The sequence below is a fragment of the Ammospiza caudacuta genome, chromosome 7, assembly GCF_027887145.1.
Source record: "Ammospiza caudacuta isolate bAmmCau1 chromosome 7, bAmmCau1.pri, whole genome shotgun sequence".
Taxonomy (NCBI): Eukaryota; Metazoa; Chordata; class Aves; order Passeriformes; family Passerellidae; genus Ammospiza; species Ammospiza caudacuta.
The window spans coordinates 44324757-44396228 of NC_080599.1; the positions used below are offsets into that span (position 1 = coordinate 44324757).

A 71472-nucleotide genomic window follows, 5' to 3' on the forward strand; every position below is an offset into this window, starting at 1 on the left:
GCTGCTGATAATCAGGGCAATGTATCGCTGCTGTGGTCTACTCATAACCCTTGAAATGAGGTTTTAATTCCTGAAATCTTGCACAAACAAAAGACTTGCAGAGAAAGAGAGGGAGAGACTGGGGAGGGGGAGAGGAGCAGTGACCTTTGCAAGTGAACTCGTAAGGAAACAACAACGTGCCTCAGCCTTAGCCTGATTTTTTTTTTTTTGTATTTTTTTTTTTTTCCTCAGAATGAATTTGGCTGTTGGAAGCCCAGAAGCACTGGCTGTCAGACACCAGCCAGATCCTGCGTGCTTTGTTATTCCGGTGTTTGATCCCAGATGAGGCCAAGTCACACTCAGATTTTAGATATGACAATTGGGTCTGGGTCCTGATTGCTCTGGACTGTATTTCTGGCTGGCACCCCAGAAAAATAGAAGGAGGAGGCCGAGGTGATGAGTAGGTTTAATCATTGGAGTGAACCTCATCTACTTTGAGCCTGACATCCTTGTGCACGCACCACTTTCTCTGCAGGATCAGCTTTGTCCAGAAGAGCACAGATTAAGTCACCCAGAAGGAATAACAATGAGGAATGAGGCCAGCTCTCCCATATATTATGTATATGATATATGTCATATACCATTCGTGTAGTATCATGATGAGCACTTTACTTTTTCTTTTTAATGGTGATGATTCACAAAAACATAATTTTACAACCCCAGCGATTTCCCAACCTCTCTGTATCTTCTTCAGCTCCTTCCTGTGTTTTTGTCTTGCTCAGGAAAATGTGCAAAGGCTGAGGCTCCAATGTGGGGGTTGTTTTCCCATCATTTTGCTTTTGCCATCTTCCAAAAAGCCATTTATGTCTCCCTTGCTCCCTTTTGTCTGGGCTGCCCATCACAAACGCTGTTGCCCAACAATGCCCCCACCTCCTGAGCAGAAACCACCGTTTGCCACTATCATTTTGGTGTGAAATCCTTCACTTCTGGGAGCAAACAACAAAAAAAACACCCAAGTTGCAGACTCTGGCTCCAAACCTTTTCCCCCCTGTCAGCTCCCTGACTCCACAGAGAGCACTCCCATTTCAGCCCTCGCTGGAGCTCCTTGGGGTAAGATTGCAAGAGCCAGGGAAAGACACATGTTTCCCATTACATGCCTAAGTCTTTGCAGAGTCCTGGTGACAAGAGATCTTACAAAATAGCACTCAGTGGAAAGGGGCCACAGGTGGGGGAGGGACCGCTGCTTGCAGGGGCAGATTCACAGGAACCCCATTATGGGTGGAACAGAAGGGATGGAAAGAGGATAATAGGGCAAAAAAAAGGCAGGGGATTATTTTAGCAGAAGTAAACAAAAATAATTGACTTAATAAAATGCCTCCCAAGGTGGTCAGGTCTGGGAATATGTTGTTCACAGCATTTATTCAAATGCATGCTATGTCATGGTAAGAAAAGAAAACACCCAACAGCTCTGTTTGTATAAATGACTTGATTTAACCCCAAAGTCATCCTCAGCGCTGCTCTCACACACCGCTGCCCTGCTCCCCCACCCCTCCTGGAAGCCCTCCCTTGTTTCCAGGGTTGTGTTACAATCCCATTTGTTTCTCCTTGTAAAACCAGCTCATTACGTGGCTCTTCCCATCCCTGCTGTTCTGATAGAGTACCCAATTTCACATTTGTTCACGACACACCATGATCCGAGCAATATAAATATCGTGGCTGGTCTGGTGTTAATCATCTCTGTCCTGGCTGATGGGAGAGCAACAGAAACTGCTCTGCAGGTTATTCATAGCATCAGTTTCACTAATTTTTACCAAAATACATCCGCATTTGAATGACATATTTATTGGAAGTTCTTCTCAAAGAGAGTTATTGTGGGCATGAGCAAAATGCATTCAGCCATTATATTCTGCAGGCCACGGTTAAATGCCAGACCAGGGCTGAGCTGGGTTTGAAAAGCCTATCTATAAAATCTCCTTCATGTGTCACCAGGACAGGCTGGCTAAAGAGTTTACCAGCTTAATATATTAGCCTAATGCATTAGCTCTTAGCCTAATATTAAAATAACAATAACTGCCAGAGGTACAAACGTTGCGGCCAAGCGGAGAGCGCTTGGAAAACGCAGCCCTTGGAGGGAGCGGGTCATCAGCCAAGAGAAATAAATTACCTTCAGCTCCCAGCAAACCAGCTGTGTCTATATCAGCTTAAACTTACACTGTCCATGGGCTGGTTTTATTTTCTTGGAAGTGGAGGAGGGCTGGAGGCGCTTGGCTGTCGGGGGCTTCGCTTTGCAGCCTCCTCTGGCGATGGCAATCACCTGCCAGGTCAGGAAGATTTGTCCCCCATCCCTCGGTCTGCCAGTCCTATCTCCCACAAAAAATCTGGCTCCTCTTCTCTCTTCTGCCTCCATATCAAATTCTAGAGGAGTTGGTTTTGCTTTGCACACCACTGTGCTGTTCTCCAGTTCTGGCACTGGCTCCCTGGGCAGCTCCTGAGATGGAATATTCTTTAGGGAAGTGAAATCAACGCAAATATCCTTCTTCTCTCTGCTCATTTTTACAGCCTAAGCATGGGCTGTCATAGAGCGCTGGTATTTAGATGGGCTCCATCGACAAAGGGGCTTTGCACCATGATGGTTTTATTTGGCACATTAGCACCTCCATGCCAGATCCTCCTCCAGTGGGGGCAAGCCTGCTCAGGATGGGGATGGATTCCTCTCCCTGCCCGTGGAAAGCAGAAAACAACACACACTGCAGGTCCTCTGGGGACACAAAACTTGGCGATTGTTGCACAAAACTCGGTGGAGACACAAATCTGTCCTGGGAGCTGCCAGCAAGAGCAGCTCCAGCACCCCAAGAATCGCTGCTCCACCTCGCCATAAAACGCTCCGCTGCTTCTGCAGGACACCAGGGGTTCTGCCTCCAGGCCAGGGTTTGCTCGGAGTTTGTGAGCCTGAAACTGCTCTGCAGTGGGTTTGCTGTTTTTGGGGGAAAAGAAAAATCAAACCAATGCAAAGCACACAGCTCTAAGGAGGTAATTTGGCTTTGTTGTGAACCTGCCCCTCCTCAAATGCAAAACTTAAGGAATAGAAACCAGCCTAGAAGAATTAAAGTTGCAAATTGCACCTTTGTGTATAAAAAAAGTTGGGATGCTGGGCTTTCTCTTGTCCCTAATTTCTCTCTTTGTCTCCTCATTTTTTAGGAAAATACTGTTCCAGTGAAGGAGGCCAGGACAATAATAGCAATAAAGCTTTCATAGAGTTGATGCAGACAAATAAATGACACATAGACTTGCAAAATTATGAGAAATTACTTCTTTCCATCTTTGAGATCTCAGTCTCTTGCTGACACCAAAATGTGAATCAAAAACTGAAATAAACTCTTGCTGGGGATATTTTTGTCAGAATTTTGTTCAATTACAGGCAAAAGCCCAAAGATGGCTGCATGCAAAATATAAATGCCTTTATGCATTATAAAGTACTCCAGATCAAGTACTGAAGAATTGCTCTGAAAGAATCAAGAGGAATTTTTTTGGTGGTTGGGTGGGCTTTTTTTTCCCCAAGAACACAACATTTTCTTATTTAAAAAAAATTGCTATTTTTCCCAGACCTCAAATTTGAAATGAGACTGGAGTTCTGATTAAAAGTGATGTGAAAGGAAAATGTTCAATTGGATAATGCACTATTAATGTTTTTCTTAAGGGTGTAATGCAGGGGACATTTTAACAGGCTTGTCTTTTTGGGTTTTACTCCCTTTTTTGCAACTCTATTGTTAGAGGGAGTGACAGCAGAAAGAGGCTGTGCAAGGCTTAAATATGGACAGGAAATTTCCCACATGAGGACGGGCAGAAAGATTTGCTGAGGCATCAGAACGTAGCCCTGCTCTCCGGGAAGTGGATGTGAGACCAACACCTTTCAAAGCTTCCAGAAAGGAAGACAGCTCGTGTCTTGTCCCACAACTGGTCACAATCCAAACACTGGGGGATCAAGTAATTTTAAATACCTTTTTCTTTAGCAGTAGCTAAAGCAATAATGAAGTTATTTTGGCTGGATGAACCAGACTTTTGTGAGCAGACCACCTGCTCCAATGTGGTGAGACCCTGACCAGAAGTTTCTTCAAGGATGGGGAGATTTGGCCACAAATTCTGACACAGGTCTGGGGTTCCCACATCTCCACCAAAGGCCTTTGTGGCCAAATACTCACACTTTTGGACCACAAAGCAACTTGTGGTGCCAAGAAACCTTTCTTCAGGGGAGGTGAGTTAGAAAGAGCTGGTTGTCATGAAATGTTTCTTTTGGAAGAAAACAAGAACAAGTAAAAGGCAAAGCTGAAGTAGTTAATGCAGGACTTCCCATTTGTCTTCTCACCATTAGATTTTGAGCAGACCATGCTAATCCTCTTGAAAGAGTGGGTCAGCAGCTATGGTTTCTCCTTTGAATATGGTCCCACAGAGCTCCTAATTGCTGCCACCCGCCTTACCTGACCCTAAGTTTGGGACAAACTGGTGTTTACCTTCCTTGCACCTCATTTTCCCTGCTGCTAATAAAGGGAAGCAATGACTGCTGCCTGCTTTGATGAAGCCTCCTGTGATCTGCTGGTGAAAAATACAGTGTAAATGCAAGGAATGTAATTATTATTATCACCAAAGAAGCTGCCTGCTGACCTCAGAGCTGATTTATAGATTCATAATTGGTTTAGATCAGAATGGTGATGAGGCAACAAGGCTAAACATGCCACTGCATTCTTGCTATGCCCAATCCAGTCTCGGGGGACAGTAAATACTGCTGTTAACCCATGCTTCAGGACACTGTGACACCTTCACAATCTCCTGAGCTCCACATTTCCCAGTGATGCTGGGATTTGGAAATTCCCAGTCGATACTCATTGTGTCACACAAGCCAGGTCAGCTTTCAGCCTGTGTTTGCCACAACGAATTGTGTGCAGACCTCAGGAATGAGAACCCAGTGCTACTTGACATTTACAGAGAGTGTTTGATTTCAGAGAGAGACTGTGGATAACAGCAGTGAAGAGCCCCTTCCAGCCTGAAAAACAGCTGCTGTTTAATATTATATAATCACTTTTTACTGCCCTGGAAAGTGGAGGGTGAGGATTCATAGACTGCATCCAGTTAAAATTACAGGAGAAGCCCTCATGGAGCAAAAGACAAATGGGAATTTAGCTGTAATTATGGGTCAAACAACTCCTCTTAAGTAAAAAGTGTCCCTATTTAATTATGTGACACAGCATGGCTGTAGGGGATTTGCTTTTCAGCAGTTTTTTTTCCCTACCTCTCATTCATTAAACTAATCTGGCCAGAAGGAGAACACAACACGGCCATGGGGAGGGCTATAAATCTTCCTGCTTTGGAGCAGAACTCAGGCCCTAAGTAAAGAGAGGTTGGGAAGCCACTTCCTCCATCAACAGGTTGTTCCATAATTATCCTCTCCTGGGCTTTCTCCACCTTCCCCTGCAGCCTGTAACCAGAGTCAAGAGCCAAGATCCTGGGCAGAGTGGACACACCACCAGGCCCCCTCTTTCCCAAGGTTGTGCAATGCTGTGTCTGTTATCAGTGTCCTCGGATCTTCCCACAGCTGAGACAAAAGGTGTGGGGTTATTTGTAGATGTCTGTAATTTGCAGGGTCCTCCCTTAGTTTGATTTGCTCTTAAATATAGGACTGGGAACTCCTGTGCAGAGTCGTCTCTCTCATTGCTGGATGTTTCCTGTGTGCTGAGCAGTGTGCTGTCAAAACAAATATTCCCCTGCCCCTGTTTACCACCTTCAAGTCTGGCATCTCATACTTCAGGCCTGACTTCCTCCCAGCTGCTCATCATCACGATTGCCTGAACAGGAGCTATTAAAGGCTTTTAGCAGTTCTTTCCCCCACCCAGGAAAATGAACCAGATCATTCAGCTTCTTTTTTTTTAATTTTTTTTTTTTTTTTTTTTTTAATGTGAAATGGTGGTTAGAAATCCACTTAGCCACTGGGTAAGATCGGGATCATCCATGTTAGCTTCCAGCCTTCCCCCTGTAGCCAAACTGGCTCCTGGCTGGTTTCCTTTGCAGATATTTAAAGACTATCCCAGTATTTATCTCTCCTTCCCTTGCTATTTATGTGCTGGATCCTTGAGCTCGTGTTCCAATGAGTTTTCATTGCTTTTCCCACATTTCCACTTGCTCCCGAGGTTGTGGATGGATGAGGGCACCCCCAGAGAAGCTGTGGATGGCAGGACTGGCACTGTCACATCCTAAAACTTCTCCCAAGGTCCCGCACGAGGTGGGGCTGGGGTTTCTCATGGATCCACCTTGCAGTCTTGGCCTCTGCCCCGCCGGCTGTTTCACACCAGAGCAGAACCTCCGCGATGGAAACCTGCTGAGCTTAGGGTGAGGGTTTTCTCCTCCTTTAGGACCACAGGCTGTTCTGGACGCGTGAGCTGCAAGGGGACAAACCTGACAATTTATCCACCAAGCCACACAGGCCCCTCAAACAGCTCCTTATGTGAAACATGTGCTGCTGGGCCAGGCAGTGAGCTCTCACTTCGGCTCAGCCCCGGCTCCCTCCAACACCCAGAGCCCTCGGACGGCACAGGGGTTTGGGGAAGGAGAGCAGCATTCCTGGAAATCCCATTGCTGCAGGAACACACTCTTTCTGCTGGCACTTATTTTGACTCTGTTCTGAGTTATTTGCAGGAGGTGAAGGATGTTTTGCTTGACTTTTATCAGATTGTGATGGGCTGTGCAGACGAAGCGCCCGATGATTCATGCTGTTTATGGCAGCAAAGTGTGGGTGCAGCATGAAGGGATCATACTCAGGACTTGGGGTCTCTACAGAAAAGGTTGTTTAGACCTCTTTTGCCCAGTTAGCACCAGCTCCTGATAAAACCTGAAAGAGCAGAGTGCCTGAATAACCTCACAAAACTCCACCGGGATTCAGCTTTAGGTGCTTGGCAGATGCTACACAGCAAAGTAAAGGTGAAACCAGAGCTGGGTGACTTGTGTTACTCCCGGAGTCATTCTAACCCCACCACTTCACTATTGTTGGAATATTTGCTCCCACTTTACCTCCCTGTGTTGCTCTAGGGAGAGGAAATGGGTCGTTCCAACAAAAGCACCTTCCTCAGAGGCTTTAGCAGGGGATGGCCTCACCATTGCTGAGCATCCCCTGAACCCCAGCATGGATTAGCACAGCTCCAGGGCAGAAGGAGACAGGTAATCCCTGCTGAGGCACCCAGAGGGAAGGCCAGGAGGACCAAGCTTTTCCTGAGCTCAGGAGTGACACTCCAGGAAATATCTCACAGGGTGGTGGTAAGCAAATGCACTTGCACAGCTGCTGTCGGTGAACACGAGCTCACCGCACTTTAAAATAATTAATCTTATTTTTCTACCATGTCTTGAAGCACTGAAGGAAAGAAAAAATGTGTTCCTTGACTGCTTTGAGGTTGTAAGTGATGTTGGAGTCAAGGACACTTCTCCTGTGATAAGTGTCTGGAGCTATGTGGGGCTGCATTAGATGGGCAAATATATTTGCACAAAAAATGTTTAACATTTCCTAATGGGGATTGTTTGGAATTTCTCACTCCATGGAAAAAAAAAAAAAAAAAAAGAAAAAAGGTTAATATTTTGATTTTCTGACTCAATTCAGAGGGAAAGCACACAGTGAAATATTGGAATTTCTCAAGGGAAAAGCCCAAACTCAAGCCTGCCCTAATAATGTGAGGAATAGGGAGGGGAAACCCCAAGCAGTTTTGGTCAGTAGAAATACCAGCAGATTGCCTTCCCCCTCACAGGGTTACCTACCTTGGCTGATAATGCAGATGGGGGGAAATGCCACTGACTCCTGCCACCCTCCCCTGTTTCCTGGAGAGCTCAAAGCCACCCACCAAAGGTTTTCCATGGGTGGGGCCGGATGACTGCTTTACAGCCAAACCCGCCTCCCTGCCCCAGCCTCAACCCACTCCTGCCCACCTTGGCACCTTCATTTTGCCTCTCTTTGTTCTTGAGCTCGTTTTGTGTTCAATAAACCCCCTGATCTCAAGCTGTGCCAAGGGAGATACAGACTATAATTAAGGAGGAAGTTTTTCACAGAAAGAGTGGTCAAATACTGGAATCATCTACCCAGGGAGGTGGTGGAGTCATCACCCCTCGATGTGTTTAAAAAAAGACTGGATGTGGCACTTGGTGCCATGATCTAGTTGAGGTGTTAGAACATGGGTTGGACTCGATGATCTTAAAGGTCTCTTCCAACCCAGAAATTCTGTGATTCTGTGATTGCCTGGCTTTCATCTCTGAAAATGTATATATTTCCCCTCCTAAAAAAAATAAAAATAAAGTGCAATGGATGCTGAGAGGACATGAACCACCCAGAAAGGTCACCTCTCTACCACTGTAGGTTCAGGGGTAAGCAGAGCTCTGCCCATGCCATTTCTCCCCCTCCCCGTTTCTCCACTTAAGCAAAAATAGCTGCTCATAAATACAACCAAATTGGGAGCAAACGTCCTGAGGCAAACTGGAAGCTCATTACAGGTCCAGTGTTTGTGTTAGGCACCCATTAAAGCACAATGTGTGTTTTTGGGCAGGCTGCTCCCTCCCGGAGCCTCTGGCTGCAAGCAGAGGTGCCAGCCTGGCGAGGGCTGTCCCGCTATGTGCTCACATCCCTCCCAGGGAGCTCTGCCGGCTCCTCCATCACTCTGAGCACTAATCCACGCTGCCCTGGACTCATTTGGATGGAGACCTGCCCTGCAAGAAAGCTGCTTTCCATGTCTTTGCCCTGAACAGTTAATCCACCTGCTGGGTGCCTAACCCAGAGCTTCGTAGCAAGATAAGACATGCATGGCGCAGTGCCTGCAGTAAACTTGCCTGCTTTATTCAAATCTTCCTCCAAGAGCTCAGCCAGGCAATTGTCTTCCTATTTTCATGCCAGTTCAGGCAGGGAGCAGGCACACAGTTATTTGAATGTTTTGTCCATAAGAAATAAAAGTGAAGAGGTAACCCCGTGTTTAGCATCCCTTCCAGCCTGGCAGCACGGGGTGGGTGGAAAATGTCCTGCAGCCTTGTGTTCAGCTGGCATTCACTGGTGCCTGTGCAATTTATTCACCCTCAGCCCAGGGTGCTGCTCTGTGCTCACTGCAAGGTCACATCTGCATTTCTCTCTGCAGGAATATCAGCTGCAGCGCAAGAATTTAGCACAGAGGTAGCTTCCAGTTGCTTTGTAGCTCCTCCTTTGGAAAGATGAGGTGGTTTTGAGACAGCTGTGCCGTGTGAGTTTAAAGGTGCCTGTCAATCCTCCTTTCCATGACTTAACCCTGCAGCTTCACATCACCCCAAGGAGCCACCTCCAAACCTCAAGGATTTATGCTAAATGCAGCCTCCCTAACTCACAGTGGCCCAGTTCACCTGCCTAGCAGTGTCCTACCTAATTTATGCCAAGTACAAAGTGATTTATCCCACCTCACACTAGCTTGGAAATGCTGCCCACCCTCAACACTTCTTGGTGAAACTCATCTTACACATTGGACGTTGTTAATGTTCACTTTTAAAAGGGGCTTTTTCAGCAGCTACAGAAAACAAATAAAGGGGAGGGTTATTTGCAGTTCAGGGGTACCCTGAGCTCAGAAGTACCCCCAGATCTGGCAGATAAAGGGCCTGACTGAAGGAAGGTGAATTCTTTATTCAAGCCTTTATTTCCCCAGGGCCTGGAAGGTGGAGGGGTAAGACCCCATAAGGAATCTCCTCTAGAAGAGCATCAGATTAGATCTGACCTACAAGCCGAAGGTGTTCCTACTTAATTGCTTGTTCAAAGGAAAATTGGTCCCCAGCTGGTCCCTCCCCCATTGACTTTGTGTTTACCTGCAGCATTTCTTAGGTTCTTGTAGGGGAAGCAAAAAACTTGAGCAAGTTTTAAAGCGAGAAGCATTATTTGTGAGGAAAACCCCTGAAAAGTTTAGTTAACCAGGGGCTTCAGCTGTGGGAAAATAGCACAATTTAGTAAAAAAAAAAAAGCTTTTTTTAATTTTTCTTTTTTTTTTTTTTTTTGATAAATAAAAGGAAAGGGATATGGGGCATGGGAACACAAAAGCAGCTATTAATGAAAACCAAGGGAAGTATTAACATATTTTTAACAGTGAGGCCAACGAGCTGGTGGGACAGCTGGCCAAGGGATGTGGTAAATCCCTTTTAATCTGGCACCTCCACATTGAGCCTGGATTTCTTTCTAAAGGACTTGCAGTACCTTGGCCATAGGCTGCAAAGCTAAATCTGAGCGCTGCTGGGTGATTCCTGAGAGAGGCTGGAGCATCATTAATTTGCTGATGGGCACTGTTGGTGACTCTCAGATGGGTGAGTTGGAACTGCTAAGCCAAACAGGCCCATACTCCCCCCAGATCCACTCAGCTTAGGCTGGCCCTGCTGAAAAGAATTACCTCTCCTGAATTAAGCAGTGTTTTTTCAGCTGCAATCGTCTCATCATTTGCAAGCAAAACTTTCATAGACTTTTTCTGGGTTTTATTGTTTTCCCATGGAAAGAAATACCTTGTAAAGAAAAAAAATATCCCCATTTCTTTGTTTTAAATGAAAACTTCAACAGGCTTTTCCCTCCCCTAAGCCTTGGGAGTATTCTTCCTTTAATTTAAGCAAGGTTTGTATCAGTTGACATTATACTTGTGCTTACTTGACTTGAGGTAAACACGGTTAATCCTGCTTAAAAATGGACTAAGAATATCTACTCAGTTTAATGAAACGGATTAAAATTTTACCTCATATTAAACATTAACAACTTTTCTTGTTCAGACAAGCCCTGGGAGGCTGGAGTGGTGTTATTAATTTGCCTTCAACATCACTAAAATTTCTTTGAAAACAAGCAAATTATGCACTTGTGCAGAAGGCAGATCCCTTTGAAAGGATGGTGCTCACAGGAGATCTGGCTCCCTTTCTTCTTTGGATAAAAAGAGTTTTTATTCTCTTTTTAACATTTTATTTTCTTTCTGAGTTCCTTATTGAAACAGCACCATTCTTTCTGTTCCATTCACGGTGTTTCTCCAGGGGAAAGATCAGCCTAGCAAGAATTAAATGCTCCTTTATTTAATTTATATCTCAGGCTGACCTCAGCTCACATGCACTCACACCACACACCTGGAAATGGAGATGTCAAAGCGTGGTGGGAAAGCCCAGCTTTTCACACCGGTTCCTGTACAAATGCACAGATGGCTTTGTTTCAATTTATTCATTTTTCAGGTGGGAAAGAGAAGTCACATTTTATTTCAAGTTTTGGTATATTTTGAATCATTTAAAGACCTCAGGAGCGAGCTGAATCCGCCACAATTCCCATTCATCCCATCCGTGGATGCCTGGTGTACACAGTTTGGTGTTTTGGTGGTTTTCTGTTCCTCAGCTTTCTGCTGACACGTGGAAACACTAAAAGGAGTTTTTCTTCAATAGCAGCCCGTTGTTCCTGCTGGTTATGAACCCTCTGCACAAAGATCAGACTAGGCAGAGTTCATGCCTTCAGACACCTCAGCCTTTTGCCACCAGCGCTGAATGACCGGGTACTCCACCAAAACGCAGTTCTGAGAGTGACCTGATGCGAAATTGGGATTAAAAATAAATAAATAAAGAAGCCAAGACGGTTATTTTCTGGGTTCAAGACAAGAATTAAACGCTCCACCAGGCCACAGCACTATATATTAAAAGCAGAGCTGCCTGCGAGGTGCCGTCACGGTGGCAGGAACTCGCAGAACGAGACTTTCTAAGGAAACTGGGAGATGATCCCGGGGACTTCGCTCCCTTCTAGCTACAGATAGGATGGGGCGTGGATTCATCACAACCAGTCGGATCATTATTACCCAAACACACACATAGGTGTAGTCTGTGCCCCGAGGAAATTGTAACTCGAGACAAGCTAATGCAGGCACTCCTGCGCTGGCTGGTGCCAGTGGGGGTGGCGTGCAAAGGTGATAATTGAAAGTTGTTGGGTTTTGGGGTTTGTTTGTGTGTCTTTTTCCCCCCACTCTGAGTCAACAGGAGGTTGTTTTCTACCTTCTGCTTCCTCCAGTGAAGGTGACAGCTTGTGTTTGGTTTTGCTGGGTAATCCAAGCAGTCAGGGCTGTGCCCAGAGCATCACCTGGCACCAAGGGAACGAGGGTAGGAACGTCTGGAGGAGATGGGCAGTAGCTCCTATCTGAGGGCAGGTGCATGGACCATGTTTACAGAAGCCAGGAGGCAAGTGATTCACTTCATTCCTAAAAATCTGAACCTCTGATCTGGTGTCCGGAGGAAAAGGTAAACACAAGGGAGGAATCATTTGCCTTTTGAGAGAACAGTGGATGAAGGGTGTGTTAAGGCAAAGATGGAGGGGGGAAAACGCAGCTGAAGTGCGGTGCTGGCTCCAGGGACAGAGGTGCTGCACCCCAGCCATGGATGTGGGCTTGACACCAGCCCTTCTGTGCAGCAGGACCTCAGCCCAACACATCCTCTGGCTCCATGGATAAGCGTTGGTTTCGGCTTTACCAGGAGCTGGGTGAAACCTTCGGACACCCAAAACAAGGCAGGCTTGGAGCATGAGAAAAACAGGTCTCTGCTTGTGGGGCGAATCTCCTCCTTCCCCCTCCCTTGATTGAGAGCTTCATATCCGAAAATCATTGAGCAGAAGTACAACAGCTCCAGCCTCTGCAGGCTGCCAAGGCATTTTTGCTGAGTGAAGCTGTTTAGGTGCACCCAGACACGGCCGGACCTGGGGCTTGCGTAAACCTCCCTTCCCCTGGAACAAAAGACCTGCTCCCATGGCAGTCAGGTGCACACACCAATCCCTGCCTTTGAAAACGTGTTCAACCGGTCCCAGTGCAAAAAAAGACAGGTTTGACCAGAACGTCCCCTTGTGCAGAGAGGCTCTGCCAGCATCAAAGGCAGACAGCTGGGTGCTCCGCAGCCCCTGATTAGCATCAGCATGAGCAGAGCCCGGTGTTTGCAGCACTAAAGGCCACAACCAGCACCCAGCCCCGGGCTCCAGCAACATGTCTTGTTTGCATGAATGCATCTGGGTTTGAGCACTGTCTGTCTCCTTAGGAGAGCTGCGGAGAGAGGGAGCATGCAAACCCCAAAGTGTCCTGGCTGCTCAGCATCCCAGCAGGAAGGACCAAGCAGCACAGCAATGCAAGCTCCAGCTGCACCTGCAGACACTGCAGAGTGGTGGCCTCAGGATGCCAGCGCTCATGTGGATTTGGGTTTGGGTATTTTTCCATTTCACCTATTTATTTTCTCTTCCTTCCTGCCCCTCAGGAAGCTGTGGCAGTAGATACATCCTGTCACCACACTCATGGTTTGCGGTACCTACAACTGTGCTCCTTTGGCTTTCACTTCTTTGTGGGGTTTCCCTGAAATGCTCATTTAAAATCAGTCCTTATTCCTCCTGTAGCACTGGACTGTTCCTCTGTGCTTGGCTAGCCCAGAGATCTCCGTGGACCTTGCCTTTTTCCACCCATGCTGCCAGAACTGATCACTTCTCTTAGTCCCTAGGCAGTGAGTAGGGGTGAGCCCCAGCAAAGTTCCACCGAGTTGTGCAAAGCTGCCCTTACCCTCCCCAGGATGGGATGGAATGGGACAGCACAGGAGAGGCGGGCAGGAAGCAGAGGAGGAAACAACCATCACTCAACCATCCACACATAGGACTTGGCACTGCTGATGCTCAGCCCTACATTATAGAGTTCAACCCTGTTGGTTTATGCATGGCCTTTTCTCCCTCTTTCCAGGCTGACCCACACATCCTGAGTGAGATCCCATGACTTGACAGCCCCGCTGCCCTGCCTGGGCTCTTATCACCTCCTGTTCCGCTTCCCCTCTGACCCTTCTCCAAGCCCTCCTCTTTCCCCCAGACATCTGTATTCCTGCCTTTTTCCAAGTAGCTGAGGTTAAGATGCAAGCAAACACTGTCCTGAGCCTGGTGCTTGCTGCACTGGGGCTGGCTCTGCACAGGGAGGGCTCCACAGGCAGGCAGGGCAGCGTTTCCTCCTCCCGTGGGGGTTACTTACACCCAGGCAATGCATTTGGGAGATAAACTGGGGATTAAGAGCCTGTCCTCACAGCCACTGCCCCGAAGCTGAAGTCTCACCTCTGCAACACACTCAACCTCCGAACACTCAGGCTCAGATCACACGTGGCACCATGAAAACGCCCTTTGCATTTGGGACAGGTGCGGGTTTATGAAGTTTTTCCACGCGTAATAAAATTTTACTCCTAATTAGGATAATAATAGCAAGTGCTAGCTCAGTTCTGCTGGCTTAATTTCCACCTGCTCTTTCTCTGCAGTTTGATGTGGTATTTGCTTCCTGTCATGCATTCTTGCATATTATTTCTGTGCCGTGTTATCTCGCTGATGTGGTTCGCTCAAGGAGTGGTCGAAACGCGGCTCTGACCGTGTGTCACCACCAACAAGTTCATTTGCCTCTGTAGGAGGAGGAAAATAACAATAACAAAAAATAAAAACAATAATAAAAAAATAAAAACAGTAATAAAAAATCCAGGCTGCCTCATAACTGTGTGCTGAGCACATGTGCCTCTCTGAGCACATGTTGTTGTGAGATTTTTTTTCTTTTTTCTTCTTTCCCCTCCCATCTACGTTTGTAACCCAGCAAGCTGCAAGAGTTTGGTTCAGCTGCCAAGTGCCTGCTTTTCATGGGAAAGGTGTTGGTGCAGAGCATAGCTGGGAGCCCTCCTAGGCCAGGGATTGTCCAGGAAGACCAGCAGCTGAGCTGTGGCTCTTCAGATTTTATTTTACTTCTAAAACATTTCTTTAAAGCTCATAAGATTGTTAAAGTAAAACGGGCGCTTTAAGTAAAATGATATTTGCTTTAAGACTGGACATTGAAAAGAGAAGATCCATGCAAACCCACAAGTGCCCCCAAGCCAGGAGCTGGTGGGACCTTCTCATCCCTCCCATCAAAAATGGCATCTGGTCCTTTTTATCCAGCTGCTCTTCTGTACCATCACATCCCCAAATGCCAACAAACATCCACATGACACTTCCAACTGTCCCACTAGGCAAGGACCCCCTTTTTCCATCAAGGAAAGGGCAACCCAAAGACAGAATGCATCTTGCACCAGGATGTTTAGTTGTGTTATGAGCTTTTATTTAAAAAGCACATTTATACAGCAATAATTTCGCAGATACAAACTTCAATTTTGTATTCTACAAAAGTCTTTGAATATTCTTCTCTTTACAAAATGGAACATTACAAAAATACAGACAATTTAATATGTTTTTTTATACAAATGTCTCTAATTGTAGTTATTTTCATTAAAATATTACTACCACAGAACTACAATATTTTAGTCGACTATAAAAAAATTAATTCAATGCTTTTTTAAGCAGCAAAATGTAAATAACACAGGTCAGGACACAGTTTATAGTCATAGTGGATATATCTAAAATTGTTTCAGAAATAATATTTTACATAGTTAATTTTTAAGGTTTTATACATTATTTATATAATATTTATAATATAAAAAAAATCATAGCTTGCTATAAGTTGAAATGATAGGACGGATTCTGTGAGAAGGATGTGCAAATGGCCGTTCTGCGTGTTCTGCGGGATCCCTTTGCAAATGCGCTTCGTGGAAGGGCTGCAAACCAAGCACCTGTGGCTTCTGGGCAAAAAAAAAAATGCCATCATCACACCCGAGAGAGGCACAGCTGATTTCCCACCGGAGTGACCCAGCGGAGCACAGGGCCTGGTACTGCCATGGCGCACCCCGGGGTGGCCAGGGAGGAGGATGAGGAGGAGAAGAGGGGATGCACAAACCGACTGACACCCAGGCCGGGACGTGCCGCCCAGCAGCCCGTCCCAAAACTGCAGAATAAAAGTTTCCCCAGGACTCAGCCCCGGGGTCGTAGTGCGAACTGAACGAGTCTTCGGCAGAGCCGCCGCTCCCCCGGCGCAAACCGCGGCTCCCGTGCATGGAACCTGCTGGGATTTTTCTCTGGGGGAAATGGGATGGCTGGGAAGTGGAGGATGCTCTTTTCCTTTAGGGAGGCTCGGGTGGGATGAGCCCTCGGCAGGGAGCAAGCGGGGAGGAGGAAATGTGGCTTCTCTGCACGGAGGAAGGAGATCTCCGGCCTCACTGCGCGTCTCGGGCTGCTCGTTAAAGGCGTGTAGTGTGAGCAGAGAGAGCAGAGACCCTTCGGAGACCTTGGACTGGGCAAGCTTCTTCTAAATTAAGTCACAGTATGGAAGAGAAGAGGCAAAAATAAACTAGGATCAAGAAGAGAAAAAAGCAACTCTTACGAACCAATCCCAGGTCTTGACTCAGTGCTGTTGCTCATACGTAGTGCTATACAATTTAGTCGTGAGTTGGTTTTTTTTTCTCGCAGGCATTGGAAATCTTCGTAGTCAGAAAAAAACCTAGGATGGCCAGCTTTCCAAAAATCCCTTAGTGTTCACTGGGCTGGGAACAATTTGGCGTTCACTACAACATGAACACTCAAACCAATTGCACATCCAGAACTCCGGCACCTCTCTTTGTTTGTTCGGCTTTTTGTGTAGCGTGGGTTTTGTTTTTCTCCTTTTTCATTGTCACCTTTGCCTTAGTTGACCACCACCACCCCTTTCATCCAAATGTCGCAAGTTGAAAAGACCACAGAGTAAGACTTTACTGGTCGGGCAAGAAAGTCTCTCCCTACATTCTACTGTCTGATGAGATTTGAGAGCAGCAGGTAGTTGCTGTCAGCAGTCACTTTTTTTTTGCAAAAAAAAAAAAAAAAAAAGTTTAAAATACAACACCCATCTGATTCCTCGAAGTTCTACACCATGTTGTGATGATTATTCCTCTCAATGATGTCCACAGGTGAAAGGATCTCCTTCCGGATGGGAGGTGGAGGCAGGCAAGTCTTTGTCTTGGGCTTGAAGAGATCTGAGACGTAAAACACCTGCAGGAGTAAGTGGAAAAGGCAAACTTAGCCACCGTGGGTGATGGTTTGTTCAAAAAGCTGGTTTACAGAATATATACACATCTTTAAGCTGCAAAAATAGCACTTTTTGAATGCCTGCCTGTAACAGCTGTGAAATCCCAAGTGCCTGCTACCACCTTTCTGTACAGCAGAGTAAAAGGCTCAGACCTCACAAAACTGTAAAAACATGAGAGGACAACTTGATTTCTCACTGCGTCATCACCAAGTGCAACACCCAGACCTCTGCTGAACAGGTTGAAAAGCCAGGAAACAGATCCACGGCCTGCACTCCAATAAAATAACAAAGGTCTCCAAAGGGCTGGCCTGACTCATCCTGGAGTCAGTGAAACAATTCATTCAGACAGACATCAGGTAGGCAATTAAAAGCTTTCAAGTTAAAACTGTGTTAAAAGCTATCAGCAGTGAGTCAATGGTGAGCCATGCTCCTTATGCCCCAAGGTACAGAGCTGGGGTCTGGTAAAAGCCAAAGGCTAAGGAGAGGAGAATCTATTCTTGACTCCTTCTTCCTAAATATCCCGTGATGTAACCCCTCTCCCGGATGTGAAAAAGCCAGTGCCTGGCAATTTCGGAAGGCAGCAACACAATAAGAAACAAAGTGCTGGGAGGAAACTTCCACATCCTCCTTTGGAGCTTATCAGTCCTCCAGGACCGGGGCACTTTCACCCTTGCCAAAGCTCAGCCCTGTGCCAGAAGGGAAAAGAGTCAGACAGCACAGATCCTCTGGATGGAGCTAGAAGTGGCAAGGATTCACCATTTTGTCACCTCGTGCCACAGCCCTGAACTTCTGTCCTGCCACTGACTGTCCCTGCCAGCCCAAGTTTGACAGCTCATCTCAGAAAGCCTTAAACCCCAATAATCCCAACTGAAGCCATGGGTCCGCTGAGCTGAAATCTCAGGATGAGCAGCACATGGATGTAGCAATCAGCAGTACATTTGTTTTTTCTCTCACACCACTCAAATGCTACATTTAATCACCCAGATAAATCAGGGGAAAAAATAATTTCAAGGTGTTTAAAGAAATAATATTAGATTATGACTTCCAGGCTGAGTAACACAGGGAGAAAGCAAAGCTTTGGTCTACCTGCATCTCCACATTTTCTAACCACCCAGAGCCTTGTGCAGCAGGTCAAGTCGTCCTTGCAAACAACTTTTGCAAGCCCCTATCAGCAGAGCAGATAAGGCTCAAGCTGGACAGAGAGCAAAGCTGCTGCACACAGCAATTTACTCCTACAGCTCTAACCAGGGATGAAGGAGGCTGGTGCTGCTTTGTGCGAAGGCAGAGAAGGAGCTGAGGTACAAAACAGTTCTTTCCTCAATGTATGTGCTGGTTGCTGGCTGTTTGGTTGTGTAACAGAGCTGATAAAGTTGTTTACAGGGCATCCAAGTGGCAGCCTTTGTATGTTTGGGTAAATAACAGGATCCAGCTGATGCTCCCAAGGATCACAAGCTGGAGTCTGGCCCCTTGCTGCAGCATCCCAGTGTAAAACTACATTGAACTGCTCTGGCACTGGTTTTCTTTTGGGCTGTTGATAACTGCAAACCCCCCATTTGTCTGGTTTGGTGCATTTCTGGTGTCATCTTGCTCATTCGTCCACCTCTGAGAGCTGGATTCAATCAAAAAGGTGTCCAACTTTGCACCAAGATAGCCATGACAAATCAATTTATGGGAGGGGATTGCTGAGTGCAAGAAGCATCTGGGGAGTGCTTTGAGTCTGGTCCTTATTTTTGACAGGAATGAGTTATGGTGGACTGTCATCCTGGGTATTTTTGCTTTTACTGTGCTGCTTTTCAGGTTTCATTGAAAGGCTGGTTAAGGGGTTTCATTTCTCTTTAAACTGTATTTCACTTTAACATGGCTGAAGGTTATATAAACATTTATAGGAATCATGAAACGTGATCTTTGGGGGTTAAAAGTGTGTTAAATCCTCCTAATGCTTGAACTGTTTAACACAGAAAAGGACTAATAAACGTGCTAAGTTTTTCACTTGGATTAGCTCCATTTCCTGTAGAAGGTGCTCTCCACCCATAAAGAAAACTTGATGGGAGAAGACTGAGAGCATTTTAAGCCAATATCTCACATTTCCACTTAACAATTCCTATTACTTTTCATCCTATTGAAGCAATTTTTAATCATATACAGAGAGGTTAAAACAACTCCTCTGAGCTAACCAGAGCAACCCTGGGAGCATGTCCTCCTGACATCTCCCCTTCTCCCTCTCCCTCAGATGAGACATAAACCACACAACACACAGCAAGCTGCCTGCAAGGCGCAGAGAAACTATTTCTATTTGAGAAATCCTCGTTGTATTTCACCCTGGCTCCATCTCTGAATGTTTCATCAGCTGGAAGTGCTTGACATTAATGTCTTCTGCTTGTTATTTCAGGCACTGAAAGACAAACGTGTCTGCTGCAGCACGACCTGGGTTTAAGCTTGGGCAGCCATTGGAGATGAAATACACAATTGGTTTCTACTGAAAATTATGGCCTGATAACTGTGGTGCTTTTACAGCTCTTGCCTATCACCAGGGTGGACCCTGAAGGCTTTGCTGGGGGAAGGGGTGGCTGGGAGCACCCAGGGTGGGAGGTGAGGAGTCTCCAGGTCCCTCAATTTCAGAGCAGCCTGTGCAGGAGAGCTGGGCAAGAACGCCCAGGACATACCAGGAATTTCAGCAAAAAGCTGCTAAACTGCTCCTTCAGTGCAAACTCCAGGGTGTTTTGGGATGACTCTTCCTCTTGTCCCTTGCTGCAACCTCCCAAAATGGAGGAAAATCTGCCAGGCCCAACTAGGCAAAGACTCCCACCAGCAAAGCCAGGTTCTGGAGAATAGATGGTTCTCTGCAGGGTGATGGAATGGGATAAGGGCTGGGCTCAAACCCTGCCCTGAGTCCTAAGCTGAAACCTGAGATGTTCCAGGTTACTGAGCCATTCCTGCAAAGCATTTAGACACAACTGCCCCTTTTACCAGTGGGCTGGGACAGCAGCTCAGACTCTCAAACCCGAGCCTGCCTGGGAAACTCCAGGCAGCTGCTTCCTATGACACAGGAAAACTATCCCAGCCCTGCCACAGCCTCCCCTTCCCAGCACAGCTCCCAGCTGCCAGAGGGCTGGGAGGGGACAGCCAGGCCTGCTGCTCTGTCCCAGCCAGGAAGCATCCGGACACCCATCCCAAGCTCCATCCGGAGAGCTATTGTCCTTCTGGAACCACTGCTGGGACCCAGGGATGCACTGCCTGCTCCCCACTCCCCTGCCACACTGTGCCTGATAGCCCACTTCCCACCACAAAGACTTCTCCCACCATCCCCTCGGGATCTGCCAGCCCTGCATGGGACGTGGGCACCAGGCAAAGGCAGAACCCAACAGCTACTGCTCACAGAGTTAATAATACTCCATGAAAATGTCCCAACAATGACATTTTTGTTTTGGCTTTGGAATATTATCAATGAGTGGGAAGTACATAAATAACCTATTTTCTCTCCCTGCAAAATGTAATATTGGTGGACCGAACTCCTTGTTCCCAAGGCTGATTTACTTTTAGAACAGTAAAAAAAAACAACCAAACAAACAAAAAAACCCAACAAAAACCCCCACAAAAAGTGGTGAGCTATTAAAATCTTGCTTTTGGGGAGTTAACACAGACACAAAGAATTACCACAGCCCCCAGCTCCTTTGTGTCTGTCTGAGGCAGCTGCCTGACCAGGTTCCCCCCCATCCTGCCAACTTAAAACATCTTCACGTGTCACTTTGAATTATATGGCTGTGCAATCATGTCACCCTTTGGAGAGCAAGTGGCACAAGAACCAGCCCAGCAGCTGAAGAGAAATGGGCACAGCTTTTGTGGGCCACTTTTTCAAGAGCCCTTTAGACCCCTGAAAATCTATCAGCCATCAGCCACCTCCCCATGTCAGGCAGACACCAGTTTGTGGAAGGATTGTGTGTGGAAGAGCCATAATGCCAAGCACTCCAGACTCTCTGCTCAGCTCCTGGTGGAAAACCTTGCTAAGGAGCCTAACTGAGAGCACTGTGGGGGTGAATTCCCACAGAGAGCAGCAGCACAGGGAAACAACAGTGTAGCAGTAAAGAGAAAGGAAAAGAAATATTGTTCAGCTGAGTGCCACTGAGAACAGCCAAAGCTTCTGGTGGAGAGGGAAACACCCTCCCTTGGCTGAACATCTTTCAGTGCCCCCAGCTGCCTGGACCAAGCCTTTGGAGCCTCCAGCTGTAACAGGGAACCACCTGAGCTGAACTGGTAGGTTGCAAAGGCCCTGCTATTCCCCCAGGACCTTCCCAGCACTGTTCCTGCCCATTTCCCCCACTCACCACGCAGTAAGCCACCAGGGCTCCCTGTGCAAAGCCTGCCAGCACGTCGGTGGGGTGGTGCTTGTGGTCGGAGACGCGGGACAGCCCGGTGTAAAAGGCCATCATGATCAGGGTGAACTGCAGCAGGGGACGGAGCAGCCGGGCTCCCTTCCACGTGAATCTGGCCTGCAGATAGAACTGTGGCAAGAGAGGGAAACAAAAAAACAAAAAAGGTTGAGTTGGTTTGCACAAATTCACCCAAAATACAGCAGTGACTGCGCTGTGGGGGTGGCTGTGGGGCCCTGTGGCTCAAGGAGGGGGAGTTGATAAAATGGAAGTATGCTCCTTGCACCTGTGTGGCCTCTGGAGGGACTTTTAACCCATGGAAGGGATGAGGACAGAGTGGATGGGTACAGCCCTTCCTCAGTGAGCCAGAAACAGGGGATTGGGACGCCCTGCACCCCAGCTCTGCTTCAGCCTCCACACAGCACAGCATCCCAGCAAAGACATTCCTCCCCAGCATCATTAAACATAACAAAACCAAGGTCCCACACCTGGGGTATTCAGGACTCGTACCATCTCTCAGAGGGAAAAGAAGAATCAATGCATCATGCTAAACCTTCAGAGCCATCCTGAGAACTGCCACACATGGCCACAACCACCAACAATGTGCACAATGCCACCCTCCAACACTCCCACCATGTTTCCCCTCCCGAGCCCCAGGGTTTGAGGGAAATAGGGAGCAGCTGCCCCCCTGCACGGCCTGGGAATTCCCTCCCTGGGTGGGAATGCCAAGCAAAGCCCCGGCCCAGCCTGAAGGAGGGCTCTGGGGTGATGTCAGGCAGACATTGTGGCCCTGCCGTGACTATCTCGGGCCCGCTTCCGCCGCGGGACCGGGCACGGCCTGTTCCTGTGGGAACGGGGAAGCGGGGCGGGAAGAGAGGGCAGGAAAACAGCAGCTCCTGCCGGGGATGAGGCAGGGAGGAAGGCTGTGGGAAGGGAGGGAGGGACACCCAGGAGCCTCCAGGCTCGGGGAGCAGTCAGGCTCAAAGGGTGTGAAAGTGCCTGGCAAATGCTGCTCGGCCTCTGCAGCCCAGGCCTGCTCTGCCTGCTCCTGAATGCAGCAATGGAGTCAGACCCCGTGGGCTGCAAAGGGGTTTACTCCCAATTTATGATCCTAAATGCAGCACTGGAGTCAGACCCTTTGTGTTTCACGGGGCTCTGCTACATCAGAGGGCTGCAAAGGGGTTTACTCCTCATTTCTGCTCCAAAATGCAGCACTGGAGTCAAACCCCTGTCCTTCAAGGGGCTGTGCTACATCAGAGGGATGCAAAGGGATTTTCTCTCAATTTCTGCTCCTAAATGCAGCACTGGAGTCAAACCCCTATCCTTCAAGGGGCTGTGCTACATCAGAGGGATGCAAAGGGATGTACTCCCCATTTATGATCCCTTTTACACACCCAGAGCAGTTTGCACCGCCTTGATATGAAAGGGCATGAAGCTCTCACTGGGTTCCCTGAAACAACAAATAACTTAATGACAACATAAAAGCAGAAAATGACCTGTAAAAGCAGAGCTAACTGGGAAGCTGATAAGGGGGAAGCATCATTTTGGCCAATTCAGTATGTTTGGCTATTGCATAAACACTGTATCTGCCCCTTTTTGGAAAGAACACACACTGGGCTCTACAGAAGAAATGAAACATCCCATTGTCTGAATGGAGCAGATGCTCCAAATTATCCAGATTGTTAGCCAATTAACATGGAAGGGAGCAGCACCAGAACAGCTCAGTGCTGGCTAATGCACATGGTGATTCTGGGGAATATATCTGCAAACCAGCCCAAGCCTGGGAACGGAGCCACAGCCCCATGGAGCCCATCTCACACCCCATACCACGGTCCCTTCCACCCCAAACCATTCCATGATTCCATTTTCATGTTCAAGAGCCTCAACTCAGCCCAGGTGACACTGCAAAACTCAGGTTCCAGTGTTCTGCTGCTGCTGCAGAGCAAAACTAGCTCCAAGTATTATACATTATAAACTATCACTCAGTTCTAGCAGGAAGACTTGAAACCTGATGTCTCATTTTCATCTTCTGTTTTTGTCCCATCAAATCCCTTAAGAAGGAAATTTGCTGCTGTATAACCTGACATTTGCCACTTTTGCACAGTCTGGACATCTTCTCAAATCTTTCCACCCCACAAACCTGAACTAAAAAAAAGTCATCTAGAGGTGAGGGTGCAAAAGTATCAATTAAAAATTAGCAATAAAAGCAAACAGCAAGTTTGAAGACACAATAAAGTAGGCACTTCTGGTACTGAACTGTGTCCCTCATGTGCAATCTTCAGCCCTGGAAAAGGAGCAAAGAGCAGTGTGGCACCATAGGGGGTGTGCTGGGTGTCCCCCAAGTCCTCACCACCCATGTCACACTCACACCTGTGTATCTTGGAGAACTAAAACCCACAGGTTTAGTCCTGTGCTCCTCAGACACTGCAACACCACTGTGAGAAGCTCAACTGAGTTCCTTTTGCTGCCACAATAAAGGCCATGGAAAAATTGCTCTTTATTCCCCATTCATACGGACAAAAAAAAAAAGAGCATAACAGCACTCCTCCTATTCCACAGGCATTTTATGAGCATGCAGTGTTACAAAAACTGCTCTCAAACACCAGGATCCCCTAAATACTTTCGAGGTAAGACTTGGGGTGCTCCAAACTTTGCCTCTGCCCATGGTATGAAAGAAAAACCCAGTTAATAGGACAAGGTCAAGAAGTGAAAGTAGAATTTAGGGGCTGAAAGGATCAGAATTTCCCTAATACTGGAGTTAGTGCTATTACCAAGAAATGGGAAGTTCCTGGAAATTTATCTGAAAATCTGCTTATGAAGGTGCTTTTGTTGTTTTGGTGGGGTTTTTTTTTTCATTTGGTTGGTTTGTTGGTTTTTTTTCTCCTGGGAGCAAATCTGAAATGCTGCCTGCTACAGACTGACAGATTTGGATGGGAATGTGGAGCTGGAATGGAGCCCTTCCCAAGAGGGGGTGGAAGAGCAAGACCACAACCAGGGTTATTTCCACCACAGATCATCACAGGGCAGCAAAACCCAGGAGCACCAACAGGAGCAAGGGTGGGAGAAATGGGATCACACAGAGTGGGAGTGATTTGGAGTTCCCATCCGCTGTCTCCTGGCAGAGGCTGGGATACCACAAAGCACATGGTTTGAGGGATGTCACATCACTCTTCCTGTGCCAGGGGACTTCCACAGTGCTGCTGGGGAGTGCCCACAGCCACACACAGCCTCTGAGCAAAGCCAGGAGGAGCTGGCAGGGGACACAGGTTCAGAGCAGCACCTCCAGCCTCCGGGGGCTTTCTGCTCTCCAGAAATCCCTTCATGCTCTCCTGCAGCAGGGCTGGACTCCATCACCCCCTCAGGCACACCTGGAGTTTCCTTCTGGGAAACAGCTGGGCTTGTTCCTGGCTGTCTGACCCCAAGTGATCTCCTTCTCCATTCCTGCACCATTCCTTCTCAGCCCCATCTGCAAGCAGAGAGGTACCCAAAGTGCTACAGGGCCAAAACCTCCCCAGCCCAAACTCATCCCACTGTAATGCACTGCCCTGGCTGGACAAAGCCAGCTGGAGGCTGGGAATGCACAATGTGGCTTTTAGCACCAAGCTGGCCACAAGGGAAGGACAGGAGATGGGCAAAGACCTCTCAGCCTGTGCCGTGTGCCTCTTCCCTGCCTTTGCTGAGTGCATAGCACCCTCTCACCCCATCAGAAATATCCCCAGCAGCTCAGTTCACAGCTCAGCCTTGGCCTCTGATGTAATTCTATTTTATTCTCTTCCTTAGGTCACCACTAAACTCAACTCCAAGTCCATAACCACCACAGAGGCTCCTTCACAAGGGCACATCACTGCTCAGCTGTACCAGGGCACCTTCTCCACCCTTCAGCAAGGAGCTCCGGGGAGAGGCCTCACATTCCCCCAAAACATAAACCCAGCTCCATCTCTCATTTTCCATTTACACCAGCAGAACTCACCACAACCCATTCTGAAGTGTTCTGCCTCACCCACAGACACATATTAAATACATAGGGTTTGCTTGTATTTTATCCATAATCAGCCAATGTTGCTGAGGGATATTGATTCAACTTTCCTGATATTTAAATTTAGCTTTTCTGCACCCTTTGTGTGATTTCAGGCAACTTCATGATGCCAAAAAATCAGCATTATGGTCTCACATGCTCCAGGGGAGTGGAAAGCATCCACTGTTCCCTGCAAAGACTCCCCCACATCCAGAGGAACAAGACAAAGAGGTGTGGGTCAGCTCCAGAGGGCTGCATGGAATAAGCTGTTCCATACCTCCTCTTCCCTCAGCCTGCTATAAATACATATTGCAGCTTGCTCAGCCAAGGGGTAACAAAGCAAGGAAAATTAGGACAAAGAGGATTACCCAAGAGTTATTTCCCCTTTCATTTTTTTTATACAAAGGCCTGATGTTAATTGAGTATTCCTGGTGACAAGAAGGCTGCGAGAAACTGAGCCCTGAGGTGTCAGCATTCAGAACCAAATCCCAGGGGATTTCACTGTGTTGCAAGTGCCTTTCTCTGGGACTTTTCCCTCAAAGCCCTCCAGGGCTTGGCATCTATGAGTGTTTTCCTGCTAGGAGCCCATGGATAGCACAGGGCTCTGCTGCTGTGCCAGGAAATGGGGAAGCTGTGGTCACTCAGCCACTGCACACCAAACCTCTGGACAAATCCAGCCCCAAAGCCCTGCGGGGTGTGTGGGAATCCAGGGATCTTCTCACAGCCTGACTGGAATTTTCTGGCACCCGTCTCCACCAGGTGAAGCCAACTTGAAAACATTTTAATTCAGAATGGGCTCCAAGAGTGAAGCCAGGGAACGCCAGGAAAGGCGGGAAGTGACTTATCCTTGAAATATGAAGTATTGTTCAACCAGGAACACGCTCGGGACACCGCTGACCTGCCAGGCCTCTGCAGGACACGCTCAGCCCCACAGATCCCCCAGCTCTGCAGCAGCTCCTGGCACACTCCTGCCATCCAAAGTGTAGGCAGCAACCTGCTGCAGCACAGCCCTCACTTCCCAGGAACAGTCAATCAATCATTTTGTCTTGATTGAGATGGTCCCCTGATTAAACCCATCAAAAACACCTCCTGCAGGCACTGGCATGGTGGATGCCACGTTTCTAAGCAGGCTTTCAAAACCCCAACTCATTCATTGAGGTGGGCAAGACAGCAGGGTTTATCTTGCATCAAATAAAATCCCTCTGGCTTACTATAATCTCTTTTTTCTTGTAATTATTGTTTTGATATTATCAGCCTCTCCAATGTGTCAGATTTTCTACCTCCCTTTTTCTATGAGATTTATCTGTCAGGCTCCGGCAGTGACCAGGGAGCTGGAGTGATGGAGAGCAGGGTGCTGCTAGACAAGCTGGAATCACTGGATGATTTAGGTGTAAGAGAGCCTTAAAATTGTTGCCTCACCTGTCTTGTCTCAAGTTGCCTTTTTCTCCCTTCAATTTTTCACCAAATACTTGATGTAATTTTTCCTGACTTCTTAAGACACAAGGCAACTGGACAGCTGGTCAGGCAGAGTCTGCTACCAGCCACATCACAGTTTTGGGACAAGGTGAAAATTAAAAATAAAATAATTTTAAAGGGATTGCCCCCTGCATAGAGAGGGGTAAGTGGAACAGCCTGTTGTCCTGGGGGGTGTGGGAGTGTGGGGCAAAGTCTGGTGAGTGCTGACAGCTCAAGTGCTGCCATATGGGGACAGGGAAGGGCAGCAAAGAGAGACCAGAAGCATCTCTGTGCTCTGAGGCACCACACAGGAGCTAAACACCACTTCTAAAGCCTGCTGCAAAGTTAAAAACAACATCAGCCAGCAGGCACTGGTGCAAAGCAGCAATGGGAAATGAGCCCTGCAGGTTTTCTGTGCATCCTGTGGGAACTTGGAATGCACTCTGCAGTTCTGGGGTCTCTGTCCCCTGAGCTCTGTACTCCCATTTGCTTCTCACCTGCTCCAAAGTGCTGGAATTTCAGAAAACACATGAAAAAAGAAAGTTTGTCCAGCAACCTGCAGCAAATGGGTCAAGCCCTGGTAGAGAAGCCATCATCACCTTAATAAGGACTGGCAGTCCTTGCTGTTCCCAGATGCTGGGCTTGAAAATACCTCAGGGCTGACTTATCTGACTGCTCAGAGACCTTCCCAGGAATAAATGACTGCCCTTGTGAGCGATGGCTTCCAAACTCAGCTCAGAAAGCTTTATGATGGGCTGAGCGTCCTGTGAAGCATCACCAAGGCAGCTCTTCATTGTAATAGCTGGGAGGAAACGGCCAAAATGTCTGCTGGAGAAATTCCGAAGTTTTCCAAGAACAAAATAAGAGGGAAAACAAAGAAAGAATTTAATACGCCGCCCACAGCTGCCTGGAAAGCCCAGTGATTCAGTTACAGGAGTTGCTCACAGGGAAGGGGATCCAAGGCTGAAAAGGCTGGAGGGAGCAGTGGCCACTCATCTTTCCAGAGGGTAAGGGCTGGGGGGAGCACTGCTGATAGATAAAAGCTCATGTTTCATGTTTTTATCAGCGCAGTGCTGTTCCTCTGCTTGCAAATCCGAGATTACCAGGGACGGAGGAGGAGCACAAATCTTAAAAGCAACACAAAACTTGATTTTCTATGAAATAAATAACGTAAAAAAGAGGAAAAGCAGGCACGAATCCCTCAGAAGGGCGTGTGTATGTGTGTCCAGCCCATGTGGGCAGCGCTGCCTCCTGCAGTCCTGGCAGGAAGCACCTTGGCAGCCGCCCCGGCCCCAGCCCAGGCGCAGGAAGGGCAGAGCCATTCCTCACTGACAAAGGAAAACAAGTCCCAGCCCTCCCCTCCGGAACCAGGCGGGCAGAGGCTGCTCCACCTGCTCTGCTGGCACATTTCAGAACCAGGCATCACCTCCTGACATGGCCACGCAGCACATCCTGCCCCTCCATCCATGAAATATTCTGGCTCCCCCCAAACTCTCCTCAGTGTGCAAACAGGCCATCCACAAATGCAGCAGGATTTGGATTTAATTGCCCCCTTGGTCACATCCCAAAGCTGCACACACAGAGCTCAGCTATCATCCCAGAGTCTCTATCCTAAAAAACACCACAGCAGCTGAGGGTGGATCCTCCCACCAACAGCTCAGACTCTTCTTTTCCAACCAACTTCCCATGTCCAACGCTCATCCTGCCATTACTGGTATGGAATGTGGGATGGGGGATGGGATCAATTAGTTCACTTACCACCAAGTACAGCATGGTGTACAGGGAGAAGGACGCGTGCCCAGAGAAGAAGGATTTCCTGCAAAACAAAGCAGGTGATCAGAACCAGCCAGCACAATCCTCAATATCACAATTCTCCCTATAATATGGTGATTTGGCATCTGAGGGTGCCAGAGCAGAAGGACTCACAACCCCCAATCCTTTTGGTTATAAAACCCCTGTTATCCGCCCTGCCTGCTGCTGAGGCAGAAAGCAAACGGATGGACAGGATGCTTGCATTGTTTGTCCCTTCCTGGCTTACTCAGGGGACAGCAGTTATTTCCAGGATAACCCAATAACTCATCATCTCGCCTCAAATAACCGGGAAACCCTGAAGAAATGAGAACAGAGCAACTTCTCTAGAAGCCTGATTGTAGTGTGTGGAATGTGCCCCTGGAAAAGTCAAAATTTGGCATCTGATGGATGTGGTAGAGCTCCAAGGGGAGGCACTGGCAGCCCTGCCTGTGTGGTGGAGCCTTTGCTGAGGAGAAGCTCTGCTGTCACACACGGGACAGCTCAGGCTGCTCACCATGAGCTCAGCTCTGGGGGTGAATTCCCACAGAGAGCAACAGCTCAGGGAAACAATGGTGTAGGAGTAAAGAGAAAGGAAAAGAAATATTGTTCAGCTGAGTGCCACACTTCCCCAGGGAAACTGCTGCCCACTGGAAAATGGATTTATGGCCTTTGCAGAAAAAGCAGCATTTCATAGAATCCTAGAATGGCTTGTGCTGGAAGGGACATCAAAGACTAGCTTGTTCTACCCCCGTGCTATGGGTAGGGACAGCTTCCACTAGACCAGGTTGTTTTGATCCCCATCTAAGATGACCTTCTAGGAACAGGGCATCCATCCACAGCTTCTCTGGGAAATCCACCCCGTGTCTCACCACCCTCACAGGGAAGAATTTCATCCTAACATCCAAACTAACCCCACTCTCAGTTTCAGATTCACATCCTCTATTGCAGACAGAGAAACCCAAGCCACATTTAGTGTCAGCAACCCTTGGCTCTGGTGCCAGGGGCTCTCACCTGGCTTCCTGCACCCTGCTGTCACTCCCCCTGCAGGTGTAGTTCTGGATGTAAACTCCCTTGGCGCAGTTGATGGTGGAGAAATCCAAGTCACAAACCGCCAGGAAATGCGGCCGCAAGCGCCCGACGGACACTTTGGCAATGTCTGTGAAGGACTGGCTAATGGCACAGCCAAAAACAAAGCAGCCCACTTGCTTGTAGAGGGCTGCCACGTAGGGGTTCTGGATGAAGGAGCGGGATTTCTCCTTCAGGTAGTGGATGCGGTAGAGCTCTCCCGTTATAATCTGTGGGGGAAGCACAACAGAGAGGTCAGAGAGCAGGAAAAACGCTGGGCAAATGTCAATTCTTTAACTTCCTTTCTGCCTCTGTCAAGGTTGGGACTGAAGCCATTCATGTGGAAATGGTATTTGTATTGATTGATGGATTGAAGATCTATCTGGAGATGGTGTTTTGTATTCAGGCTCAAATGTTTATTATTTCTTATCTATATTACAGTCTTACAAGTTGTGAGTTCTACAGCATTCTACTAACAAGCTACAAAATGGCTAACTATCTTTCTCTACCAAGTCTTTTAGGGCTAAACTTTCCAATTAAGAAATGACACCTAGATTATTTTTACTTTTAACCCAATAACCAGTCCATCACGTCCTGCAATGCGGACTTTTCTGACCAATTACAAAACAATACCCAAACCCTTGAAGAAGAAGGGTAAGAAGAAGATGGTGAAGAAGGACCAGCCACCACCCTAAAACTTCCATCCTGTCCCATATATACTGCTATATTCTAAAACCTTGAACTCTTAAGTTTTCCACCATGTGATATTACACACTCCCATTCAAACTCCACACCCACAGTCGCAGTTCTATAATTCAATTTTAGAAGCCTCCTCCACAGCCTCAGGTCAAATATAGTATTTTCTTGAGGGTCTGTGCCTTTCAACACAGAAAGTTTAAAATTCTCAGCACCCAGGGCTCCAACAGGCAAAAGCAGGGCTGGGTGTGAATGCAGGGCTGAGACAGCTCTGGCATGTCAAGTCAGGAATCTGCTTCCGGATTGAGGAAGGAAAACCCATGGCTCAGTATCTCTCCATCCTACCCCTTGTCCCTCCCAGTGCTCAGCATGTTGTTTATGGAAAAATCCAATAAACAAAACAAAAGAGTAAATTTTGGGTTGGCACACTTCACTGAAGTGAAGTAACACCCCAGCATAGTGGGAAAAGAAAATTGACATAAACCAGATAAAGAATTAGTGTGTGTTGGGAAGGAGAGGCCAGACCCACTACCCTCTGATCAAACTGATTTTGGAGGAAAATAAACCCACATCCTGCTTATCTTCCTCTCTTAAAATCATTAACACAAGAAGGAAAGAAACCGAAAGCCCCAAATTTTTCAGCTTCTGGCCCAAAACTTGTTGCCGGAAGACCCAATTCAGACCTCTCAAGGCCTCCAAAAAGTATAGCTATTTTGGGGCATTTCAAGGTGTCTTGCCATCACCTGGCAGCAGATTATGTTTTTCTTGTGTCAGGGGTGCTGAGGTTTGACAGTATCGCCATAAATCACTGTCAGGGAGCAGAGGATCCAACTTCTCACACTCAGGGCTCTTAAGAGGCAGGTTAATGAAAATCAGACTGTGAAACGAAGTCCAAATGTCACACCTCTCCCAAAGAGCCAAAGATTTAAATTGTTCTCCGTCACGCTACGCACCTAAATTTTAGGCTCTAGATTTACAGCTTTAGGATTTCATTCATTACTCTAAATGTTTTTATACCTGAGTAATAAATCGAGGCAGAGGTTTTGTGGGGTTTGTTGTTTTTTTTTTGGATGCCCCCTTGTCCCTGCCTCTCTGTAGTCACAGGGACTGTGATATGTAAAATTAACTGTCAAGAAAAATGCCTTCATGTTAATCTCTTTCTGGAGCAGCCAGCAATATTCCTCCTGGCGTGGCAGCCTGCCAGCCATAAGCAGGAGACGAGGCTCCCCTGCCTACCTTTTTTAAAAGCTTGGCACAACCTTTGGAAACTAATAAACTGGAAAAGTATGGCAATTAGACTAAGAAGAGTTGAAGCTGTATCATTGTTTGAACTCACTCGTACTGGGGCTTGGAGAAACAAAGGTTGACCTAAGGCAGCTGAAATTGCAGCTAAGCAGGCTTTATCAAAGAGAGATACAACTGTAATAACAGAAAATAAATGCCAAGCTAGAGCAGGCTCTGCTACCATGAACAGAAATTCTCTGAGTGGCTGCACCACCGTTTGGGGTTTAAACGTCACAGCTGAGATTTCCTCTTGGAAATCTAGTCGTGACCAAGGATTGTTTAGGGAGCTGCATCATTTTAATCCTCACGGTCTCCAAAGACCATGGTTTATCTCCATTTTGAACCCTGTTCCAGCACAGGAAATCTACTGGCATGAGGCCTGCAGAGGGAGGTTGTCCTGGATGGACACAGAGGCTCCTGCACTCCCAAAACCTAAATTCACAAGAAGGGGAGCTCTGAGGCTCAAAACTCATGGCTTTCAGAGAGGGAAGACCAGACAAATTAAGGATGATATCTGACACTGGGAGATGTGCCATTACTGCAAACTCACAAACAGATCCACTCAAACCTGAGGCTCTTGGCCTGGGGAAAGGCATGTGACCATTTTAAACAGGGACCAACAAAAGTCTGGGGATTAATATTTCTCTCTCACCGTTGGTGGTCTGGGTAATTGCACACATGTAGCAGATTGTAAATTGGAGCCTTCACTCCCTCACTAAAATGCTGCTGGGTACCCAGGAACCCTCCCCAGCTAGTGAAAGCCATGGATCAACTTAATGAGTAGCTAAAAATTGGGTAAACTTGGTTTTTTTGGCAGTGCTGTCCCAGATAAAGCAGGACGGTGAAAAACTAATGCAGCACAGATGTGCACAGACTGGAAGGACATCCTGAAAAGAAAACAAGTTTTAAAGATATCAAGCTGCTTCTCATGCCTTGAACTCCTGGCGAGCCATCCACTTGGGACATGTGCCATTCCCAGGTGATGGGCACAATTCCCTGGCACATATATTTTAAAAAGTTGGCCATTAGAGAGAAGCCAGTATCAAATTTTTCTGTCTGTGAATGCTTTTTGCAGACTTTCAGTTGTCAAGTCCATTTTATTGTTATTATAAGCTATCACCAGCAATCCAATTAGCCTGTAATTACTTTTAGAGCTTTTCTAGCCACTTGCTTTTGGTGTAACATTCTCTGTGCTAATCACATTGCAGCATATCACCTTCAATTGTAAAACAGCCAGCTAATCCAGGTGAGTCACTTAGATCACCTAGCAAATTAATTTAATTAGGAATTTTTCATAGCCCTTTAAGACCTATCACATGTGGGGATAGGGGTGCCCCTACAAAGCTCAGGAGTATCACCTTCCCCTTCCCACCATCCAAGAGACCACCAACATCATACCAACCACCTTCTAGCCCAAAGAGCAGCCAGGAGAGAGGTGAGAGTGCACAGCCCAGGGGCACAAGCCTCTCCAGTGCCATCTGCATGGAAATTTGCCTGAAGTCAGTAAATACACAGATATTAAAACCAAATGCATGTCCTCTCCCATCCTGAAGGAAGCAAAGGTCTCTCCTGTGCCGTTTACTTAACAAACTCTCTGGGTGTCCTCAAGCCACTTAAAACATGACCTGGACCTTTTTACCCCAGGCTAGACTGCCTGTGACGCCACGTGAAGCGAGGGTGTGGAATTTTGGCTGCTCCATCCCAAAAACCAGCTCCCTGGAAGTGCTCATGACCACTGCCCTGCCTTCCAAAGGAGCGCACTCAGTGCTCTGTGGATTTGGAAGGAATTCCTATTATGCTACAGTAATTCTGGTATCTGGGTTACATCTGAAAAAGGAGGTCAGGCTGACTTGAATTTTCCATGCAGGCTGCCATAGCAAAGAAATCTGTTGCTTCAGTTCCTCGTTAGCCATTTGTGTCACTCAACAGCAAATAACTGAGCTTTCGAATTTACCTTATTAAGTTACATTTGTTGTGGGCACAGTGAAACCAGGGCAGAAACATCCAATTCTTTGGGGATTTTCATTCTCTTTTAATTGACCTGCTATTTCGTGGTAGAGAGTTGATGGATCACACAGACAGCTGATTATGTTTCCAGTTTCTGTTCCAACTCCTGTATTTGCCACTGCCTCATTAGGGATCAGAAGCACACTCTGCATGGAGCTGGCGTGCCGATAGCTCCAGCAGTAATGCGAAAATGAGAGGCTTTTTCATTTCATTTTTATGGCTTTTCCACACTCAGGGGTCATTCACCTGCAGGGGGAAATTCTGCTGTGTTTATAGAATTGGGGGCCTGGCACCTTTTGGGCTTGTTTTGGGGAGGGAGGGGGCAGAGGGACAGGGCAATTTTGGGGATCTGCTTTGCTGGGTGTGTGTATGTGGTCAGGGAATGATGGAGAGATGAGGAAATGAAGGAGAGATGAGGAAATTATGGAGTTATTCACATCACACAAGGCTGAGGATGGAGTATTACCAAAGCAGGCACTGTGCCATCCTAAAATATCTATTGCCCATGAAAGGAAAGGTGAAAGGAGAACAAATGCTTCTGACCTCTCCATCTCCATCCCTCCCAGCTGAAGGAGCAAGAGGAAGGTGGCACTTCTGGGAAAGCACCTGAGCTGTTCTGGCAGCAGGTGAGAAGGAAAAAAATGTAGGTACTTTTCATAGGGGAATTTCATCTTAGCTGGAAGTGTTTAAGCAACAACCTGGAGACAGCTCTTGTCTTCTGCCCCAGACCAGGCACACATGGGCATCAGGAGGCTCAACTTATGGGCTGAGTTCAGCTTTTTGGCTGACAAATAAAGCTCTTACCATGCAATCATTTCCTAGCACAGCTCTAGAAAAACTGGCAGAAGGAGAATGAAGAGGCATTGGGAAGGTGGGACATTAACTACATTTTAAAGTAGGACCCTGGGAACATGCTCCCCACGGAAGGTTTTAATTGTCTTTTAAAAATGCCTGTAATATGCAATCTCTTAAAAACCTAACACTAACCTGTTAAATTTTCCAGGCACCGGTTAGCTGAAAAGATGTATCCTTTCTTTGTTTTTTAAACCTTATAAAATAGGCAAATACCACGAGTTATTTGAATAGTGAGAAACCATGCCAAGTCCTTACTGACACTCGAGTGTTTTTGCCTCTACTCTGAACTCTCTACTGGAGGGTGGAAAAGTTCTTGTGAAGCTCACAGACTTGCCCAAACAGCTTTGGGCCTGTTTACAGGCTTCAAGAGTAATCTCATTCCTCTCATTACAAGCTTTCATTTGTAAATATTTGCAACTCCACGCTTACAAAAGTCAAACAATCCGCAGAGGAGATGTGCTCCGGTAGACACCGTGGCAGCATTAGCAGGACAAAGAGGTGCCAAAAAGCCCCTGCTGGGACAGAGGAGGAGGTTTGGAGGTGGCACTCACCGCGAGGATGGCGATGAGGATGCCTGCAGCACACAGCACCGCGTCGTTGATGGTTTCCACGTTCTTCTGCGGGTACCTGATGCTGTCGTCGTCGCAGTAGAAGCCCCTCTGGTAGGGCTGGATTGTGCTTGTCTCGATGATGAGGAAAGGCAACCCGGCTACAAAGAAAGGGAGACAACCAAACCCATCAGCAATACAGGCAAAAACAAGCAGTTCACAAAAAACCCCCCAAGATTTAGCTAGAAAAACCATTGCAATCCACGCATCACCATTCCTGGTGCTTTTCTTTCCATCTTGTTATCTTTCCAAAGGGAATAGCATTGGGATTTGTTTTTCCAAGCTGCTCTTGCAGGGAAAAAGCATCTCCTCTGTTATGGTTATCAGATGTCTGCGCAGCCTGGTTCCAGTTAAGCCCTGTGCGCTGCAAATATTAACTTACAGGAACAGACCCCTGGAGCAATCCCTCTGCAAAAGGCCATGAAAGCCAATCTGGCCCTTTCCTCCGGGGAGGGCGCGATGCTCCTCCGAGCGCGCCGGGCAGAGCAGCCCAGAGCTGTGCAAACAAACACGGCAGGATCGAGTATCCGCAGGGCTTCTCTCCTCCCTGGCCAGCCATTCTCCATCCCCATCACCTCCCTGCCTTTGAAGCCTTCCTTGGCTCTCTCCTCTTTGTATTTGCAGGGTGTATTGACAGTTTCCTGTTTGTACCTACTATTGCACCAACCATGTGCTTTGGGCAGCTGTGGGACACACATCCATGCAAGGACCAGAGCACTCACAAAAGCTGATGAACTCCCATCCGAGCCTGTTCACCTTCAATCACAACAAAGCCACGTGAACTCTGGGTTTTAAATACTATCTGGGAACCCTCTGTGCAGGATTCCTGTGTCTGGACAGTTTGGTTGGATCTTTGCACCAGGCAGGAAGCAGATCTGCTCAAGACCATGGGGTCAGGACACACATTATGGGGGCCACACCTGGAAATTGTGGCACATCCATAACTCCACATTTTTTTAAGTTTTTCAGACAAACACAGCACTGCCTCAAACCTAGAAGGGTGTTTCCCAACAACAATGTCACCTTGCGCAGGGCACCCTCCTTCCCTTTGCCTCAGTTTCCCCATCCATGTTTGCTGTCAAGCCCATCATCCAGAGGAGCACTACATCCCCACAAAACCAAGCCCCAAATTCCCTGAAACCCATGTTCAGAGTAAATCACAAGCCACAAGGTGCAGGAAACCCTCCTCCCACTTGCAGAGCGAAACCCAGGTAAGGGGAAAAACAAATGCACAGTGGTTCCAGCTGTCCTTGGGCCAAGACAACAGGTCTCACACCCAGATCCTACAGAAGGCATTAGGGAATACTTGTCGACCACTAACTGGCTTAAGTATCTGTGGGTTTGTTTACACAGCTAGCAGTCAAAGACATCAGAGGGTTTTTCCTTCTAAAATGAATAAAAATAATAAATAAAAAATGAAGCGCTGTTGGGTCTGACCCAAAGCTGTCCACAGCACATTTGTAGTGAACACCATCTGCTAGATGTGATTAGCCAGGGCACCATGCACGTTGTTCAGAAGTGTCACCAAAATAATGCTCCCCATGTTCTCCACATGAACCACTCTCTGGATTTCACTTTGCGCAATCCCCTTTGGCTGCTTTTCCTATATGTTAATGGGTTTGCCTAAGCCAGGATTACTACAGGGTTTTGTTAGTCTTAAGGAAAAACTCCATTGCCTGTGAGCAGGGACAACACATACTGAAGTGAAATTTTCAGGTACTCCATAGTGGTCTAGGCCACCACTCAGGGCCACTTTCAGATCCTCTCAAAAACTCTGGAAATGGGTTAATTTCAAGTTCTGGGCTCTGATCTGCTTGGCAAGGCGGGACAGTTTCCACCACATGTGTGAACTAGCGAGAAACAGCTCCAGAACTGCCTGCCCCGCTCAGATTTGGTAAATAAAACCGGACATCTCGTGTGAATCCAGCTGATCTTCATTCCACGATTTAACCGTTTTGATGCCCAGCCAGCTTGGCCTCAGAAGCCTGCCTGTGATGCCAGCAATCCCTTTTTAATGGGTCACTTAAAAAATCCTTAAAAAATCCTTAGGTTTCCCGGTGAGGAATGGCAGGGGAGAAGCGCGATCCGGCTGAACTCGGGGAGCAGACACACCACGGTTACGTGGCTCATCGTTACTCCTCCAGTTCCTCTTGCTAATGGCTTTCACATGACAGGTCTGTAAAACACATGTTCCCACAGACAATAAAATACATCTGAAAGCTAAAACCAGCCCTAAAAAAAAAAAAACAAATTAAAAAAATAGAATTAAAAGAAAAAGAGAAAAAATAGTGTTCCTATATATTCTGTGAACCCAGGAATAATAAAGATTTGTTTCTCCTTCATTCATTGAGCAGCTTGGGGTAGTATTTCCGTGTTTCAATTATATGTACACTTGCCACAGCTATAATAAGAGTGTAAGTGACCTATATGGGACACATTTTCATAAAGCACATAGGCATACTTTGGAAAATCCAATGGGTTTGTTTTCTCTCCTACAAACTTGTGGTTTAGTGGGATATTGCCAATCAAGTCTTGATATTTTTCCAGCAAAACACTAACCTCAGATTCCCCCCTTTTTTTTTTTCCTTCCCCTCCCCTTTTTTTAACATGAGAAACATAAACACACTCCCTATAACTGAGTGAATATTACTTAGAAGACATAACATGCCTTTGATTTTGAGGGCTGGGTGAGAGGCTGCTCTTTCACCCAAGGAATGGAAGACCCCAGCCCATGGCAAACAATAAATTGTGCTCAAGATGGCTCTTCTTCCACGAGGTTATTTCTTGGAGGATGGGCTGTCTGAGGGACTAGGTCACCACCCACGTTTTTTTTGCCAAGGGGGTTCCAGCATGGAGAAACCTGTGGTGGTGCCAAAAGGCTGGCAGAGCATGGGCTTTGCAGAAAAAACATTACAGAGGGAAATATGGAAGGAGACAGAAAATTAAACACAGGGAGAGATGCCTTTGGGATCCCTCAAACAAAACACCACAAGACATTATTCACACTAGGAGATCTGCCCGAGGCAAAAGGATCCAGAACTGGGGCTTACAGCCCACACACCTTGGAAAGGGAAGGCAAGCAGAGTAGGGCTGTACTGTGAGGATGGAACATCTGTCCTCATCACCTCTCCTGCCCCAGTCTGCCTCTCTGAGTCAGCATTTCAACGGGGAATTCAGACTGTGCATCCCTGGCTGCTGAACCCCATAAAGGTGTTGAGTCTTTGACCTCCACCACTTCCCATCCCTACACATGGTACCAAACTATTGAGGATACAAGAGGTTCACTTCAGGAGTGAGCTGCACTGAAGTGAATGACAGATGTACAAGGCAGGCAGAAAAATTACACTGATTTTGGGGATGTTCACTTTTCTCCAAAAATGGTACTGTCTGGTCATTCTGTCATGTGCAGACCAATCGCAAAATCTTTAGGAATACTGCAGAAAGGCCTCACATCCTCCTTAATACCAGTATTTCCATGCTGAGAAATGGAAATACTGGTATTAAGGAGGATATGAGGCCATTATTTTCTATATGGACAACAGAAGCCTGTGGACCATGTCCTAAAGCATGGACACAACACTGGCACATCCAAAGGGAGCTGTGCAACCAGAGAAGGGCTGCTACCTCATGTCATGGGAAATTAAAGTATAAAACAAAGGGATTTGCTTCTTCCAATGCAATAAAGGTAAACAGTGCTGAAATTACCTTCTGACCTGTAACATCCTTCACAAGGTGAAGAAAAGTTTCTTCTCCTTGTACAACGGGGATTTTCTGCTTTAATAACAGAACAAGGAAACCCCAAGCACAAGCTTTTATCCAGCTCTGCTGTAAGAGATCAAACATGGCTCCAAACCATAACAGAATTCTCTTGGGGACTGATCCTGCCCCATCCAAACAGGCTCAGCCCTGCTCCGAGTGGCACGGAGCAGGTGTGGACACTGAGGAATTGTGTGAGGCACTGCGGGATGCTGTGGGGCTGGACATTGAAAAATGATGTTGCTTTTGTTGGGAGGAAGTCCAAGTGACTTGGTGACCCCTAACTGCTGGTGTCCTGTGCTAAGGTATTTCAGAGCAGGGTTTAAATTTATTTGTCTTTCCATTTAATAAAGCCAATCGAGTTTGGAAGGCTAGCACCTAGGAAAAAATATTCCTTTCTTTGCTCAGCACCTTTATGAAGAGGCAGTTAATAGGCAATAATCCTGGGAAGGCTGGCAGCTTGAAAGCTAAAACCCCAGCACCAAGCCTAAACAAAACCCCCGTGTACTCTCTGACCAGCTTGAAATGTGCATAAAAATCAAAGGCAGGAGAAAAAGGGCCTCTGTGTTGGGTACAGCACTTTGAATCTCAAAGTCTTTGAAAAGTTAGCACTTGTGCAGATTTAATAGGAGGAAAAAAAAAATTAAAAAGGGGATAAGCTTTCACTGGCCACTCATCAAAAAGTGGAAGGAGAGGAAGGCAAGAGGCATTTGGGCAGTAACCTACCCAGGCCACTCTCATCTTCCCAGCCCAGCCTTCACCTTTGCACCAAAATAAGAACCATCACCACCTTCTCCTTTTTAAATGTCTGGTTTTGACAGGGTTTAGGTTTATTTTCCCTGTTAAATCTTTAACCCTGCACGTCAGTGGGAAGTTGCTGGCTATCCCAACAAAGCAATGGTAATTTATAACAAGTATTCCATGATGCTTTTGCCTGCCACTATCCAGACTCTGGGTGTTCTTAGGGTTTCACTAGATCAGACATCTACCTAAATAAGTGTAAAGACCATTAATTAATTTGGCAGGGCTGAGTGGGGTATCTAATTCCTTACTCAAGTCACACTGTAAATATTTGGGTACCTACAAGAGACAGGCTCTCTATTTGAAGTACTTAGTGGCTGATCCTGGGTACATACAAACCTTATTTGGTTTACAATATTTGTACATATTTAAAAATGCATATAAACTAGATTAGGCTATGGTGGGCTTTTATTGGGGCTTTAAAAGTTGGCTTCCCAAAACTTTGAGAGAAGAGCTGCAGCACTGCAAGGGCAGCCTTGGCAACTGCTGTGAGACTGAGCAACTCCTGGAGCCAACTTACACTGTACATGTATAAATATATATATAAATACATAAATAAAAGTTAATAACCCAGTGAATCGAAGTATTTCCACATTTCTGCCATATCAGGCATGTGCTGTCAATCAAAACAGAAGCCAGCTCTGCACCAGCACTGGGTATATCTGAAGGAATGTGAGGAGCGTGGTCAGCTGAAAAATAATCTCAAGGGACCAGATCTGCAGCCCAGTATCAGCCAAAATAAGGATCCTACTGCACACTGGATCAAGCTATTAAATTCAAATTTTTAAAGGTCTTGAAAGCAACAGTGATGTGTCTCCATCCCAATGTTTTTGACTGAATCTGGATATTTGAGGACCACATATTCACTAGGACAAGGAGACAACTGGGCTAACCATCAGCTCTGCTATTTTACTACCTGCACAGTCTTAATTGTTCTTCACCTTGATTCCAGCAGTCCAGCAGACTGATCTGTGCATCTGCCTGTATTTTGGAAACATGTCTAATATCTTTGTTTGCAAAACAGATTCCCATTCAGCTCGATTACAGTTCCACTACTCTCAGCTGACACATGAGGAGAGAAAATTCTCCACACAAACAAACCCTAGACTTTATGGTAAAACAGGTACCTGCTTTAGAGAACTGAAGAACCTATAAACAAGGATCAGTATATATTGCATTTCTCTAATTTGACCTGCTTGGAAAAGTTCTTGGGCACAATGGGTTGCTTTCCAAAAAAAAGGGAAAAAAAAGGAAAGGAAATACAAATTTAAAGTCAGTTACTTTTCTACTTGCTGTAGGTTTGTTCATGTAACTCCCATGAACATCTGCCCCATCTATATTAATTTGTCTGGCATCCTTCCTATGAAGAGAGTGACATTTTTGTTGTCCATTTCACTATTTTTATTTTTCAGGTAAATTGTAGGAACTTCAAAGCAAACTTCCCCATTTTAGGCCCGCCAGATGCTGCAGATTCCAAAAGACTTCCTAGTGGCAGACACAGGTTCATTTTCACTTAGATAGTATTTTCTGGGTTCTTACTTTTTTGGGGTTTATTTCTTTGGTTTTTGTAAGATGGATAATCAGGAACACTAGGCAAAACATCTTCTCATGCCTGTTAGTGCAATAGCAAACAAGAAGAAAGCAAAAAATATTTATTTTCTATATGGACAACCCCATAACAGTGATGACCCCAGGCTGCAGTGGTATTTGAGAAGTGCCTTTAAAAGGAACCAAAGGTGATGTCAAAAGTGACAAGAGTCCCCACCTGCTGCCCAAACCCATCCTTGGAAATGTTCAAGGCCAGGTTGGATGGGACTTTGAGCAACCCGGTCTACTGGAAAGTGTCCCTGTCCATGAAAAATACAAGCTTTAAGGTCCATTCCAACCCAAATCATTCCATGATTCCATGACACTCATCCTTTGTGGTTAATAACCCCCTGTGAAACCTGGAGCATGTTTATTAACCCAGCCATCCTGGGAGAATATCATTATAAAAAGGTCACACAGATACTTTAAGCCAAATGCCAAATTATCCTCTTGCACTGCAAATTCCTTTGGATTTGAAACCAAGGGTAGAAATACTTCCTCATGTGGCTGGAGCACAACGTGCCAGCCTCACGCTCCAAGAGCTCCAGATCAACAGGAATGCTGCCATTGGTTTTTTTCTGGGAGAAAAAGTGCTTTTAGTGAGTAGCTGTCACCTATTTTCAAAGATAAGGACCACATACAGAGGAAGAAAAACAAGGGAATTCTACAAAGAGTGTTAAGCTGTTCTTCATGGGAGTTTGGCGTGAGCTGATGCATTAAAAAACCTTTATATTAAAGTGCACATTTATTTTCAATAACCTCAGAACTCATTAATAAGAACAAAAGGTCCTATCCAAGCCACAATATGTAGCTCCTTAAAAAATTCTGCATTTGTGGGATAAAACAGATTTAAACCAGACTGGCCAACCAGCAAATTTGGACTGGGTGAATATAAAAGACATTACCAACAGAAATCCAGAGACAGCTGAACATGATGGAAAGAGCAAATTTGGAGAGGGTGAATATAAAAGACATAACCAAGAGGAATCCAGAGCCAGCTCCAGCCAAACTTGATGGAAACAAAGCCATCATTTCCCATTGTCTACAGCAAGGGATAAAATGCAAACACCCATGAAAATCCCCAAGTGTCAACACCTTTTGAGGCACCTCTGCACATCCATGTGCTTTAAAAGTCTCACAGATATCACAAACCTGACCTAGGATGACCCAGCTTGAAGAGAGGGGGAAAAAATTAAAAAAAAATAAAGATGTGCCTGTGAACTCTGCAATGGTGAAGGCCAACAGCTCGTGTGAAAAACACACTGTGGCGACTGTGATGTTTCCAATTACAAATGGAGCGAGCAGGGCTGGCTCTGCTGGTCAGCAGGGTTTGGAATGAGCCTCTCGCACCACTCCTCTGGGCTCTGCCTTCGAGGAAGGGCTCAGGCCACTGCCCAGCCCCAGCAACACTCAACACCCCCTTTCTTTTGGCGGGAATCTAAGGGATTTCTGCTAAACCGGTGGCTGAGCAAAGCAGTTGCTCCCCTTTGTCCCTGTCATTGCACTGGCTGGGTGAACACTAATATTTCCCCATGTATTCTGCTCACACAGAATCACAGAATGATAGAAAAGACTGGATTTGAAGGAACCTTAGAAATCACCTAGCTGCAACTCATGCACAGGGATGTCACCCATAGATCAGGTTGCTCAGGGCCTCATCCATCCAATTCATTGCCCTCTACTCAAAAGGAAAATTTTGTGAGATGTAGGTGCTGTTTTAATCCATAAAATAGCAAGCAAAAACTCCTTGTCTTAGCTTCTTGCTCCCAAACACCCCAACACAGAAACCCTGGCTCCTCCTCTTTGCACAGACACCCCAAACCATAACAAGAACAGGTAGAAATATAAAACTGAAGCCAATGTAATGCAGCCAACAAAAGCGTATTATTTTTAACTCAGTAAAGACACAAACCATATGAAGCAAAAATAAAGCCAGTTAACTTAGTCAGCATTAGGTCTCTTAAACAAAAACTCATCAAACTTCATCACTGAACTTCCTAAACATGTTCCTGAGCACCATGGGCAGGCAGTGCCACTGTAATTAAGGACGTTTTTGGGAGCAACTGCCCCTGTGCAGGAGGCAGCAGAGCCCCTGGCCATAGCCCTGAGCCTACCACCAGTAGCTTTTTGACCCAGTTCTGTCAATGTACCTATTGTAAATGCAAAATCCTTCTTTGGATTTGAAGCAGCAGCCACCTGCACAAATAAGGCCGGGTTATAACTCTGTAACCCAATACAAGCACTGGAAGCTTAAAAAGTTTGTATTCCAAAAAGCACTTCTGACCTCTTCCTTAAAAGTTCACTAATCACTTTTAATTCATAATTTATTTCCTCTTAATATACTTGCTTTATGTAATGCTCCCCTTTCTCCCCCCCCTTCCTCTCCTCCTTTCTTTTTTCTGGAAGTTCCCCAGGAGAAAATGGTATTACACAACTGCCTTGATTAACTGGAAATGAAGCTTTTCCCCCTCGGTAGTCGCGATTTGGTAAAGTTTCCAGGACATAAAGCACGGCCCAGAGTGCTGAAAGGCAGAGAGACGTGGGTGGAAGTGATCCAAAGGCCCTTAAAGTGATGGGGGTTGATCTTGGTGGTCCCCAGAGCAGAGCTCTGAAAGGCTTTGCCTATTTATCAATGGGTTAAAAAAAGTGTAATATTACCATTCTTCTTATTCCTCTCTGTATTTTGACTGCACAGAGTGGCATCCTAATGTATAGCAACACATGATGTATTTGAGACTGTGCTGGTAATGTTAAAAAAATAAATAAAATCCATGCTCCTAATTAAAACAGCTTTGTATTACAGGGAAAGGAGACTTTGCAGGGGAAGGAGGAGGAATGATAACTGCTGCCTTAGCTATGCTGACACCTCCCTGCCCACAGAAGTTTTGATGGAAAGCAGCTGGGAGTGGGGTATTTTGGAGGCAAGACATCACCTGTAATGACAGAGGTGTCCACCCCACCCGTCACTGCCCATCTGCCTCTGTGAATTATTTGTGCCCCTGAAAGCCAAACAAAATTTTTTGGAACAGCGTGGCTCCGTGCTGCACACCATCTCAGACTTCTGGGTGCTTTTATCCCTCTAAGAAACTGAACATTCTGCAAATCCAGTGTAACACTGAAAACTTCATCACTGTGTCCTGCAAGCACAGGGCCAGGCAGGGTGGGCACAGCCACCTTGTCACCCCAGCCCCTTTCCCATGCACCTGCCCATAAAAGCTGAATTTTGCAGCCAGGTGACATCCCATAACCCTGTTTCTTTAAGGGACAGGATGAACTGGGCCACATCTGAATGGCACAGGAGAGAGCCAAGGCTCTATTCACACTGACTGGAGGGACACAACATGTACCATGCCTTTTAAAACCAAAAATGGACAACTCCAAATTTCCATTTCCAGCCTCCTGCAACAATGCTGTGCCCTGCTGTCAAGGAACGTGTGAATAAATTGAGGAAAGAAGGTTAAAGAAGCCCAAGGGAATAGGAGTCCCTTTTTCTTTATTGCAGTTAATTTTGACAAAGGCTCTTCTGTTTCCTCTCCTCCCCCCTTTTTTTTTTATTTGGAAGGGCTTCGTGCCAAGCTTCATTATTCCTCTTCACCATGGTACTGCCATGAGACCCGCCTGGTATGCTTGCCTGAAAATCTCAGGTTTTCATGGAAATTGTTTTTATCTCAACAACTACTCTCTTTGTCACCTCAGACATGAAAAGAGGAGGAGAAGGGCTCAGGCTCAAATCCCATCCCAGCAACAAAACATCCATGAAAAAGTACCACGACCTTCCAAACCCAGCCCCATGAAAACCTGCCCTCCCAACAGGGCAGAAACCCTCCAAAAACCCTTTCACCACCTCACTCAGAACACCAGAGCAACTGCAAACCCATGAGAGATGCTGTGCACAGCCTCAGTTCAAAACAACAGGGCTTGAGAACAAAAAGCATCCCATTGGTGGGATTGTTTTGAAGTATTTTTTAAGTGGAAATAGTTTCTTTTCTTGCAGCCCATCGTGGCAACCAGAGCCCTCTGGCTCCTGTCAGTGAGGCAGGAGCTCCTCAGGGGTGTCCTCTATTTCCAGCCTATTTACTGCTCTGCTGAGAAAGGAGCCTATAGATGCTCCAGTTCTCAGATTTGGGACTTTGGAGGGACTGGGTTATTCAACAAACCAACCCTTTCTAAACACTGTCAAAGGAGTGATTTGATGCCTTTCAGTGCTTACCATACAAAACGCTGAAAGACCAGCGGGCTTCAAAAGCCGCAGGAGCGGAGCTGGAGTTTGGCAGGAGTTCATTAGCTGCCTGTGTCCTTCTGTGTGTGGCTTGTAATTACATGCAGACCCAGTGCCAAATCCTCATCTACTGAGGGGCACCAATAAACGTGCTGCTGGATGATTCACAGGTAGCTAATGTCGAGATTTATACACCCGGCGTGCCAAATAGCCCATGCTTTTTTATTATTAATATTATTATTACTTGAAGCTGGCCTTTTTTCCCCCTCTTTCCAAGTTATCATATAAAAACAAGGTTTTGGCAGTAAAATTGGGATTGTCCAGCCTGTTCCCAGGGCCACACACTGGTGGGCCTGATCCTGCTGACACTGTGTACCACATCTGCAGGGAAATGCACATCTCTTGGACCACGGGCCAAGGGCTTGCAAGTTAAACCACCTATTGTGTTTTCCCTTTGTAAAAAGCAGAGGTTTTCTGCTCCAAGGAGAAAAACTATAAAATTGAGGCACCATTTGCACTCTATACTTGGCTTTCCTGCTGCTTGCACCCTCTTACTTCTACAGGTAGCAAAACAATAACAGCAGAAGCTTCAAGAGCAGCTGGGGGAGCTGAGGAAGCAGGTAACTAAAAGTGATAATTTACTTTTTGAAGGGGAAATGTACGCAAAACTGCATCTCCTGTAGAAAAACATAACAGTTGTTAGTTTCTCTGACAAAAGATTAAAAAAAAAAAAAACCACAACAAAAAAGAGCCTTTCTTCTCTTGCTTGAAATCTGCATCCCTTTGCTTCTCTTACTGGAGATCTGCATCCCTTTGCAGCCAGCTGGCTCCCCATGCAGCCCTTGGCAATTAAAACCTTGGGAAGTCAAACACAACAGCATGGAAGTGAGCCTTTTGTTTTCCTGTTTTGTCATTCCTGTCTTGTGTTTGATCCCAAGATTTCTCAGGCTAGAGGGAAACCATGGGCCCAGTGGAGCATCTTGGCACTGGCTGGGCACAGGTCTTCGAGCTCACTGGCTTGCCACTGCTGATGGTTTTCTCATGGGGAGAATGGAGACCCAGGCCTCATCTCCTTCTGCTTGACTTTCTCTTTTCCAAAACACACTGCTACTCAGCCCTGAGGGATAACAATTCCAGGAGGGCTGCAAGTACAACCCAACGCTCGCACCGCTTTATCCTTCTCCAATAAACCTTTCACTGCATTTGACACAATACAGGTCTTGTCCAGCCATGAAAGCTTTCCTGCTTATCAGGAGAATTTTTAATCAACCAGCAGGAAAAACACGGCCTGACATTTTATTGCTTCCTTGTGCTTTGCTTTTAGATGTTTCGGTTTCTTCTCTTGCTAATCTCTTTAGCCAGGGATCAGTGGAAAGCCTCAAGTTTTCCATGCCCAGCAGCTTCCCCTGGATCATTTGGAGTCAGGGCAGGCAGAGGAGTTTGGGGACAGTGGGGGGTTTATGGTGGGATGGAGAAGAAGGCACCAAGCTCTCGATTCACTGCAGGTTCTGGAACAGGGTTTTGTCCTGGCCACAATTACAAAACAACAAACAACGTCTGTGGGGAAGGGTCATAAGAAGTTCAGCTTTCCTCTATTAAAACCATCTGGTGCCTATAAAAAACCCCAACTGGTTGGTTGGGATGGTTGGTAGCACCTCCTCCCCACTCGGCTCTTCCTGGCACCTCACGGGGACACGGTGGCACCAGAGGTGTCACAGTGAGGGACAGGGCTGCCATGGGAACGGGGGCCTGGCAGACACCCCCTCCACTTTGCATCCCTCCTGCTGCAAAGATGGTGCCCCAGCATCCACCTCATTTCACTTCTTATCTGAGCCAGAACTCCTTTACGAGGTGCCTGTCCCCTCAGGAACGCCAGCTCCTGCCAGAGTGCCCTCAGCGAGCCCCTGAGAGGGCTGAGCTTTCTGAGCAAAATAAAACATCCCTGTGAGGCCTGTGTGGGACCCTGCACAGGGTTTCTCCAGGTCACAGTCACCAACGGGTCTCCCTCCAGCATCAAGAGTGAGAGGCACCGCCAAACCTGCAGGGGATGGGAACCTTTATTAAAAAACAACAACAACAACAAAAGAACCTAAACCTCTCCTTTGTTTCCAACAGAAATAAAAGAAAGGGGGGGTGAAGAGGAAAAAAAAAAAAAAAAGGAAAAGAAAGGAGAGGAGAGCTTAGAGCCAGTTCCCCAGCCTGTAACACAAAACCAGGCTGTGCTGGGAAACCTTACACCACGCGGCATCCAGCTCATGTACTCCTGCTCCGCTCGCCGCCTCCCGGATGCTTCCCCAAGCCCAAACTGCCCTTGAGAGAAGCCAAGCCTCAGCCTCTGCTGAAAAGCCTCTTTGTTTGGATTCCCTTTCCAAATCAGCGTATCCTGAGATTGAACTCCCTTCCACCCCTCTGCAGGGTTTTTGAACGCTGGGGTGCCTTTGGCAGCAGGCGGCTCTGCCAGCAGGTTTGCGGTAACAGCGCTCGGCCCGCCCAGCCCGGCACCCTCAGCACCAGGAACTCTCTCCACGGTGGAGGAGAGAAAGGCAGGCAACGAGAAAGTGCTGCAGAATTACTTCAAAAGATCCTTTAATCATGGATTGTGAACAGAGGAGCTGAGTTCTCCTTAATTAAACAATAGCTTTAATCAGCCTTCAATAGCTGGTGTTACTCAGAGGGCGGTGAGCCCTGGCACAGGGTGCCCAGGGGAGATGCGGCTGCTCCATCCCTGGAAGTGTTCAAGGCCAGGTTGGAAAGGGTTTGAAGCAACCTGGGATAGTGGGAGGTGTCCCTGCCATGGCAGGGGGTTGGAACAAGATAATTTACTTTCTGAAGGGGAGTTTTGAATTTTGAGTTTTAAGGTCCCTTCCCACCCAAACCATTCCATTGTGTGACTCTGAGGCATATGAGTGAGCTGACCATTTTGTCTTTCTTAAACTGGCATAACTGAAAGGAAACCAGACAAGGCATCAAAGAAACTGAGGCATGAGATCTAGGCCATGCATACATCACCAAGAAGGTCTGACTCCAAGTACTGCTGTGAGCTTTCCATACAACCCCAAGGCCATCACTCACTGAGGCCTTCAAGACAGACCTTATGTTCATCACTCACTGTACACAGGAATAAAATACTCACCGTACACAGAAATAAAATGCATTTTCTTGTACTGCAAGCTCAGGACACAACTCTGCTACATTCATACAGACAGGCAATAGGGGGTGTCCTATGTCCCTTGGGACTGGCAAACTCCCAAAATCCCACATTCCCACAAAAGGCAGGGATATGGTGCTCCCAGGGCAGGATCTCTGCTCCTGCACTGACCCAGCTGAGACCCACAAACAGCACCAAGGTGGGAATTTCACCCCTCAGAGAAAACACAGCAGATCTTGCAGCAAGGGAGTGTTAACGAGAATATCAGCCTGACACCTCACCCTGACACTAAAGGGAAAAACCTCTCCTCCAAAACCAGCCCAGGACTTAAAGCACAGGGAAAGAAGATGTTTTTCACTTGCAGGCAACTTTACTTTACCTCAGTGTTACATCTTTCCCTGTGAAAGCAAAACCCTGAGATTTAAGCAGGTGGATTTTCAGGCTGTGGACCCAATACCCACTTGTGGCAGAAAACTTCAGCAAGAGCAAAAGCAAAGTACCTGTTGTTATATCCACAATCCTGGTGTATCCCAAACACTATCCCACTTGTCTGGCAATTTCAAACACGCTGCATGCCTAGATTCTGCAGTGGCTCTGAGAGTTTTACACACTGGAAAACTTCTTTGTGCCCATGGTGATTTATCAAAACAGGCTTTCTCCAAAATGCTATCCAGCTTTTCCAAGGGTTTTACAAAGATTTGACAAAGATTCGTACCAGCTCAGTCAGAAAAAAGAAATGCCACAAAACTTCTCCTTTAAGGAAAAAAAAAAACCAAACCACCCAACCCTCACAGCCCAATGCTTTAGAAATGCTTCCACATGCTAATCAGCCTCCTATTCAGTCCCAGACTGAATAGGACTCCAACAATGACAAAGAAATACGCTGAACCTATCCCACATTTCATCCCCTTCACTCAAAATGTTGCTGTTACCTTGGTTTTCAGCCGCTTTGTGGGAGCTGCAGCAGAATGACAGCTGCATGCTAAAGCTGTAGGGATGGTCAAGAAACCAGGAGGGCTGGATGAAAAAATATCTGGCCCAGATTATGTGGGAAAAAAATGGGATTATCTGAGAGGATAGTAATTGATGGGGTAAATTTTTATGAAAATAAAATTTTCTCATTCTTTTAATAAGAAAAAAAAAAGGCAAAAAAGCCCCTGATTCCTCTACAAAAAGCACAGCCACTTGTGGTCAGGCAGCAAAGGGAACTTTCTCTCAGCCTGGCAAGTATGAGTAGGATAAAAGCCCCTCCAAGCCCTTCGCTTGGAGAATCATCCATTTTTGTAATGTATTATCAACTGGCAGATGCCTTAGTGCAGCTTTTCCTCCACTCCTTAACCTGAAAAACTCCAGCTCTTATTCTGGGAAAGGACAAGCCAGCTCCTGCTGCAGTGGGTGAATCCAAGGTTGTTTCCCTTTCCTGCAGAGCATGGAAGCACCAGAACAGAGGCACCTGGGTAAGTTTTCACAGGAATTCAGGTGGGAAGCCCCAGGACAGGTGCACACATGTCCTAGGGACACACTTCAGCCCCAGCCCCGGCAGTCACAGGCTCCTCCACAGTCGCCAAGGATCTGATTTCAAGATGCTTTGGGAGGCCTGGCAGAAGCACTGAAGTACTGAAGTCTGCATCTCCAACAGGGAGTTCAGGAAGGAATCAGAGGTGCCTGAGCAGCTCTGCAAGCCCCACTGGGCACCTCTGTACTGGAAACACTGCCTTCAAAGTGTGCCCTCGCCGGGCTCCAGCGCCTGCCCACGCACCGAGGTGATGCTGCTCCTTCTGCTCCCCAGATTAGAAACTCCCAGAGGCACAAACCTCCCGTGACGTGCCCGGGCAGGACCAAGGGCAGCACAGCCTGGCACAGGGATCCTCGGCCCAGCACTTGAATTCAGGGAGAAGCAGCTCCCCAAAAAGCAAGGGCCATCTGATCAGTGATCAAAGAGCTGCTCCAGAAACCTGCTAACACCAAACTGATTCACAGCTATCGACTTCAAAGGAGATCTGCTGCCTGCCATCAGCTCGCCAGCCATCCAAAATTACTCCCTGAGCATCACTCAGAACACAAATGCACCCAGTGGTTACTGACCAGACCTGCTTATCAGCATTTCACCACGCTGTGTGCGAGTTTCCCTTTGGAAAATAGCACTTTAAAGGGTGGTGGGCCTTGCAGGAAAGCCTTGGAAGCCCTCAAAATGCTTGGGATGTGGGACTGGTTGCCACGGCTGCTGTGGTGCTACAAAGACCAGAGCAAAGACCTCTCTGTCAGCTGGCTGGGAATGATAACCAGGGCTGGGCTGGCTGCTTCCTCCAGGCTTAAAGGAAAGCCCATCACACTATCCCCCCCAAAAAAGTCATAAATAACCTGCTGAGTGTCAAGGAGACAGGAAGCCCAGACCCCATTTGGCACACTGGCTTTCAAATTCAATGTGTGGACACTTGGAGGATGTGATGAGGTCTCAGCTTCATATTAATGCTCAATTAACAGAAATGTAATTAATATCTGTGTGCAGTGCCTGCATGGTCAGACGCAGGGGTACAGCTGGCTGGTCAAAAATGGCAGTCATTTCTTATGATTTTACAGGTGAAAGCAGCAAATTTCTTCTTCTGTGCAGCACCAGAGTGACACTTTTGGGAGGCAGAAGCTCTCTGAAGGAGTATAATTTCTTTCAGGAGAGATGGCTGCCCAAAACATCTCACCAGCAACTTCTACTTCTTCTCTTTAAGCCATGGATGGAAGAACCATGCTGTTCTTAGCTTCAGCAGCGAGAAAAGATGATGAGGCTCCAAGAGGTGCACTGTAATAACTGCAAGCTCCTGAAGGGGTGAAGGACAGCTCGGTCCCACAGCCACCTTTGGTGTTCAGGACAAGCTGTGGGTGAACCCAGCAATGCCAACTGCTCCAGGCTCAATTTGCTGTGTTTTTCAAGCATCACAGGCTATGCCCACTGGTGTGTTTGACCAGAAAACCCAGAGGCACCTCCCAAGCTCCTCAATGCTACGACCAACACTCTTTCACATCTTTCTGGTCAAGCGATGTGGGAAAGCAGTAGAGGATTGTGAGCAGTCTCCATGGAGTCAGTGTCACCACCAGTGTCAGACCAGCTGCAGCTCCATCTGGGCTCTGGCTGGCAGCCCCAGCCTGGCCCTGAAGGAGGGCACCATGTGCTCAGAGAACACAAGGTCGTGCATGGATGCAGCCCTGCTCCAGGGCTGGAACAGGAACACACAGCACAAAGAGCACAGGCATGTGCAGAGCATCACAAGCTCTGGAGTTAAATTACATGTTCTGAGTATAACTTGACTTGATGCTGAGTCTGTTTCCAACCCTCTGTCTCCAAAGCACCCAGCACATGTGAAAAACAAGCCCACTTACGTGACTGACTCCAAAGGATGGAGTTCCATAGGAATTTTCTGGTACTTCCAAACCTGCCACGACAAAGCTGGTTTTCACACTCATTCATGCATTCTCTTGGTAACAAACTTATGCTTAAGGCTTGCTTTCAAGCTGTTTGCATCAAAATCCAAACAAAGACACTTCAAATTCTCTGGTTTTCGTGGCACTCTGCTTCCTCAGGTCAAACTGGCGGAGCAGCTTCTGCTGATCACGATCCCACTGTTGCAACTGAGCCCTTGCGTGCAGCTAAGAGGCAAGAAGGGATTCTCCAATTTCCCAACAGCTGCTCCAACACATCCCTGGCCACAGACACCTGATCTACAGGAAGGAACTTTCCACCTGCTCTAAAATTGTGGAGCAGGTAGTGTCCCTCCAAGGTGGATGCCATGGGAGAGAGTGAAACGGAGATGGGGTGGCTTTGAAAGGGATGCAAATGCCCTTCCGGGAAAGGGGGCCACTGATCCATAAGAGATGTGATACACAGGGCACCCACCTCCCAGCTTTTGGCAAAACCCACCCAGCTGAGGTATCTGGGAAGGCAGATGGAAGGCTGGGCCTCCAGACACGCTGGCAATGGGGGAAGCACAGAACAGCGTTCAGAAAACTGACTTCACACTTTTATAATTACAGGATAAGCGCTGGATTACTTTAATTCACCTCTTTCATTGAGGCTTTATCACTCTCATTTCTGAGCCTTTCTGTTTGTTTGTTTAAAAGATGAAACCTGACCTACCGGAAGAGCCGAAAAAGGCCCTAAGACAAAACAAAAGGAAGAAAATGTTAAAAAAAAAAAATTATATATATATATATATATGTATGTGTATGTTAGCACTCATACAAAACCCCAGCTGGCAGGGGGAAAGCCACATCCTGGGAGGGGGTTTCCCTGCTTCCTTCCCCCGCTGGGACACAGCCCCTTGGGATGCCAGGGAAGCTGCTGTTCCCAGCTCTGGCTGTGTGAACGCTGGGAGAGGAGGGTTTGAAGGCTGCTGCCTTTCCCCACGCTGCCTTCAACAGGCAGGCCCTTGTTCCAGGCACAGGCAGGCCGGGAGACCACAAGGGTCCCTTCTGGATTACTATGGATGAAGTGGGAGCATTGTATGAAGGGAACGCGGAGGATGGAGCCTGCTCCGCCAGAGCTGAGCTGGGCCTTTGCCTCCCCCTCTCTGAAGGCATTTCAGGCAGAGATGGGGCCACACAAACACCCTGCCTATCTCAGATGCTGAACAGGGGCCCTGGCTTGCCAGAGGTTCCCCAGCTGTGGTATGCAAACCATTTTTGGGTGGTACACAGAGCACAAGCATCTGGAGAAGACACCACCAGCCTGTATCCAGACAAACAGAGTCAGACCAAAGCAGCCCAGGAAAGGCATGCATATTAAATGGAGATTTAAAGGGTATAAAAATAATCCGTTTGATCTGGGAGTGATGTTTATATTATTTTCCATGCTCACTACAAACAGACAATTAAAAAAATGTCATCTGCTGTAATTGTGATTCCCATCTCCTGCCTGTCTCAGCAGCAGGTACACAGGATTCAAAGCACTCCTGGCCATGAAGCAGTTGCACATAATTCTGCTTTTCCTGAAGACACATCTTCAGGCTGGCCAAGTTCTACCAACTCAGGAAAGCCAACAGATTTATACCCCTGAGGACTCAGTCTGCCATAGGTACAGCATTTCCTTGTTCTGCAATTAACACCTCAAGTATAATTGTCACTAATAATCTCTTTTTGATAGGTCGGTTCTCTCTTTTTTTTTTGTTTGTTTGTTTTGACAAAGCAAATGCAGAAAAAGTGGATTTCAAACACCTCCAAAATATTTCTCTCGCCTTTACTTCCAGTCAACTTTGGCTCCTTTGGTCTTTCAAGGGAGGCACAACAGATGGGTATCACACTTTAGGTGCTGACTGCTGGTTCAATAAGAAGCTTTTCCAGGCTCAAAATAAAAAAGCTCCTTTACTCCCAAGTTCTGGCAGAGTCCAACTGCACAAGAACCTCACGCCAAGGTGCCACTTCTGCCAACCTACCTGTGCCAGAGCACCTCCAGAGCAGCCATCCCTGGCCAGGAGCTGGCTGCCACCAGGAGATCCTACAGGTTGTGGAGAGACACATAAACATTAATGACCAAACCCCACCTAGGGATGCTCAAAACACGATGACGACTCTCCACCCACACCAGTGTGGTGTGGGCTCAACACAGGAGACACAGCATGGAGAAGGCATCACCGAGGGGTTGGGACTGTCCAGCTGGTTTGGTACAGCCAGGCCTTGCTGTCCCTTGCAGGAAACAAGAAATGGTTGGCTCAGTGTCTTCCTCAGGTGCACAGAAACATGTCACCCATGGTACAAGTGAGTGGTGCACAGTGGGGCAGTCCTAAAAATAAAAACAACAGACCCAACCCAAACAAAGCAAAGTTGCTTAGCTCAACACATCCAGCCTTACACCATCCAAATAATTCTAACCTCACCCCTCATCTCCAATTCCTCCCACTCCTTACACTTCAATGACAATCCCAGGCCTGTTTGCACCAATTTTTGTGATGAAGTGACAGGGCCCCTGGCAGAGCTCAAATCCTTTTTGCTTCTGAGAGCTGGAGAACTACACAATTTTCTACACAGAAGAGGGAAGTCAAGAGTAATCTAAACTGTTAGCCCAAATTATAAGATTATATACCCACTTACATAAACATGTCAAGGTCCAGCTAACATAAATATTTACTTTCAAAGTTCATTTTAGCATCAAGCTCGCTACAGGAGATGCCAAATTTGTGAGAAAGCTGCAGAGATATTAAGGTTGTAAGAGGTCTATCCATCTGTTGCTTCAAAAAACCTTCCCAAGGCAGTAAAACTTGTGCTGCACAGATTAACTGGGATTGACAGAAGAGAGAAAATTAAATTAGAGGCAGAAGAGAAGAAGGGCAGTAAATTATGTGCAGTTTACATCCCACCAGCCTGAAACATATGCTCCCATAAAGCCAATTTCCACAAGCCTCAGAAGCAGGTATGCCAGATGAAATCTTTCTATTTTATGGCACAAGCAGGACTTTTTGGAAGCTGTTTTACCTGCACAAGCTGCACAAATACAAGCTACTGAAGACCCTCATCTGCCCTATCACCCTTGCTGACACAGCCTTCCCCTCTTCCGAGGTTAAACGCTTGACTTAGCACCCGTCAGCAGAGCACAGGTGGCTGCTCAGAGCTTGCTGAACACCAGGAGCCCCTGCCAAGGGAAAGCAGCAGGTCTGAGAGGCGTAAATTTAACCCTAGATGCTACATCTGTGGGGCCAGGCTCCAGAACATCCCACCTCAAGGGCAGGGCAGGGGGCTTTTCCCCACCTGGCCACGTCTCCTCCATCAGGAGGAGGTTTGGGGGCTGTTGCAGGATAGCAAAACCCCATGGCACCAGGGAAAGTTGCCCCCTGAGATCTGCCCCAGCCAGGATCACCCCAGTTTCTCCCAGATAACAACTCCAAGCTCCAGGTAGGAGGTTCAGGAAACTCCTGGCAGAGGGAGGGATGCGGATGATCAGATGAAGGTGGAGTGAGGTCCACCCATCACACCTCTTGTTTTGCTGCTTGGAGAGTTCTCCAATGCTCTACAAAGACACCAAACAGCTCAGCAGGGGGAACTTCAGACCTGCCCAGACTCACTCAATCACATTTTCAGATGTTTTGCAGTGATCAGGAGACAGGGACAGGGCAGCAGGGACTCTTCCACACCGCCAAGCTCGCCTGTGGCCCTAACAATTTTGGGAAGCATCTTCCAATGCTCTAAACAGAGCCCTCCCAAGAGGAGGAAGCAAATGGAGAAAGTTATTTCCCCCCCCTGCATGACCTGCTTTAATAAATGCACACTCAGTTCTTTTCTGCCTTTTTTTACTGAGTTAAGCACGGGCACGGAATTTCTGGGAAGTTCGCAGCGTCGGCGATCAAACCTCTTGTTCATGCAAGAGCCCAGGGATTTATGAGTGCCAAGTGCACTCATTAGAGGAGTGGGCTGGTCATTCAGGAACATCCAGCTCCCTGCCAACTCAACTCAAGTTGGAAATGCAGGAAAAACGGAAGGTTTGGTGCAGTGATCTTCATCCAACCCACTCCACCAGCCACTGGCTCGTGAGCCTGCTCCCCAAGAAAGAAAAGATACAGATCTTCCTTTTATGCATTTGCTATCAAGATAACCATTGTACTGCTTAAGGATGAAAGACAAAAGTGGATCTTTCTAACTACTCTCACCAAATTAAAGCTGAAGGAAGCTCCTGATAGCTCAGCTTTACTAATTCAGACTTTCTTAGATGGTTATGGTAATTGTCTTCTGGGTAATTTGTTTAAATTTGTGTGTAAACAAAGGGTTTGTACACATCTACAGCCCCACACAGAGCGTGTCACTTCTGAAAAACATTCCAGCCATAGTTCCCTCTTTTCATTTTCCCCTAAGAGAAAACCAATCCAAGGGCGAATTATGGCATTACCTGCAGCAGAAGCCAGTGCAGCGTTACAGGCCTCTGCAAATCAAATGGCCAGTTTTAATATTTCCTAAAGTGGTCCTCAAATGAGAAAAAGCCTTCTGTTTCCCTGCTTCTCTGAATGTCTTTGGGCAGCAGCTCAAGAGGCGTAACTCAGTTTGACGGCACTGGAGGCCACTGGCCATGTGCCCACATGCACCAGCATTACATCTCTGCTGGTCCCTCCCCCTCAGAAGGAGTCATTTCACCCAGTTCTGCACTTCATTATCTTATATAGGACTTGTTTTGGGGTTTTTTTTCCCCACTTTATATGTAAATATCCATCAACTTGTACCTGTCCACCTTTCTCTTACAGGAAGATTCAGCTAGGACACTTTTTTTCCACTTCCCAAGTGGTTTTTTTGGGATTTTTCAAACATGAAAATGGGAATCAAGTACTTGGAAACTACAAGCTGATAGTCTTCCCTAGCAAAAGGCAGAGGGAAGAGCAAGCCAAGCCTCCTATGAGTGGGGCAGCTTTGACAGCAGCTCATGCCCAGCCGGCAGGTCCAATACTCCTGGTCCTGGTCCGGGTGTATTGGCAAAGCTCATCCCCAAACACACATCATGGACTGTCCATCCCCAAACACACATCATGGGCTGTCCATCCCCAAACACACATCATGGACTGTCCATCCCCAAACACACATCATGGACTGTCTGTCCCCAAACACACATCATGGACTCTCCATCCCCAAACACACATCATGGACTCTCCATCCCCAAACACACATCATGGACTGTCCATCCCCAAACACACATCATGGACTGTCCATCCCCAAACACACATCATGGGCTGTCCATCCCCAAACACACATCATGGACTGTCCATCCCCAAACACACATCATGGACTGTCTGTCCCCAAACACACATCATGGACTCTCCATCCCCAAACACACATCATGGACTCTCCATCCCCAAACACACATCATGGACTGTCCATCCCCAAACACACATCATGGACTGTCCATCCCCAAATACCCATCATGGGCTCTCCATCCCATAATCATCTCCCTCACCATGTCCCACCCATGCCCTTCACCTGCCAGTGATCAGTCAGACTTAAACTTTCTGCTGCACTCATGCTCTTGCATTTGAATGCTCCTCACCCTAAAAAACCCAACAACAAAGCAACAACGAAGAACCCCAACAAAAACCCCTAAACAAGCCAACTCTAGTGTTTACTTCCCGATTTCCACCTGTAGCAACCTGAAACAAAGCAACAATCACAGTTTTGCTGTATCACATTATTCCCTGCCAACAATACTTTCCAGTGATGCTTGATAAGTCCTGTTTACCCAAACTAGCACAAGTAGAATAACACATGTCAACCGACTGCTTTTTCATTTAGGACCCTTAGCCCAGAGAAGGGGAAGCAAAACCCTTTCCCCATTCAAATAGCACCCACTCATGCCAGGAACGCCTTAAGTTAAGAAAACTTGGGTAAATAAAAGTTTAAAAGTTCTGACTCCTAGGAGATGTTTTACTAGCAATTCGATTTTCTGCTCAAGTAAGTGAGGTAAGTCCAGCTAGTTATGTTCCTACTTATAGTATTTTCATATACCAAGTATTTTTATTTTTTCCAGATCCGAGAAGATGAAGCTTTCTGCACTGGCCCCTATTCTTGTGGGAATATAAAGAGAAAACCATGCCTCCCCCCCTAATGTATTAGTGCCCCCTAATATACACCAGATGATCAATAAACTGCATAAAAATTAAATCAAACTGACAGTCTTTAAAAAATGGGCTCTAAGCAGAAACAATTGTTTTAAAGACTGTGGTGTCTGGAGTATTAAACTCACGTGCTGTTGTGTTATTAATCTCTTTGTTGGAAGCCGGTTGATTTCCCCTACCCGTGTCTGTCAACTAAACATTCAGCATCGCAGCCACAATGGAAGGGTTGATGTTTTGGAATGCAAAAAGGTTTTTTTGAGATGCGCTGTTGACAGTTCCCTTCCATGCCACAGCATCTTCAAAAAAGCCATCGCATCCCCAAAAAAACCGAGCAGGCAGGCAAACCCAAACCTCTGCCAGGGGCTGCGAGAGCGCTCCGGCATGAGTTTAGCGAGACGGGAGAAAGAGAGGAGCGCTGGTGAAGCCGCCAGCAGAGCGACACGGCAGCCGGAGCGGCCAGAGTTGCTGTTTTCCATTATTACCCAAAACACGAGCCGGGCTGAGCGTAGAGCGCTGCCTCCACCTGGAGCTGGCCCCGGCGCCGCCGAGGCAGCAGCGCCGGGAGCGGGGCCCGCGCCGGGGGCAGCCCCGGGGCGCATCCCCGAGCCCACAGTGCCCCCTGCGCACGGCCGGGCCGCTCCGGGGCCGCTCCGGGGCCGCGGGGGCAGCCAGGCACCAAGAGCGGCGAATCACCCGCAATCAGCGCCCCGGGGTGCGGGGCTGCCGTGCCCGGCTCGCCCCGCGGGGAGCCCCGGCCGCCCCCCGCGCTCCCCGGCCCGGCGCGGCCGCTCCCCGGCTCCCCCGCTCGCCGCCCGGCCCGGCTCTCCCGGCGGCCCCGCTCCGCGCTTTTGTTTGGGAAGCGGCGCGGCCGGGGCACGGCCGAGCTCTGCCCGCCCGCCGCCCAACTTTCCCCAAAGTTTTTCCCGGGGAGCGGAGGGGGTGCGGGAGCGGGGAGAGGGGGCGCGGAGCCCGCGGTGCTCACCCATGACGAGGCAGAGGCAGTCGAGGCAGATGAGCAGGGCTTTCTTGCTGCTGCTCTTGGCCGGGTTGTTGTTGAGCGCCGGGCTGCCCCCATTCTTGCTCTCCGGCGGGATCGCCTTGTCGTACTTGTAGCTCTGCATTATCGGGGGCGAGCGCCCGGGACGAGCCGTGCCGAGCCGAGCCGGGCCGTGCCGTGCCGGGCCGCAGGGAGCCGCTCGGAGCCGAGCCGAGCCGAGCCGCGCCGCCGCCGGGCTCGCACGCCGTGCGCCGGGGAGGTGCTGCCCGCGCCGCCGGAGCCGCTCCCGGCCTCTCCGGTGGGGCACGGGAGGCGAGAGAGGCAGGCGGGTCTTCCCAAGGAGAGAGGAGGGGAAAACAAAACAAAAAAAAAAAAAATCAAAGTAGCAAAACAAAAAACCAAAACAAGCCCAAAAAAAGGAAAAAAAAAAAAAAACAACCCCAATCACCGGGAAAGCAGCGAAGGGGCAGCGAGTGAGAAGTTTGCGGGTTGTCCCAAAGGCGGTGGAAAAGTCCTGGAGGAAAAGCCGGGGGGAAGGATTAAAAAAAAAAAAAAGTGTATATATATATATTTTATATATATATATATATATATATATTTGTGTTTCTGTGTGTGTATGAAGGTCTCAGTCCGGGAGAAGGTGCGGGGCGATGCTGCCCCGGGGGCAGGTGGGCTCCGCGCTGGGCTCCGCTGCGCTGCGCTGGGGGCTCCCGCCGCGCCCGCCCCGGCCGCTCTGGGAGCCACCGGCTCGGTTCTGCACTTTTATTCCGAGAGGCGCTTTCCTCCCCTCAGGAAAGAGAAAAAAAAAAAAAAAAAAAAGGAGAAGAAGAAGAGGGGGCAAGAAAAAAAATCAGTCACTGCCTCGGATGGGATATCCAAGTAAGCACAGCCCCTTTCCTGCATCTGACATTTTACATAGATAATTAGGTCCACATTTTTTTCCTGAGGGAAGTTTAAAAAAAAAAAAAAAAGAAAGAAAAAAGTTAGGAGCTAAGTTTTCTCTCGCAGACCAGAAGAAGGGTGCCTCTAGCGTTCGTTCGTACGGGAGTGCAGGGGGGAAAGGAAAACAACCAGCCGATCCAAGGCTGGAGGACTCCCGAAAGCTGGGAACGGTGCAAGGGGCAGAAAACTAACAACAAATAACTTTATAAGCATTTTTCTCATGTTTTTTTTTTCTCTCTGCCCTCCGGCTCTGTTCCGTGTGCTGGGGCAGGGATGGGGACATGATGTGTGGGGTACCCACAGACTCTGGCAGACCCCAGCGGGGTGACCCTGGACTGAATTCTGGCTGTGCCACCCTGCCAGGTGCCACCGCCGAACCGTGGCAGCTTTGCCCTCCCGCAGCACAGCACCACCTTCATCAAACGAGCGTAACGAGAGACTTGGGTGAGGGATTGTTGTGTTGGTTAATCGCTGGTTTGGTCTAATTAAAAATCATCAAGGAAGTAAAGGAAAGGTTTCCCAGGAGCCCGAGCTGGCAGGAGGGCAATGCTGTGCTCTGAGCAGGGGTGCAGGAGATGGGGAGAGAGCTGCTATCCCAGGAACTGCTCAGGATGGTGCTTAACCACTTCTCTTCTTTGTTTTGGGGAGAAATGAAGACCTCAGCCTCTCACCTATGTGCTGGCACATATCCTGCTGCATCCCTGGAGTTTCCCGGGCAGGGAGAGCCCCCAGCACGGCCACCCTTCCCTGCTGCTCCTCCCGGAGCTGCAGACTGCAGCCCGAGCCTGGGCAAGGGCAGGTTTTCCAGGAATCTGTTTAGACACATGCACGGGCATACCGAGGCCAGCCTGGCAGGGAAGAAGAACGTGAAGCGGCTGTTTTCAAATTTTACTTTTATATGTGTGGTGTGAAAAGAAAGGGGAAAACAGACCTTGGACGTTCCCCCAATTCTTTCATTCAGCCTCAGTGATGTGAAATCAGGTGCCACCTCCCACCTTGCTGTTGAGGGAATTCTTTTGCCCATTATCACCCCATGGCACTGAATACAAAAGCATCACTTTTGGCCCAAAATGGTGCCAATCACCCACCACAGGGACCAAGCTGGCTGTGAAGGACACATCTCAAGGTCTCTCTGTCTTTCCCCTGAGCGTGGCAGAGGTGTGAGTGCCTAATTTAGGCTCCTTGGATGCCTGGAGCAAGTGGAAAGAATCTTCACGTGGGAATTCTCCCCCAGTTGTGGGCACGCTGCCCAGCCCAGCTCATGTCCACTGTGGGGCCAAGCATCCACCTTCCCTCGCCCTTCAGAGCCTGGCCCTGCCTAGAGGAGCCCACAGATTCCAGCAGCTGCCTCCATCCTCCCCACATCCCCAAATCTGCTGATTCCCTGGGTTAAATTCCATTTTGCGTTCAAAGCAAGGAGAAAAAAAACCCCAAAAAACAACAAAAAATTGAAACTTATCATAGTAGCAGCAAATAAAATTTTAAAAAGAGGCTTTCTTGTACTTTCAGGAAAACTGAAATTATGGTTTTGTATTTGCATTTACAAGACCCCTCAGGCTACTTATGTTTGCATTTTCATAACAAAAAGATTGTGCTGTTAATTGATGCAAGCCAGGACACACAAATCTGAATCTTGGACAATTTCTTAAGGGAGCAGCAGCCACCACAATTGCCCAGTTCACATTTGACAATGGCTAAGTCAGCAGTGCCAAAAAGCAGCTTCTGTGCCTTTGTCAATAATATGCAAGAAATTCATTGGTAATAATTGTTTATTCATAAGTGGAGTTATCAAATACGCCATGCAAGAGTATCCTTCAAGACCTCAGCTTTTCCTTTCAGTCAGACTTGAAATTCTCACTGTGGACTGAGGTTTTGCTTTATATAAATAATTTGAACTAACTGAGTTTGTATTATTTGTGAATTTTCCTCTGCATTTTTGATGAAGAACTGATTTTCACCACCTTCCCACCCCAGCTGGACTAAACTTCTGGTAAACAAAGAATACGCTGATATAATTTCTGGGAAGATCAAAAATTGTCGTACCACTGGTTCTTTCCCAGATTTATTTCATAACCCAACAATTTGAAAAGAGGAATTGAGTTTTATTCATTCAGTCTTATAATTTTAAGAGAATCATCTCTTTAGGGCTATTCCTGGAATGGGTGAAGAGGCATGAACTTGTTGCTGCCCCTTTTACCTTTGTATCAGTGGGACAGGACTGTGTGGAAATCTCTTCATGACGTGTGAAGAACTTAAAAACTGAGAGGAGGTTTGCACCTTACTCACTCAACATGGTCCTGGTAAAAGGGTATCTGCCAAAACAACCCACCCCAAACCAAACTAAAAATCAACAGTAAAAATGTTCTTGTATTTACTTTTTTCGGGTTTTTTTTCTCCATAAAAGAAGGTGCTCAAGTGGGACAGTAAGGTCTGGTTTGGGACAAGAGGAGCCCAAACCTCTTTCTTGAGAGGTTGTGAAAGCTTGTGTTTCCACCAGGGAGAGAGTAGGGAAGGGAGAAGGCTCCAGATTCTGCTCTGAGGCTCATGGAAGTAGTTTATCCCACACATTATCTAACGTAAAAGAACTATTTGTTGGAGCAGGGAGTGAACCTGTAGCCTGCCCTTATGCTCCTGCTTACCCCATCCCATTCCCCTTGGCCCAGCACAGCTTTAAGGTGTCCCTACAACGTGTTCCATCCGTGGATGTGGATGTTCCAGCATTCAGCACTAGCTCTGGGGTGCAGAGGCAGCTGGGCAGCAGCACTGCCCTTGGCCAGCACTGTCCCTCTGCTCCTGGAGCTGCTCCTTGGCTGGGCAGGATGTGGCCCTGGTGCTCCTGGCTGCTCTACTCACAAGTGTAGAGTGTCCCAGAGTCCTGGAATGTTTTGGGTTGGAGGGAACAGTAAAGATCATCTCATTCCCCATGGGCAGGGACACCTTATACCATCCCAGGTTGTTCCAAACCCCGTCCAACCTGGCCTTGAGCATTTCCAGGGATGGTGCAGCCTGTGCCAGGGCCTCCCCACCCTCATACCTATATTTCTTCCTCATATTTCTTGCTCATACCTAATGTAACCGTGCCCTGTGTCACTTCAAAGCCATTCTCCCTTCTGTCACTCCATGTCCTTGTCCAAAGTCCCTCTCCACTTCTCTCGGATCCCCTTTAGGTACTGGAAGTAGTTCCAAGGTCTTCCTGGAGCCTTATCTTCTCCAGGTTGCAACTCTTCTGGTCTTCCTGATGTGCTGCAAACACAGATGCTGTTGCAGAGCAGTTTGGTGCCTGCAGTGTGCCCTTTGGGATGCTCATTTTGATGCACTGCCCAGTGCCATGCCACCCTTTTCCCCTCAGACCAACAGCCAGCTCTTCCTTGGGAACCCACTCTGCTTCTCTGTCACAGGGAGGATTTTGGCAGCAATTCCTGTGGAGAGGGGACACACAGTGTGGGAGGACCAGGCCCTGCCTATTGTATTTCTTGGAGCTGCTAATGACCATGGCTGCAGCAATCCTAAAATAAGAAAGTGAGCTGATTGTTATCCGTTATCTGAGATTGTTCCCCACCGAGGGGGGAAATTGGAGCACGGGTTACGTGCTGCACATCAGGTGGCCTGGCCTGGAGTCATGAGGCCAAAATACCAGTAAACTTCTGAAAAGTCCAAAGCTCAACCACCACTACCCTGTTCAGGGGTATTTTTAGCATCACCAGCTGCTTCTGCTGGAGAAAACTCCCTCAGAGGGGCTGGGAGTGGGGGCATTGCCCTGCCCAGCCCATGGCAGGAGGAGGTTGAGGGCAGGACACCTGCTGTGTCCCCTGCCCTGTCCCCATGCTGGACACCATCCCTGGCGCCAGGTTGTCCAACCTGCACAGTCAACATTGTCCTGTTAAATTTTTACAAAGGCTGGAGTTAGACCTGTCATTGCAGAGAAAGGCAAATAAAAGTGAAATCCAAGGGGGGCCCAGTTCTGCCCTCCCCAGTGCAGCTGGGAAGGATCAAGCCTCATAAACTTTCAGGTCATTAAAAAGAATTAGCTGATAAATACCATCCTGATGCAGCCTTTGGTGCTGTTCTGGAAGTTGGGGATCCAGGCTGATGAAGGCCAGGAGGGTGAGCCCTCAGGCACGTGCCTCAGTGACCCGAGGGCTGGGACATTCTGTGGTCAGGGACCTGTTCCTGGCATCACAAATCACTCGGGGTCAGCAACATTCAATTTGCCAACAACTTAAAGTCCAGTCTGTTTTGAAACCAGCATCTGTATTCCTGCCAAGTTTCACAACCCTAATTTAATTTAGTTTCCCCTAAATCTTGCTGGCTCTTGACATGATTGGGGGATTTCAATTCACGTTATTACAAAAATGAAAAAAAGAAATAAATTTCAAATTACACAATCACAGCAAACAGCTTGAAAATGTGAGCTTGAAATCTCATCTGAAAGATCAAAACACAGAAGCTGTAATAAAGGACGTTTAAGATTTTCTAAAGACCAAATCCCATTATTTGAAGGAGCCTGATTTATAATTTGGGGACAGCAGGGACTGGTAACACCTTGTGTACAGTCAGAGCTGTGTCTGCCATCCCTGTCCTCAAAAAAGAGAATAACAGCACCATCTACTGCCATTCCTCAGCATTCGCTGGGGAATGCCAAAATCCAGCTCCACCAAAGCACCTCTGCAGGTCATGGCCTGGTATTGACAGAGAAACGAGCAAAAATCAAAAATCAGCAGTCTAAATTACTCTTGATGAATGCTAATTATTAAAAAATTCAGTCCTTAATAATATACCGTGCTCCCAAAATGGTGGCATTGCAAAAAGCATTTCAACAGACCAATATTTTCATGTATTTCCCCCAAATCCCTTCACGTGTTTATTAGCGCAGCCTTGAAGGGCTGTGTGTGGAATTCCCGATTTCTACCGCGGGCAGGCGTTTCCACCGTCGACAACAGCTTGTGAAAGACGTGGAACATCACCCTGGTTTCCAGCCTGGTGAAATCCAGGTCTGTGCTCGGGGCTGGCCAGCTCCCAGGAGTTTGTTTGAAAGTCAAGAATGTGCCATGGTTTAATTGCGCCGCTAGGCCGGGGCCTAAATGAAAGCCCCGTTATGAAGAGCAGTCTCAGAGGAGAGGTCCAGCTTGGGTTTTTCTCCCCGAATTGATTACTGCTTAACTCGGGGTAGTTAACACGTTTGTAATGTCTGGTCCAGGCACTTCCCAGGTATTTGTTGCAGGATACAAACATTTGTGGTTTATAAAGTAAACAGGTCCGCCGACATTTTTTCGTCTTGGATTTATTTCTGGTCGCAAACTGTCTCAATGACCTGGTTGAAAATGCTCCGCGTGCAAGTGAAAAGTGAAAGAAAAATTAATATCTTTTTCCATGTCTAGACCATGCCATTTTTATGGCCCACCCCACAGCTTCTGGCATCACTTTCAAAGCGTGAAACCCTGATGATGAACGTGGGTGCTGGTGGGGCAGGTGTGTGGTGGGGCAGCAGGAAAAGGGATGCTGAACATGAGGTTGTGTCTTCCCAAAGTGAATCAAGACTCTGCTTTGATGGGATGGTACTGGAGGGATCTGGGTGTGTAACTGGGAGAGGTTTTTGAAAGACATCACAAGCAAAAAAAAGAAAAAAAAAAAGTGGAGCAAGATTGGGGCTCATCAAGAGATGAAACAGCACAAGAAGAAAGTGAAGCATGTGGCCCCATTTGTGGGGACCCTCGGTCCATCATATTTTGCACAGTTATAGAATAAAAAATGGAGTTTCACCAGGGCAGAGCTCCAGCATCACTCCTCATGTGAGCAGCGAGGGCCAGGCCAGGTATTTGTATACAATGCACAAGTCCCTGGGCTTATCTGCTCCCAGAGCTCTCTATCTTGATAAGTCATTGTCCACCAGCCTCAAGAATTTCATTGTGTTTGCCAGGGCCAGGCTGGACCCTCCCCAAATATTTGCCCCAGCACACAGACTGGGTTTCCTGTAACCTGCTCATCCCTCTGTGCCATCAGTGCCAGGGGGATGTAAGGGAGATGCACAGCCCAGTTCTGCCATGCAGGAACTTCCCTGCCTCTGCACCAAAACAGGGAGAAAAGAGGCTTTTCAGGCACAGCCCTGCAGTGCTGTGGCTGAGCAAGGTGGTGCCACGTGGTGACAAAATTTAATGGTTCCACAGCAGCAGCCGCTTGAGCAGGAGGGGAGGGCAGGACTTCAGTGGGCTCTGAGTTCTGCACCAAGCCTTCAAGTGGCACAGCACACCCACAAAATCTCACCAGCAGCCTTCAAAGCCTGCTCTTTGCTCCCATTTATCTTATCTAGTGCTCCACTGAAGCATGGATTTACATAATACACACCTAATATATTAATGTTGCTATTCATCGAGAGGACCTCGACACTGTTTGCTTTGAAAGCCTTGCCAGAAACGCTCTGGCTCCTTAAAACACAAGAGGGTTTTATAGCTCTGAAAAGGATTTGCTCCCCCATTTGTATTCTGAATCCTTTCACAGGGGCCGTTTGCTCCTGTGATAAGAGCCAGGCCCAAAATCTCAGGAGTGGTAGGATGCACGGTTTGGGTTAGTAGTGAATTACAAAACTACAGCACTCAAATTACTGACTCAGCATGAAGGAGTTGTTTCACACCCCCTTTCTAGCTGCAATTCTTTCCCCCCAAAATTATCTTGCAACACAGCCTTTTAGTAGCCAAGCCTTGTCACACTTGTCACAGACAATTCCAGTTTAAAAAAACTTTCATTTTCTCTCTAAGTGCACAGACTTCCCTTCTTGCTTCAGTTTTCTCTGCCAGTTTAATTTTGCTTGGGATGCTGGATTTCCAAAGGCTGAAGAAATGTCTGTAAAGAAGAAAAAAAAATCTGTTCAAGTTATGATATTGAGCTTTCTGCAGCTCAAATGATTTTACAAATGCACACAAAGTTGCATTATGGACCACAGCTCAAACCACTAGAAGAAGGCTATTTTCCCTGTAAAGACAAGCAGATTCACTGGGATATATATCCAGTTTATCTTTTCCTCTTTTTTTTTTTTGAACAGGATGAAGAAATACTTTCTTTTACATTAATTTGTGGGCAAAAATTATTCTTCTACCTGAAGGTGGACTAAGGAAAATGAGAAGCACATTGCCCACTTTATTTTAAATAGTGACAATGATCACACCTTGGAACACATTTTTGAGTATTGTGTTAGTGGTTGATCTTTCTACCTTCATGTCTTGCTTTGTGGTGCAGCTGAACACAAAGTATCTGGCTCAGTAGTACAGGAGGAGATGAAATTAGGGGGCTTCAGCTATCCAGTGACTCAGACTAGGGCATTAATGGCCTCTTCTGATCTTCAAAATCTGCAAATTTGCTCTGAATCAGGGATTATGATATAGCAAAGAGCAAATCCCTTTAAAATTGGCAGTAAATGTCAGGGACTACACTTTAAACACACAAAGACACAGGTTCACTGACAGTCATTGCCCAACAGCCCACAAATAACTCCTGTGCTCCACCACAGACCCTTTATCTCCTTTATCAGAATTGCCAACATCAAACACTGAATGTCAAAATCCTCCTGTTTCCAAACCACGGGACTGTTTTGAAACACTGGGATTAAAAAACGAAAGAAAAAGACACCTCCCCCTCCTCAAAATGAGGCATTTTGGGTTCTCATTTTACCCGTCCTCACTTTTTCCCAGGCACTCTCCCACCTTTACACCCTCCTGCCTTCAGCAAATCCTCGGGCCATCAGCTGCTGGGAAAGTGGGGCAAAATGCTTTTGGGGTGACAAACCCAAGAGCAAAAGCACAACTCACACAAGTCTGAGAAGGCACTGTTTTACTGCTTTCATTTGGGTTTGTTTTCTCTGCCAGCCTGGGTGGCTCTGTGACTGACTGTGCTTCTGTGGGCACCTCACAAGCAGCCCAGAAAATACTGCTGGGTCATGATGGGCATAAAGGAACCTGATTTTACTCTTTTCTACAGTACTTAGATGAAGAGCTCCTAATAATGGCCCTCAAAGAGAAAACATGAATCTCAGAATGGTTTGGGCTGGAAGTGACCTTAAAGTTCATCCAGTTCCACCCCCTGCCATGGCAGGGATAGCTTCCAGCATCCCAGGTTGCTCCAAACCCCATCCAACCTGGCCTGGGACACTTCCAGAGATGGGACAGCCACAGCTGTTCTGGGCAACCTGAGCCAGCACCTCCCCACCTTCACAGAGAAGAATTTCTTCCTGCTGTCTAATCTACCCCTGCCCTCTGCCAGTGTGAAGCCATTGCCTCTTGTCCTTGTCCCAGGTCCCTCTCCAGCTCTCTTGGATCCCTTTAGGCACTGGAAGGGGCTTTAAGGTTTGTTTGGAATCATCTCTGGGCTGAACACCCACAGCTCCCCCAGGGTTCTGCAGCCCTCAGATGATCTTTGTGGCTGGACTCACTCCAGCAGCTCCACGTCCTTTTATGAACACTCCCCATGGTTTTTCCTATTTCTTGACCCATTCTTGCTCCTGTTTTCCATACTCACACAGCACCTTGGTAGCTGAGAAGCTGCTGTTCTCTGTGTCACACACCCCATCTGAAGGCAAGAGAGAGAACAGACCGAAACAAAAAAAGAGCAAAGGAGAAGAGAACTTGAACTCACATGAAAAATAATTGCATAAAAGGGGAATCTTGCTTCCTAAAATAGGCTGGCACCAGGCTGTAACACGAGACCCTTTTGCTGATGCCAGATGAGGAGGGTGAGCTCAACATGACCGCCTGCCCTCACAAGAACTCAGCCTGGACAGCACAACAGAGCTCTCTCTGCTGCCTCTCAAGAGCTTTGATTTCAGAAGAAAGCAATAAACAGCACCTTGCTTCAAAAGTTTCACGATCCATAGAAATTAAACTTGGCCAGTTCAAAAGGCTATTATTAATGTGCCTTCTTGTGCAGATATGATCTCAAGAAAAACACACATCTAGGACTAATAATAACAAATAATAGAGTTATTCATACAGCTGCTGCTTACACGATGGCAATTTCCCCATAATTGCAGGCACAGGGAATGGACACACAAACAGCAGTCTGTAGTGCCTCTGCCTACTCAGGGCTTGGGTTGAAGCTATTCCTTGTAGGTACATATACTTTTGGGAAGAGAAGTATTTCAACCTCCAGCAGAACCTCAATAAAGCTCTCCTGCATCCCTGGCTGATGCTGAGTTCACACCAGGAAAACAAAAGGAAAAGAAAAAAAAAGGCATGAGCACAAAGGTGTTTCAGAGAGAGAACTGTTTCTGGGCAGTGGTGAGATATTCAGACCTGAGAACCCTTTATGCAGCTCCAGACAGAGTAAAAACCATCAGGAGAGGTGGCTGTAAAGTCACCTCCAGGACCTGGACCTCAGCAGGGCCAGGGCCCAGGAGATGGTGCTGGCAGTCCCACAGTGCTCATTGAGTTGTTGAGGTCACCTGCAGAGTGCAGACAGGGCAGGGAGGGAGCCTCGTGTCTGTCCTGGAGCTCCTGCACCTCCAAGCAGCCCCCCAGGGCCATGTAACCATTACCTGGCTGCTCCTCACACCTTCGGGGGCTTTTGAGCCCCTTCCTGGCTGCTGCCTCTCCTGAGGAACCTGTTCGTGGCCATGGCATAACTGAGAGGCGATAAAAGCAAATAATTTGAATAATTTGCTCCCCAAGCTGGAGTCTGGGGGGGATAATCCCACCTTCCAGCCAAGAGAACACAGATGGGTGACAGGCAGAGATGCTGGGCACCCTCCTCATCCCACAGACACCTGCAAGGTGAAGAGGAGAAAGAATCTCCCAGGCAAGGGTTGTCTGCTGTCTCTCATGGTGCTTCTGCTCTCTCCCAAGTCCCATCAATGGCCTAGGGACAATTTGGTTTATTTAGTAAACATAGTAGATGATGCAAAGGTAATTCTCTCATTGGGAAATGTTTTCCAGCTCAGAGTAGCTGCATTTCCAGTCACCCCAGGCTGCAGAGGGACCCCACAGAGCAATGTGTGCAGTGTGCTGTGTCCCAGCACCCACGGGGCTGGCAGCATTCTCAGGAAAAAGAGGATAGGTGAGTGCATGCCTGCAGGCTTGAATGCACCTTGGCTTGTGCATGGTGCCTTTGCTCTTCCCTCTGTCACATTATTTTCCTGTCCTGGTGGCCCAGCACTCACTGAGGTGGTGGAACAGACCTTGGAGGGGGCTGCACCACGGTGAGATGGCAGCAGGAGATGGGAGAGCTCCACCTCCTCTGCCCTTTGATTTTTTCCCTTCATCCAGATGGGATCCTCATTTTTTAATCTAGCTACCATTATCATTTCAGAGCCCAGGACTGCATCTGAGAGCCCAAATTCCCACCTTGGATGCCATCTAGTGCTGAATGCTGAGAGCAGAGGTAATTCCCAAGGTGCCTGCAGCTGTCTGGAGGAAAATCATCTCCACTCCTCTTCCAGGGACTGCTGACTCGTGCCAGACTTTATTTCCCAAGACCCCACTGAAAATCACCTGTGATTTGGGTTGATAAAGTTTCTTCTGACCACTTCTTTATCTACCTTTTCTTTTCTTTTTTTTTCTCCCTAGTACAGAAGAATTTCAGGAATAAGCAACCACATTTGCAGCACAGACTCGGGAGATGGGACACCATTAAAAGGAAATATTTTCTGGAGTCATCCAGAATCTGTTTGGATGGTTTTGCTTTCCTGGAGATGAACCACCCAGCTGAAGGGCTGGAGTTTGTCCCTTTGCCAGGTTGCAGGGGCTGAGGATCTTCAGTCAAAGATCCAGGCACTCTAAGGAAGAGGGCAGTGGTTTTCTCCCAATTTCAGCATCACCAATTTGTCCATTTCCCAGTGCTGATGGTTGGGAGGTTTACATTGGATATTAGAAAAAATATCTTCACCAAAAGGTGTCAGGTTGGAATAGGCAACCTGAGGCCATGATGGGGTCATCATCCCTGGAGAGATTTAAAAAATGTGCCGGGGACATGGTTTGGTGGTAACCTTGGCAGTCCTGGGCTCGGTGACCTCAAAAGGCTTTTCCAACTTAAGTGATTCCATAATTTATAATTTTTTCCATGTAATCTCCACAGAATGGCTACCCCACTGATTAGAACAACACATGCCCGTCTATAAAGTCTTTCCACCATCCAGACTCCGTTCCCAAAAGCATCATGAGGCTCTTTGAGGTGAAAACCCTCCCTCCGCCTCCTCCTCCTGCAGATCCCAGATCCAGGAGCACACACCTCCCATGTCCTGGGTGCTCGGCAGCCCCACGGCTCCTAGGGAGCAGCCCAGCTCTGTCTCACCCAGCCCAGGCCTCACCTCTGCACTGCAATGCAGACATATCCTCGGGGCACGTCTATCCACGCTGCTCAGGCTGCTCTGGAGCTGGCAGGGAGCAAGTCAGGTCTGGTTTGGGAGCT

The 71472-nt window shown here is 47.4% G+C and overlaps 1 protein-coding gene across 1 annotated transcript; it reads right to left on the reverse strand.

The window, feature by feature from the left end:
* Nucleotides 1–15077: 15077 nt before the first annotated feature.
* PLPP3 (phospholipid phosphatase 3) lies at nt 15078–59491 on the reverse strand. Its single transcript, XM_058808291.1, has 6 exons — nt 59128–59491; nt 35009–35166; nt 29562–29845; nt 28518–28575; nt 21245–21421; nt 15078–16885 (listed from the first exon to the last, which is right to left on the reverse strand). Exons 1-6 carry the CDS (start codon nt 59264–59266, stop codon nt 16760–16762), a joined length of 942 nt encoding a protein of 313 aa, XP_058664274.1. The 5' UTR covers nt 59267–59491; the 3' UTR covers nt 15078–16759.
* Nucleotides 59492–71472: the final 11981 nt, after the last annotated feature.

Bases quoted from the DNA above. Each gene is read 5' to 3' on its own strand.
- PLPP3 (XM_058808291.1), bottom strand. From the start codon at position 59,266: ATGCAGAGCTACAAGTACGACAAGGCGATCCCGCCGGAGAGCAAGAAT. The intron at 35,167-59,127 runs GTGAGCACCGCG...CTTTCTTTGTAG, and splicing joins CTGCCTCTGCCTCGTCATGG to CCGGGTTGCCTTTCCTCATC. The intron at 29,846-35,008 runs GTGAGTGCCACC...CTTCCCCCACAG, and splicing joins TCCTCATCGCCATCCTCGCG to ATTATAACGGGAGAGCTCTA.